General features: G+C 51.0%; 2 protein-coding genes and 4 gene segments (V, D, J or C); all 6 read left to right on the forward strand.

Moving 5' to 3' along the window:
• The first annotated feature begins 7,985 nt into the window (after window positions 1-7,985).
• LOC120381075 (olfactory receptor 10S1-like) lies at window positions 7,986-16,431 on the forward strand. 2 transcript variants are annotated; one of them, XM_039499130.1, is made up of 2 exons: window positions 8,010-8,894; window positions 16,405-16,431. In XM_039499130.1, the coding sequence occupies exons 1-2, from the start codon at window positions 8,010-8,012 to the stop codon at window positions 16,429-16,431; spliced, it is 912 nt and encodes a 303-aa protein (XP_039355064.1). The 2 variants fall into 2 exon arrangements, with proteins under 2 accessions (XP_039355065.1, XP_039355064.1); XM_039499131.1 differs by lacking the exon at window positions 16,405-16,431 and having other exon boundaries at window positions 7,986-8,936.
• A 9,799-nt stretch (window positions 16,432-26,230) lies between these two features.
• Window positions 26,231-27,584, forward strand: LOC120381207. The segment is given in 2 exon segments: window positions 26,231-26,323; window positions 26,626-27,584. Coding segments are annotated over 2 exon segments (336 nt in total).
• Window positions 27,585-29,298: 1,714 nt separating this feature from the next.
• Window positions 29,299-30,157, forward strand: LOC120380686. The segment is given in 2 exon segments: window positions 29,299-29,356; window positions 29,862-30,157. Coding segments are annotated over 2 exon segments (354 nt in total).
• A 647-nt stretch (window positions 30,158-30,804) lies between these two features.
• Window positions 30,805-33,658, forward strand: LOC120380687. The gene is made up of 4 exons (XM_039498645.1): window positions 30,805-30,856; window positions 31,772-32,072; window positions 32,305-32,387; window positions 33,363-33,658. The coding sequence occupies exons 1-4, from the start codon at window positions 30,805-30,807 to the stop codon at window positions 33,656-33,658; spliced, it is 732 nt and encodes a 243-aa protein (XP_039354579.1).
• Window positions 33,659-47,367: 13,709 nt separating this feature from the next.
• LOC120380689 lies at window positions 47,368-49,811 on the forward strand. The segment is given in 2 exon segments: window positions 47,368-47,416; window positions 49,516-49,811. Coding segments are annotated over 2 exon segments (345 nt in total).
• Window positions 49,812-58,955: 9,144 nt separating this feature from the next.
• On the forward strand, window positions 58,956-59,698 carry LOC120380933. The segment is given in 2 exon segments: window positions 58,956-59,190; window positions 59,365-59,698. Coding segments are annotated over 2 exon segments (345 nt in total).
• Window positions 59,699-62,434: the final 2,736 nt, after the last annotated feature.

Genomic DNA, 62,434 nt, shown 5'->3' on the forward strand with positions numbered 1-62,434 from the left:
CTGATGTGATTATATTGTGTTATTTTGACACAAAATGCATAATTTGATGCATAATTTTGCAGAATTTTCAAATATTGTGCACAGTATTTTTAATTTTGTGTTGCAGAATTTTTAATTTTTTTGGCACAGAATTCCCCCAGGAGTAAGGTTTGGACTTAAAGCAAGGACTCAACATCTTTGTTATGTACAAAGGAATTGGAGAGGGTTCAGAGACGAGCCATAAAAATGACTTGAGGGCTGGAAAAATTTGCCTCACAGAGCGAGCTTTAAGGAGGTCAATCTTATCAGAAAGAAGATCAAGAGGTGACTTGATGACAATGTATAACAGGGATCGGCAACCTTTGGCATGCGGCTCGCCAGGGTAAGCACCGTGGCTGGCCGGGCCGGTTTGTTTACCTGCTGCATCCGCAGGTTCGGCCAATCGCGGCTCCCACTGGCTGCGGTTCGCTGCTCTAGGCCAATGGGGGTGGTGGGAAGTGGCGGCCAGCACATCCCTCATCCCGTGCCGCTTCCCACCGCCCCCATTGGACTGGAGCAGTGAACCGTGACCAGTAGGAGCCATGCTCAGCTGAACCTGTGGATGTGGCAGGTAAACAAACCGGCTCAGCCAGCCAGGGTGCTTACCCTGGCGAGCCGCGTGCCAAAGGTTGCCGATCCCAGGTGTATAAGAACCTTCATGGGGAGAAAAGAGCAGGTACTAATACCTCTTTAATCCAGCAGAGAAAGGCACAATAAGAACTAATGACTGGAAGCTAAAGTCCAACAAACTCAAATTAGAAACAAGCCATGCGTTTTTTTAACAGGAAAGGTGATTAATTAACAGCAGCAACCAAGGGAAGTGGTGGATTCTCTGTCTCTGGAAGTCTTCGGATTGAGGTGGGATGCCTTTCTGGAAGATAGCCTCGAGTCAAACACAAGTTATTGGACTCACTACAGGAGTAACCATATGGAATTCTTTGGCCTGTGTTACCAGATGATCTTATGGTCCTGGCCTTAAAATCCAGGAATCTATGAAAAAAAATCACAGCATAGGCAAATATTATAGCTCTTACTCTCTGGACACAGAATTACTTTTCTGACAATTTACCAATAAATCAGTTAATTTGTTTATGGATAAAAATGGGTCCTTTTAATATTTAACACCTAGTGTTGGATCATTTCTTTGAACTGAAGGATCTTAATAACAATAGCTCTGAGGTGTCAAACTGCCTTTATGGTTAAAATTCACTGAAATCTTGTGTATTGATTACAGTTGAAGACTTTAATTAGAATTAATGGTCATTCCCCGCCCCACCCCTTTACTTTTCATAAGTGAAAATTTCTCCTTCAGAAGGGTCTGATGAACAACTTGCTACTACAGAGAAGTCCATGTAGAACTGGCATTTCCCTCTTCCAAGATGGCTGACATCTCCTGTTGTTCTCAATGAGACTCAGGAAATAACTCACCCAGTTTGGTGGTCATCTGTCTCCCATTGTTCTCACCAGGACTGAAGCCACAGGCTGCCCATAAAAGCCTTAAAAGTGGTGGCTTCTGGCTTCATTCATGCTGGAAACAAGGGGAGGGAGTGGCCATTTTGAAAAAGGGCAGCTCATCTAAGGGAAGCTGTGGTTTCACTCCCCTTGAGAACTAAGGAGGTGGGAGGCCATTTTGAAAGATGGAAGTTCTTTGTGAGTTTCTCTAAAGGAGACAATTTTATGTGCTGGCAGATAAACCTCCGGTTATGAAAAATAACCGCCAAAATTACCATTCACATGATTATATATATTTGCCAAAGCAACTGAGAGGGCAGGCAGAGGAAACTTAGATTGTGTGGGGACATAGGCAAGAGGGAAAGGAAACATGGTGTGTGTAGGCAGAGAAAAGAGGAATGCAAGAAGGAGTGGAACTGGTGTGGGAGTGCAGGGGAATGAGGCGTGCAGGAGAGAAGGAAGTAGTGTGTGCGTGTGACCACAGGGTGCAGGAGGAAGAGGAAACATGTATATATGCACAGGGGAATGTGGGTTGCAGGAGGGAGGGGGAACAGGTGTGTATTTGTGAAGGGAAATGTGGGGTGTTGTAGGGTGGGAGATACTGGTGGTGGTGTGGCGGGGGGAGTGTCACTGCACTACTGAGCCCCTGCCCTGCTCCTTGCAGCACAGCACCCTGTAGCAGTGCACTGGTGCATTGGGTTCAGCCCTGGCTGCTAGCTCCCTCTATTGATCACCTGCCCCACTTCCCTGCAGAACAGCGCCCCATGCATCATATTGGAGTATTGCAGTCAGTGCTGATCCAGAGAGGAGAGCCCTCCCTCATCTACATGCTGAGGAACAAGGAGATGAAAGCTGCCCTCGAGAGACTGGGGGGCAGGAAACTGCCAGGGCCTGAGCCAAGGTTATCCTGCTGCCAGCAGGAGCTGCCTGAGAATTGGACAGGAGAGAGGGTCCTGGAGACAGAAGTCAGGACTCCCCTGTTCTGTCTTCAGGGCAAGAAGCTCACACGGCTTCCACCTTCCTGGGTCTGACTTTGGAGCATTCAGCATCCTCTGCCCCTCTGTGCGCTTCCCACAGCGAGTCCACCCAGGCAGGGTCCTGGGGAAGCCAGAGGGTCCGGCACCCCCACTTCGCAGTCAGATGTGACTCTCAGCCAGCCAGTAAAACAGAGGTTTATTAGATGACAGGAACACGCTCTAAAACAGAGCTTGTAGGTGCAGAGAACAGGACACCTCAGCTGGGTCCATTCTGGGGGCAGTGAGCCAGACCCCCATGTCTGCACTTCACTGCTCGTCCCCAGCCAGTTCCAAACTGACTCTCCAGCCCCTCCTCCTCTGGGCTTTGTCCCTTTCCCGGGCCAGGAGGTCACCTGATTCCTTTGTTCTCCAAGCCCTTTAGCATCTCCTTGCAGGGGGGAACGGCCCAGGCCATTAGTTGCCAGGAGACAGAGTGTTGGCTATTTATGCACACTGATCCTTTCCTCTGCAACAATTACACCCTCTTATCCCACCACCTAGAGACTTAAGAAATGCATAGGGGAAACTGAGGCACCCCTACAGTATTCAGAGGAAACATTAAGAACAGTCCCACTTTGTCACACTCCTGGGTTCTCCTCCTACCTCTGGGAACATTTGTTCCAATTGTTGAACACTTAGAGAAGGGACTGGGGGATGGGTGGGGGACTCCTGGGTTGTAGTCGATGCTGTGAGAAGGCAGTGGGGGTTAGCAGGTTAGACTGGGGAGAGGAGGGGCTGGGAATCCAGACTCCTGGATTCTACCACTAGAGCTGGGAGGGGAGTTGGGTCTAAGGGTAACAGTGGGGGTGGGAGGGAACTGGAGGGTCCAGACACCTAACAGGAAGACAGGGGGGTCTGAACCCCCCAAACAGACAATCGAATCCACTGGTTGCATACAACGTCATTGTGCAAAAATATATACCAGGTAAGGTCTTGTATGAAAGCTTGTAATGTTCTGAACTTGATGGCCAGGATGAGGTATGAATACAGATTGTGGTTATCAATCTCTGTCTTTAATCATATGCTCATGACCGGTACTACAAATTCCAGTACACCTCACCGGGGGAGGAGGGTTCTCCCAAGCCTGTGGTTTACACAAAACTACCCATCCCTTGTCCAGCCAGGAAAAGTCAATGGTGGCCCATTAGAGTTAACGGGGAAACGCTGAAACAGCTTGAAACTGAAAAGAAAACCCCAGACTTGGAAAAGTAAGAGAGGAGGGAATCCCCGTCCCCCACCCATGAATCACGATTGTCTGAGAGAAAAAACAAAACAAAACAAAATTGCAAACCCTGAACAGAGAAGTGGGTTGACGAGAAGGACAGCTAGAAACTGAGGGCCAGCGCCCCAGAGCTCTTTACCCCTTTTAAGACTCCCTCCTAAGATACTATGTGCAAAAGACACGTCCAGTCACACAACCAATAGGGCATTTCACAGCGGAGACCAGTCTCCCCACTCTGTCTGTGAAGGACATAAATCCACCTGTGTAGAGGCCAAGCACAGGAGTTTATTACGCACAGCGCTGGCGGAGTGTCACCTGGCTTATTAGGCTCAGACACTGTTCATCAATTGATTACAATGGAATATATGGATTTTTTATGGGTGGGGGAAAGTGACGGGGTGGGCAGTCCCACACCCCCGGATAGGTTCGAGCAGCAAGACAAGGTAGCACATTAGCCAATGGTTAAAGGTTACATAATGTCTTCGCCCATGGTTTTAAGTTAACAAGTTAACATTTAATTAGTACTTTAATGAAATGTATTAGCATAGGCGTGTGCACAGGGTGTGCTGGGTGTGCCCAGGCACACCCTAATGCCCGCGGGCTGGATCCAAAGCCCTAAGGTGCCCCCCGTGATGCCGCAGGCCCCATGCTGCTCTCAGAAGTGGCCGGCGTGGTACCACGTCCCTGGGGCCCGGGGTGGGGTGGGGCCAGAGGGCTCCGGGTGTTGCTCCAGGCACCACCCCCCGCAGCTCCTATTGGCCGGGAATGGGGAACCATGGCCAATGGGAGCTTCGGGGGAGGTACCTGGAGGCGTGGCAAGGGCAGCCCGTGGAGCCCTGTGCCTGCTCCCCAGGGGCTGTGCAGGGACATGGTGAGTGGCGCGGTGTGGGGCCAGGGCAGGCAGGCAGGGAGCGTGCCGCTGTGGGTAAATGGCACCGGGCCAGAGCCCAAACCCCTCCTGCACCCCCCAACTCCCTGCCCTGAGCCCTCTGCCTGCTCCTCGCACCCCTCCTGCACCCCAACCCCCTGCCCTGAGCCCCCTGCTGCACCTTGCACCCCAACCCCCTGCCCTGAGCCCCCTGCCACACCCCTCCTGCACCCCAAACCCCTGCCCTGAGCCCCCTGCTGCACCCTGCACCCCTCCTGTACCCCAACCCCCTGCCCTAAGCCCCCTGCCTACACCTCGCACCCCATACCCCTGCCCTGAGCCTCCTACTGCACCCTGCACTCCAACCCCCTGCCCTAAGCCCCCTCCTGCACTCCAAACCTCTTCCCTGAGCCCCCTCATATACGCTGCACCCCTCCTCTGCCCCATCCCCTGCCCTGAGCCCCATCCTGCACACTGCACCCCCACCCACACCCTGCACTCCCCCCCGCAACCCAACCTTTATGATGTTCGCCTTTAAAAAAAAAATTCCCTGGGTGAGTGCACACCCTAATGAAATGCGCTGCACATGCCTATGTGTATTAGCATAAAATATAGATGTTGCATTTTGATTTGGGGTCCGTAAGAATGAAGTAGCTCCTTTGATTGTCCAAAAGGTACATTCCTAGGGGATAAAGCAAAGAAACAGTGAAAGTCTATGGCAATAAAAATTGTCTCCTTTGTGTTTTAAGGCAGGCATTGGTCCCTGGGAAAGGGAGGAGGCCATATCTTATACTGACATGTTCCAACCCTTCATAAACTCAAGGCTGGAGTGTGGGAAGAACATCTCCCTACAGAAAAAACTAACACAACAGAAACAGGGCTGCTTTGTTCTATTTGCAACTTTGCATAAGACACAATATTCAGTTATTGTTCCAACATTTGGCAATTTTGCTGACCAGGCCTATCTTAGCAAGCAAGGTTATCTTCGTTTATTCTGCTTCTTTTAGCAAATTACCATTTGCTAGGCCTCTGGTCTCTTAACCAAACTCTGGACTTTGGGCCTGTGAAAGAGCTAACACAATCCATACACCAGGTTGTTATATAAAATGCACATGGATTTTAACCCTTCAGTCTGTCTGTCTCTCTCTCACACACACTGTCTCTCTATACAAACCGCCAGTAACATGCTGCCCAGGCAGAAGATGACATATAATGGAGGCTTCTGGAATTTTTGTGAAATGCCATAGAGTTTACATCCAGATGGGACCATCGGCACAGCCAGTCGGCCCATCGGTATCTCAGAGGCCACCACCACCACCCAGCATCCTCCCACTAGACCCAACACATGAAATTAGACCCAGGTGTTACAGCCCTCAGCAAACAAACCTATTCTGGGCCCCAGGCAGAGAAGAGGAGGGACCGAGGTGCACCATATCCTGAAAGCCCTGCACTGGCAGGGAATTGATTTAGTGAGACATACCCAGATGATCCTGGCAAGTGACCCCCACTGCAGAGGAAGGCAAGAAAACCCCATGGTCACTGACAATCTGACCAGCCCCACAGATGGTAAATGAGGCAAGAATTATTTATCTGGGGGTATTATCATGGCCACATGCTCATCTGATCTAATTCAGTGGAGCTGTGGCTGACTTACACTGGATGGGGCTCTGCTGGGGGTACCCACTGCTTCCCCCAGCTTTAGCCTGGCTGATGCCCCTCAGTCCCACCCACAGCCCCTCTGAGATCTCAGCGCTGGGATTCTCCCCACAGGGCCTGGCCTGTCTGAGTGATCCCCTGCTGGTTTTACACAACTAGATCATGCGTGATGCAGACGCGTCCCAGGAAAGCTCCCCAGACCTTGGAAGCTGCCAGAGGCATCTTAAAATGATCTCCATGTAGCTAGCAACACTCCAGCCCTGGTAGTGAATGCCAGACACTGAATGAAGAATTCTGATGGGATGCCTGCTCTCCCCTGCTGACAGGGCCTGGGAACAGGAGACCAGGGGCGAGGATTAGCCTGTGTTTGCTTCAGACAATTGCTCCCCACACTCCTGGGAGCTAATGGTCTCAAAGGTGAAAGTAGCATTGAAATACTTGGGTGAGTCAGGCACTTTGCCACAGCGGAGACAATGAAGCGGCTGTTCCTCATCCCTGTACCGTGAGAGAGGTGAGTGCATCTGAGCCAGAGAACATGCTTTTGTTTAGGGACAGAGGGACTGCCAGACCAGGTTAACCCAAGGTTCATCCAGCCCAGGCTCTGCTCTCAGACAGTGGCTGATACCAGCTGCTTCATAGGATGGTACAAAAGACACCGTATAGAGGGCAGCTAAGAGTTTACCTACCTCTAGTGGGTCATTTCTCCCTAACCTCTCTAGTTTGGGGTCAGCTCATTCCCTGATCAGGACGGGTTACCACCCTTCCTGCTTTATGCAGTCCTCCCGGATTTCATGCTGCCTGGCACCTGTGCAGGCTCTCTGGACGCTGACTTTCCTGCATGGGCAGGCATTGGAATCTGAGCGGAAATTGTGCAGTAGACACAGGGGCCAACAGAGTCAGCTTCCAGCATCGCTCAGTGCTTTGTAACACTCGGCATCTCTGCACCACACCTCCCCTGAATTCAACGGGCTGGGGACGGGTGACAAGAGAAGAACCAAGATAGATAGATAGATAATGTGCAGGAGACACAAGATGGTCTTGTATGAGGAAAGATAGATAGATAGATAGATAGATAGATAGATAGATAGATAGATAGATAGAGGGGGTGTCTGGGGATAGATAGATAGATAGACAGATAGATAGATAGATAGATAGATAGATAGATAGATAGATAGAGGGGGTGGATGGGGATAGATAGATAATCTAACTACACCTCTACCCCGATATAACGCAACCCGATATAACATGAATTCAGGTATAACGCGGTAAAGCAGTGCTCGGGGGGCGGGGCTGCGCACTCCAGCAGATCAAAGCAAGTTCGACATAACGCGGTTTCACCTATAATGCAGTAAGATGTTTTGGCTCCCGTGGACAGCGTTATATCGGGGTGGAGGTGTATATTGATTGGTCAGAAGGGGACAGACTGGTAATCAAACTATCTGTCTACACTAGCAGGACATTGTTCACAACTGATGTGAGAGGAGGCAAGATGAGAGGAAGGATGGTCCAGCAGTTAAGTCATTAGCTGTGGATTTGAGAAACCTGAGTTCAACTCTCCTGCTCTGACACAGGGTTCTTGTTTGTCTATGAGCTTTTCTGTGCCTCCAATCACTGGCTGTAAAAATGGGAAGCTAATTCCGTCCCTCGGAGGGGTATTGTGAGGATAAATACATTTATAAATCTGAGACGCAACAGTCATGGGGTCTAGATAGATACTGGAGGGGATGAATAATTCACTCTGTTCTAGCTGTTGTTGCTCTGCATAGGGGCGGAGCAGATGGAGGCAGGAAACCAAACGCCCGTGACAGAATTCGTCCTGGAGGGACTCTCGAACACCAGGGAGCTTCCCTCTCTCTTCTTCCTCCTCTACCTGTTCACCCTGCTGGGCAATGCCCTCACCCTGCTGACTGTGCTCTGCGATCCCCGACTCCACGCCCTGCCCATGTACTGCTTCCTCGACGCCTGCCTCTCCTCCGTCGCCGTGCCCAAGATCCTGGCTGGCTTGGCGGGGCCTGGCGGCAGGACCATCTCCTTCGGCGGCTGTGCGGTGCAGCTCTACGCCTTCCATTTCCTGGCCAGCACCGAGCGCTTCCTCTACACGGTGATGGCCTATGACCGCTTCCTGGCCATCTGCCACCCTCTGCGCTACACCGTGGTCATGAGCAGAAGGGCCTGCATGGGGCTGGCAGCCGGCACCTGGCTCACCGGCTCACTCTGTGCCACGATCCACACCACCCTGACCTTCCGCCTGCCCTACTGTGGCCCCAACCGGGTGGAATACTTTGTCTGCGACATCCCCTCTGTGCTGAAGCTGGCCTGTGCCGACACGGCTGCCAACAAAGCTGTCATTCTGGCCAACATCGGGGTGGTGGCAGCTGGCTGCTTCCTGCTGATCTGCATTTCCTACGCCTACATCGCATCCGCCGTCCTGAAGATCCACACGGCCCAGGGGAGGCTGCGGGCCCAGTTCTCCACCTGCAGTGCCCACCTCAGCCTGCTGCTGCTGTTCTATGCGCCACTGCTGTTTGTATACGTGCGCTCCTATTCGAGTCACGTATCCGACGGGGCAGTGTCTGTGTTCTACACCATGTTCACCCCCCTTTTGAACCCTTTCATATACACGCTGAGGAACAAGGAGATGAAAAAGGCCCTGAGGCGACTGGCTTATGGATCAGCGCTGTCTCAGAATGGAACCAAAAGCTGAAACTTTCAAAGAATCCCAAGAGAGATAAATGCCAAATTTCCATAGGGTGTCCGATTCCTTTAGCCACCTTTGAGAATTCCAGCTGAATGTCTGTTTATTGGAGCGAGACAAGGTGGGGGAGTGAGGTAATATCTTCTCCTGGAGCAACATCTGTTGGTGCAGGGGACAACAAGCCTTTGACTTCTGAGTTTCACAGTCTCACAGAGCTGTTCCTCAGCTCTCTAGAAGGAAACCAGAGTGTCACAGCTAAATATCAGGAAGGGACGGATTGTTAAGCATAAGGGGTCACACATGTTGTAGGACACCACTTAAAATGCAATGAATGTCTCTGCAGTTTTAGGGCAAAGCAGGGTTAGTAGGCAACAGAGTTTTACAAATTGTTGTCATGAGCCATATAACCAGTGTCTCTAAGTCCCTGTTTTTTAGTGTCCAGCCGCGTTATGAATTGAGGTTCCCAAGTTGTGCAGGTCTCCTTTGAGGATGAGGCCTGATAGATCAGACATGGAGCTAACAGGATTTAATCAAGGGTAAGGGTTGCACTGTGGAAGGAAGGTGCATTCTCTCAGAACATGAGTGTACAGTATAAAAGGGGAAACACAAAATCCTACAGAGACTCCAAGGAGGAGCCACAAGGGGCTGTTTTTTCTTTTGCAGATGGCTGCGCTTTGGAAGCAGAAACCAACCCGGCACCAAGAAAGATCAATGAATATAAGAAGTGGAGCTTAACCATTATCACGCTTCTCCAAGCGTTCTGTTTATCTGCAGTGTAAAGTAAATGTGATTAGGAAGTAAAAACCTGCATGGAAGTGATTTGTAAATGGAAAAAGAATATTTGTATTAAAATGAAGCAATTATACAAAAGATTGAAATGCCCTAGATTGGAAACAAATCCAACAAATGGTTTGGCGTTAAATCTATGGAGAAAATGTTGTTTAACAATGTATAGTTTATGAATGTGTCAACTGCTATTGAATTCCACCTATCTGCAGTCACTAGGGTTTGGTTAAAAATGGTTAAAAAACACAACAGAAAGTACTTTATGGACAAAAAAATAAACTTTTAAAATGCATAAGGCTGCCACAGTGAGACACCAGTTAAACTGGAAGGAGCGTAACATGAGAACTGGTATGACAGTCACTCTGAAACCAAGCTGACAGAGATGCTGTGGAAACATGACCAAGCATTTCAACAGAAGCTAGCAGCAGACATACGGTATCCATTGCATGAGCAAGGGTTCTAACTGTGTTTTGAAAGAATTCAGTAAGAGTTATTAACTGTTTTGTATGTATGATGTTGTAAATGTGTTTTTAATGTATAAGTTAAAGTTAATTTCCTATCATGAAAGGTAAAAAGCAAAGCCAATGATGCTCAGTAAATGGGAAATATATGCTATGTAATGTTAAAGAGGCCTTAAGTGGCAGAGAACAAAGTCTGCCCTCTTTTATCACCACAGAAAAGATAAAAATGTGGTAGGAGGGAGGTACAGGGTCAGAAAATTAACAAGGGTCCAATGCCATGAAGTTCAATGTGGAAAGTGCTACAGCTCCTACAGTGTGGAAGAAGTTTGCTTTGCCTCCCCCAATAGTGTTACAAGACAATACAAGGTCTGGAAAGTCCCAGACTCGTGCATCTGTTTGTCCCTGGGGGATGGTTACACGTGCAGGTGGAATGAGTTGAGGCATGTGGGTTCACTTTAGGGGAACAGGCTTCAAATTGCACAAGGTGGTTGAGACACTGGGACGTTGGTAAGTAAAAACTGCCTATGCTGCTGATAATGAGTCTTGTGTGATGGCTGAAGAGAATCATGTCTGGTATGGACCAGGGAATGTTATTCCAATTGGCCCAGGTTCTGTTTCACACCTCAATTTCCTGGGGTGATAAATGGAAAGATTTTTATATTTAAAACCTTTTCATACTCTCATTAAAATAAAAAGCGAAGTTACAATTACCAAAGGATGCTTTAAAAGCAAAGCAAGCTTATAAAGTGGAATTGCCCCCTAGTGGGCTGTCCCAGAGGAGCTGAACTTGCACTCTGTGGTTTGTACTTAAAGCTAATATTGAAGGTGGTTCAAATAAGTACAACTTCTGTGGTCTTGAGTTTGTGTTGCTGGGTAAACTTGAAAAAGAGAGTCCAGAAAGGGAGGAAGATGATGCAGCTGAAACGACTGCTAATATAAAAGAGAAAGACAGAAGCAGGGACATGTAGCTGAGGCCTGGCCAGACATGAGTAATTAACACATGGAGGCAGGTCTCATTTCTTGGAGGATAGAATTAGGGAGGTAAACAGATCATTAGGCTGAAAACAGAATGTCTGTGCTAAATAAAATAAGTAAGTTTCTGAGTCAGGTAAGATAAGAGGGAGAACACCCAAGGACACCCATTTACTGCAAAGGAGATAACAGTGGACAAGGTAAGTTAGGAATGTAGAGATGAGGTAAAGAGTTGGTTGAGTGTGGACAGTGCTTGGACAGAGCATGCTGCAAAGTAACCAAGCCAACCCCCAAACGTGTGTTGCAATGTGTAGTACGTGCAATGTCTTCGAAAAAGGCAGAATATATCTATCTAATGTATTTAAAGGAACATGCTGGCTGTCTAACTTTGGATGTGTGGTATGTCACCCCCTACACTTGAGTCGGATCAACTCAGTGTAGGTTTGCTGTATGCCGAATAAAGGGACCTGAGTGATGAGATCTGGAGTAGAAGAGAGTTTTTGGATCACAGAGAGCTGGATGAAGTGTCAAGCTCTTCTGGATCAGCTGAGTGGAAAAGGTCTTGGAGGGAATCCCAGCAAGCAGAGACACTGGGTTTATGGCTCATTACAACAGTTGGCTGTAACATACTGTGGTGCCTTCCTTTGTCCTATGCCTGTGGAGGTGTGAAGTGACCATTTCATTTCAAGTGGTCTCCAACCACGTGTGTGAACCCCTTAGGATAAAGTGTCTCATACGACATAAGAACCTGAAGAGAAGTGATAGACTGAGCATTTTAATTATTGCTGCAGCTGCCTGTATTACCTTCCTTATGGTTTTATTCTCAGGGCCCAAGCATAAGTTTTTTGGGGCCCAGTACAAACATGTAACATACATGTACCCATGTACATACACATACCGCGATCCCTCACCGCATACATACAATCTCACAAGCACGACTCTCTCCTGTGTCTTGTAAACCTTCTGAACGGGGTGGCGCTAACTGTGATACTACTTGGCTATCTTCACGCATTAGATTGGAGTCACGTGATGCATGTTCTGGCAGCTTCTCTTTGTCATCAATTGCCAGTGCCACACACACAGTCTCTATATTGAAAGCATTTTCATCTTATTTTGTTCAGTTGCTTCCCTAGTTAGTATGTTGCCTGACTGCAGAAAGACCTTGTCTGATTTGAAAACCTGGAGGATAGTTCCCTTTCTTTGACCTCCTTACGTTTCTGGCTGCCTGATTTGTATCTGAGCCACCACCAGACATGGCAGTATGGGGTGTGTGTAGGGTGACCAGATAGCAACTCTGAAAAAACGGGACGGGGGTGGGGGGTAATAGCTGTCTATATAAGAATAAGTCCCCAAAAATGTGACTGACCCTTTAAAATCGGGACATCTGGACACCCTCGGTGTGTGTGACTGTGAGTGAATTAAACACTTACTCACAGATATTTTGGGCCTGTAACTCCTACCAGAAGAAGCAGCAGCACTGGCTCCCACCGTCTTATGGTGCTTTGCCCCCGCACCAGCTGTCCCTCCCTCCTGCCTATGCACAAGGAACTCTGGGACTGGTAGTTCTTATCTCGATAGGCCACGTCACACAGAGGAGCACAAGTCTCTGTTTCTCAGTCTCAAACTACATGTCCTAGTTTAACGGCACTATTCTAGAGGAGGGCAGGAGGCCCAGCAACTCACTGTTCAGAATGTGGCTTGAGGCTGCTTCTGATTAGCTCCAGCAAATCTCATAAGATCTGGACAATAGATATATAGATACAGGGAAATACGTTTCTATAAATATCCTCAGGCATGATCTACAATTTAGCTTATTTTTTTTCCTCATAGTAATGGGGATTGCAGCCTAGGCTGGCCCCCCAGGGCCTCTGGACCCCGGTAAAGTGTATTCCCCCCCCCCCCGCCATGTGAGGGCCCTGTTTATTTTATTACTTATCACTGCAGTATCTGAGCGACTTCCGTATAAAATCAATAACAATAATACAAGTCCAGATCATTGAAATCAGTGGGAGGATCTGGGCCCATGTCCTTTGTATTTAGCGGTGTGACACTGATTCCCATCTCCAGACCTGGGAAAAGCTTTGCTTAGCTCGAAAACTTGTCTCCTCCACCAACAGAAGTTACCCCACGAAAGGTATTATCTTACCCATCTTTTCTCTCTCAGACCCGGGGACCACCATGGCTACAACACCGCAAACAATATTGAATCTATTGATCAATCCATCCCTCATGGTCTGTATAACTCAGCTAAAGAGTGTTGAAGCCTAGCTGTAATGACCGCAGCACATTTTCCCCTTGTGGAAACCTGTCATATATTTATGCCGAGTGTTAATAAAGACTGATACTTTTTTTTTCAGTAAAAAGACTGTGCAATACTTTAAACAGCACTTGCAGTTGTTGCCTGATCCTTTTAATGATTAATAATAATTGTATTGATTGCCAGTCCTCAGGCCTTTTCATCCAAAGACTTCAGACTGCTTGAGAAATGTTAGCTAAATAATCCAACTGTGAGATGCCTCATTGGCGGCTCTAAAGTAACCACTTCTTGGGTGGGATGCTGTGGCTATTTAACAGTGCACTATAACAGTGCCTTATAGCAGAGGAAGAAGAGTCCTGTAGCCAGTTCAAACCAAAAATGTGAACTGAAGAAGGCAAAATGATACAAGCTAAGTCTGAGTTTGGGCTGGATACCAGAGCTAGCTCTCAGGAAAAGCAACAAGGTCACTAGAAGTAAAGTGTTGGTGTCAAGTGTAACCCCAAAGAGGGAAAGTCCGACTGCATTGAGCCTCTTAGCACCACCTTGGGGCACTGGGATCAGCACCGACTGTGAGGGGAGAGCGCCCCCTACTGAACCTCCCACCCTGCTCCCTGCAGCACAGCCCCCCCTAGTGCCCTCCTGGGGCTTTGGGATCAGCACCGACTGTGAGGGGAGAGCGCCCCCTAGTGCCCTCCCGGAGCTTTGGGGTCAGCACCGACTGTGAGGGGAGAGCGCCCCCTACTGAACCTCCCACCCTGCTCCCTGCAGCACAGCCCCCCCTAGTGCCCTCCTGGGGCTTTGGAGTCAGCACCGACTGTGAGGGGAGAGCGCCCCCTACTGAACCTCATATACTGCTCCCTGCAGCACAGCACCCCCTAGTGCCCTCCTGGGGCTTTGGGGTCAGCACCAACTGTGAGGGGAGAGCGCCCCCTACTGAACCTCACATCCTGCTCCCTGCAGCACAGCCCCCCCTAGTGCCCTCCTGGGGCTTTGGGATCAGCACCGACTGTGAGGGGAGAGCGCCCCCTAGTGCCCTCCCGGAGCTTTGGGGTCAGCACCGACTGTGAGGGGAGAGCGCCCCCTACTGAACCTCACATCCTGCTCCCTGCAGCACAGCCCCCCCTAGTGCCCTCCTGGGGCTTTGGAGTCAGCACCGACTGTGAGGGGAGAGCGCCCCCTACTGAACCTCCCACCCTGCTCCCTGCAGCACAGCACCCCCTAGTGCCCTCCTGGGGCTTTGGAGTCAGCACCGACTGTGAGGGGAGAGCGCCCCCTACTGAACCTCATATACTGCTCCCTGCAGCACAGCACCCCCTAGTGCCCTCCTGGGGCTTTGGGGTCAGCACCAACTGTGAGGGGAGAGCGCCCCCTACTGAACCTCACATCCTGCTCCCTGCAGCACAGCCCCCCCTAGTGCCCTCCTGGGGCTTTGGGATCAGCACCGACTGTGAGGGGAGAGCGCCCCCTAGTGCCCTCCTGGGGCTTTGGAGTCAGCACCAACTGTGAGGGGAGAGCGCCCCCTACTGAACCTCACATCCTGCTCCCTGCAGCACAGAGCCCCCTAGGGCACTGGGGCCAGCACCGACTCAGACCCGTTCCCCAGCATGATCAGCACCAGGAGTGAGATGGGAGTTCAGAGTCACTGCCCCCATTTGACACTTGGCGTCTCTGACAAATGATACAATGGAGTTGGGAGCTGGTGCCCGATGTTGCAGTGTTTCCACTATTACATGCCTGGGCCACTGCCAGATACTTTTACAGAGCCAGTCGAACAGCCACTTTGCTGTAATGACCCTCAGCCACTTCGAGGGACCAGACAGCAAATGTGAGAAATCGGGACGGGGTGGGGGGTAATAGGAGCCTATATAACAAAAAGACCCAAAAATCTGGACTGTCCCTATAAAATCGGGACACCTGGTCACCCTACAGCCACTAGTGGACTGGAACCACTGCCCCATATGTCATTCCCAAATTCCCTGGATTGGGGACAGATTGAAGCCGGCCTCACTTAGTGGGGAAAGGCCTCGTATCCTATTCCTAACCCCTGAGCCAGGTAGTGCCCTAACCTAGGGCCAGATCAGAGCCAGCTGCCCCTGAGCCAGCCAAGGGCCGGATTGGAGGAGGAAGGCCCCATATCCCATTTCCAGACCACCCACGAGCCATCTGGCTGTCACAGGGTGTTTAAGCATAATGTGCCACTCTGCTTGTCTTTAGCATCCGTTTGTGAGTGATGCTGCTGAGAAATTCTCCATGGACCCCAGGTCCATTTAGTCAGTAGGAGTAAATCAGCTGAATCCCACTGAACTCGACTGACCTCTGGCTGATTTACACCTGGTGGGGATCTGACTTTATATTTTTGCTTCTGCCTGCTACATCGTAACTGTTCTCGAGGGACTTTGGGCCTTGCTAATATCTCCGCTGGGCTTAGCTTTCCTCTGCACACAGCCGTGTTCCCTTGAGCTACAACTGCCGCCTTTTCCAAACATACACTCGCTGTTTGCCAACCTCTCACACTGCTGCTAACAAGCCCCATGGGGCATTAATTCAAAGCTCTCTCTAATTAACCCTGGGGATTGCACACCTTGCAAGCAGGTAGCAAAGGCAACAATTAAAAAGTCATCGCAGGGAGGGACTGCAAGATGTTTAACGAGCCGCAATGAGAACCAGAAGTTACATGGTAACATTTTGCCCTAGCAACAGGAAAACACTGTGCAGCTCGTTAAAGCCCTAGTTACAGCTGTGCCGCTTTCTCGGCTCTGTCTGCTTCACAGCCATCAGCGGGCCAGAGGCTCAGCGGGCGTAATTTGGCTACTTGAATTTACACCAGCTGGGCATCTGGCATCACTGAGTTTATTGCAGGGACACCAATTCACCCAGCTACCGATCTGGCCCATTGACTCCAGTGGAGCTATGACCGATTTACAGCAGCTGGTCCCCTGGTCCCCTGTCTAGTTTGGGCTGTTAATTCTGCCTTTTTCGAAGACAAAACCGTCCTGCGAAGAAGGATAAAGTGTCTCACACAAAATAAGAACCTGACAGGAAGCAACAGCCTGTCCATTTTAACTACTGCTGCAGCTACCTGGGTGGCCTTCCTTAGGGTTTTATGGTCTCTGAGCAACTCCCATATAAAATCAACATCAGTAATAAAAGCCCAAGTCCTTGCTGAGATCAACGGGAGTCAAGTGCCTAAATATCTTGGAGGATCTGGGCCAGAGTCCTGGGTGGACTTTGTGGAGTCTCTGACCCGTCTCCTTTTTGGGAGTAAACCCTCTGCTTGGGCCAGGGTTGCTGAAGGCGGATCTAGGTGACACTAAATGAAAACGAGGACACTGCTGATAAGCGCGAGGTTGCCCTCGGGAAAGCAGGAGGCTCACATCTTAGATCTCCCAGGCTCCGGCCCATTTGTTTTAACCACAAGGCTGCTATTAGCATCCCATCTGCTTTGGACAAAACTGAATCCCAGGATGAAATTCCTCCCTCCAGGCTAGTTTTATACAATGAAATATAGGGACTGACGTCTTCTGAAACAGAGAGTTTAAGGCCAGAAGGGACCGTTAGATCATCTGGTCTGATCTCCTGCATATCACAGGCTGGAAAATTTCTCTCAGGAGCCCTGTATTAATCTCAATAAATTTTGCATGGCAAAAACATCTTCCCCAAAAGCCTCCAGTCTGGGTCCAAAGACTTCAAGAGATGGAAAATCTACCACTTCCTTTGATTGTTGAGTCCAACAGATAATCACCCTCACTGTTAAAAAAAAGTATGTTTTATTTTCTAGGCGTGGAGGAATCAGATTGTTACTGGCAAATGTTGGTCAGCATTGATTTCCCTGTGCACACCAACCGATGAAAAAATATTTCCAGCTGTAAAAACTGAAATTTACAGATAGGTAAAGATAGGTAGAATTCTGCTTGAGAATTTATTATAGTTTAATTTAAGGATACTTACTTTGTATATTTTCATATGTGATGTTGACCCCGCCCCCTCACCCAGCTAATTGTGTACAACTAGATAAAAATAATTTTTAAAATGCTTTAAAATAAGCATGGAGGTGATCCATCAAAAGTATAAAAAAATAAAAACTCAATTCTGCTGAGCCTACTTATTTTGCATTTGTCTGGTTGTAACATCCAGCCATTGTTTCTTGTTCTGCCTTTCTCTGCAAGTAGGAAAGCAGCTTGGTCTGGTGGACTGAGCATTAGCACAGACAATAGGAGGGTTTTATTATTATCGGCAGTAGTGCCGAGGGGGTGTAGATGCACAGCCAGACAGCCCAGGCCCTTCCCTAAAGAACCAACAGTCTAAGTCACCTCGACTCTGCTATATGACCTTGGCAAGTCCTTTCCGCTCTCTGCACATCCGTTTTCCCTCCCACCCCTTGTCTGCCTTCCCCTACTTCCCATGTAATCTCTTAGGGGCTGGCAGTCCCACGCCCAACGGAGCCTCCAACCCATTCTCAGAATACACCTTAAGGCAGGGGTGGGCAAACTATGGCCCGTGGGCCACACCCAGCCCCCGGGATCGTCCTGCCAAGCCCCCGAGCTCCTGGCCCGGGATGCTCACCCCCCGGCCCTTCCCCCACTGTTTTCCCTCCCCTGCAGCCTCAGCTGGCCCCACTGCCGGCGCAATGCTCTGGGAGGCAGGGCTGTGAGCTCCAGGGGCAGCGCAGCTGCAGAGCCCGGCCTGACCCGGTCTCTGTGCTGGGCGGTGGCGGCATGGCCCAGCTCCAGCCGGGCAGCGAGGTGGTAGCACCGCCAGCCACCGGTGCTCCAGGCAGCGTGGTAAGGGGGCAGGGGCGGGGTTGGATAGAGGGCAGGGGCGTTCGGGGTGGACAGAGGGTGGTTGGGGAACAGGGGTTGAATGGGGGCAGAGGTCCCGGGGGCAGTCAGGGTACAGGGAGCAGGGGTTGGATAGAGGGCAGGGGCGTTTGGGGGCTGATCAGGAGGGTGGTTGGGGGGGAACAGGGGTTGAATGGGGGCAGGAGTCCCGGGGGCAGTCAGGGTACAGGGAGCGGGGATGGATAGAGGGCAGGGGCGTTCAGGGGTGGATAGGGGTGGTTGGGGGAAACAGGGGTTGAATGGGGGCAGGGGTCCTGGGGCAGTCAGGGTACAGGGAGCGGGGGTTGGATAGAGGGCAGGGGCGTTCGGGGTGGACAGGGGTGGTTGGGGAACAGGGGTTGAATGGGGCAGGAGTCCCAGGGGCAGTCAAGGTACAGGGAGCGGGGTTGGATAAAGGGCAGGGGCGTTCGGGGCTGATCAGGGGTGGTTGGGGGAACAGGGGTTGAATGGGGGCAGGGGTCCCGGGGGCAGTCAGGGTACAGGGAGTGGAGGGTTGGATAGAGGGCAGGGGCGTTCGGGGTGGACAGGGGTGGTTGGGGAAACAGGGGTTTGAATGGGGGCAGGGGTCCTGGGGCAGTCAGGGTACAGGAAGCGGGGATGGATAGAGGGCAGAGGCGTTCGGGGAGTGGACAGGGGTGGTGGGGGAAACAGGGGTTGAATGGGCGCAGGAGTCCCGTGGGGCAGTCAGGGTACAGGGAGAGGGGGTTGGATAGAGGGCAGGGGCGTTCAGGGGTGGACAGGGGTGGGGGGGAAACAGGGGATGAATGGGGCAGGGGTCCCGGGGGCTGTCAGGGTACAGGGAGCGGGGGTTGGATAGAAGGCAGGGGCGTTCGGGGTGGACAGCGGGTGGTTGGGGGAACAGGGGTTGAATGGGGCAGGGGTCCCGGGGGCAGTCAGGGTACAGGGAGCGGGGTTGGATAGAGGGCAGGGGCGTTCGGGAGGTGGACTGGGGTGGTTGGGGGAACAGGGGTTGAATGGGGCAGGGGTCCCGGGGCAGTCAGGGTACAGGGAGTGGGGTTGGATAGAGGGCAGGGGCGTTTGGGGTGGACAGGGGTGGTTGGGGGAAACAGGGGTTGAATGGGGCAGGGGTCCCGGGGGCAGTCAGGGTACAGGGAGCGGGGTTGGATAGAGGGCAGGGGCGTTCGGGGGTGGATAGGGGTGGTTGGGGGAAACAGGGGTTGAATGGGGCAGGGGTCCCGGGGGCAGTCAGGGTACAGGGAGCAGGGGTTGGATAGAGGGAAGGGGTGTTCGGGGTGGACAGGGGTGGTTGGGAAACAGGGGTTTGAATGGGGCAGGGGTCCCGGGAGGCAGTCAGGGTACAGGAGCGGGGTTGGATAGAGGGCAGGGCGTTCGGGGTGGACAGGGGTGGCTGGGGGAAACGGGGTTGAATGGGGCAGGGGTCCCGGGGGCAGTCAGGGTACAGGGAGCGGGGGTTGGATAGAGGGCAGGGGCGTTCGGGGCTGATCAGGGGTGGTTGGGGAAACAGGGGTTGAATGGGGCAGGAGTCCCGTGGGGCAGTCAGGGTACAGGGAGTGGGGGTTGGATAGAGGGCAGGGGCGTTTGGGGGTGGACAGGGGTGGTTGGGGAAACAGGGGTTTGAATGGGGCAGGGGTCCCGGGAGGCAGTCAGGGTACAGGGAGCGGGGGTTGGATAGAGGGCAGGGGTGTTCGGGGTGGAGAGGGGTGGTTGGGGGAAACAGGGGTTGAATGGGGGCAGGGGTCCCGGGGGCAGTCAGGGTACAGGGAGCGGGGGTTGGATAGAGGGCAGGGGCGTTCGGGGTGGACAGGGGTGGTTGGGGGAGGAACAGGGGTTGAAAGGGGCAGGGGTCCCGGGGGCAGTCAGGGTACAGGGAGCGGGGGTTGGATAGAGGGCAGGGGCGTTTGGGGGTAGACAGGGGTGGTTGGGGAGGAACAGGGGTTGAATGGGGGCAGGGGTCCCGGGGTAGTCAGGGTACAGGGAGTGGGGGTTGGATAGAGGGAAGGGGCGTTTGGGGTGGACAGGGGTGGTTGGGGGAAATGGGGTTGAATGGCGGCAGGGGTCCCGGAGGGCAGTCAGGGTACAGGGAGCGAGGGGTTGGATAGAGGCAGGGGTGTTCGGGGTGGACAGGGGTGGTTGGGGAGGAACAGGGGTTGAAAGGGGGCAGGGGTCCCGGGGGCAGTCAGGGTACAGGGAGCGGGGGTTGGATAGAGGGCAGGGGCGTTTGGGGGTAGACAGGGGTGGTTGGGGGAGGAACAGGGGTTTGAATGGGGCAGGGGTCCCGGGAGGCAGTCAGGGTACAGGAGCGGGGGTTGGATAGAGGGCAGGGGCGTTCGGGGTGGACAGGGGTGGTTGGGGAAACGGGGTTGAATGGGGCAGGGGTCCCGGAGGGCAGTCAGGGTACAGGGAGCGAGGTTGGATAGAGGGCAGGGGTGTTCGGGGGTGGACAGGGGTGGTTGGGGAAACAGGGGTTGAATGGGGGCAGGGGTCCCGGGGGCAGTCAGGGTACAGGGAGCGGGGTTGGATAGAGGGCAGGGGCGTTCGGGGGTGGACAGGGGTGGCTGGGGAGGAACAGGGGTTGAAAGGGGGCAGGGGTCCCGGGGGCAGTCAGGGTACAGGGAGCGGGGGTTGGATAGAGGGCAGGGGCGTTTGGGGGTAGACAGGGGTGGTTGGGGGAGGAACAGGGGTTGAATGGGGCAGGGGTCCCGGGGGTAGTCAGGGTACAGGGAGCGGGGTTGGATAGAGGGCAGGGGCGTTCGGGGTGATTAGGGGTGGGGTGTGGATAGGGGTCAGGCGGTCAGGGGAGAACAGGGGGCAGGGGTGGGGGCAGTCAGGAAGGAGGGGAGCGTTGGATAGGGCGGCAGGGGCCAGTCGGGGGCAGGGGTTCCAGGGGCAGTCAGGGGACAAGGAGAAGGGGTGGTTGTATGAGGCAGGGGTCCCAAGGGGCCGTCAGGAATGGGGGGGGGGGTTGGATGGGGCAGTGGGGGTCCAGGAGTGGTCAGGGGTCAGGGAGCTGGGGGGGGTGGGTGGGGCCGGGGTCCCAGAGGGGCCGTTGCTGGGACAGGAGTTGGGGGGGCAGATAGGAGGTGGGGCTGGGCCACCCCTCCCTATCCAGCCCTCCATACAATTTAGGAAACCCAATGCAGCCCTCAGGCCAAAAAGTTTGCCTGCCCCTGCCTTAAGGTAACATCAGGCGTCTTCATATCCCTCAACTTCTGTGCCACTTAAGCCTGGTCTACACTAGGCGTTTAAATCGGTTTTAGGAGCGTAAAACTGATTTAACGCCAAAACCGTCCACACTAGGAGGCACCTTATATCGATTTTAATGGCTCTTTAAATCGGTTTCTGTACTCCTGCCCGACGAGAGGAGTAGCGCTAATATCGGTATTAACATATCGGAATAGGGATAGTGTGGCCGCAATCGACGGTATTGGCCTCCGGGCGGTATCCCACAGTGCACCACTGACCGCTCTGGACAGCATTCTCAACTCGGATGCACTGGCCAGGTAGACAGGAAAAGCCCCGCGAACTTTTGAAATTCATTTCCTGTTTGGCCAGCGTGGAGAGCTCATCATCACAGGTGACCACGCACAGCTCATCAGCACAGTTAACAATGCAGTCTCCTGAGAATCGAAAAAGAGCCCCAGCATGGACCGCTCGGGAGGTACTGGATCTGATCGCTATATGGGGAGAGGATTCAGTGCTAACAGAACTGCGTTCCAAAAGACGAAATGAAAAAGTATTTGAAAGAATTTCTAAGGCTATGACGGATAAAGGCCACAGCAGGGACTCCGTGCAGTGCAGAGTGAAAGTTAAGGAGCTCAGACAAGCCTACCAGAAAACCAAAGAAGCAAACGGAAGGTCCGGGGCAGGTCGAAAAACATGCCGCTTCTATGCTGAGCTGCATGCAATTTTAGGGGGCTGCGCCACAATTACCCCACCCCTGACCGTGGATTCCGAGGTGGGGGTTGTAATCTCTGCCATGTCTGAGGATTATGCAGATGGGGAAGATGAAGAGGAAGAAGAAGAGGAAGACCTAGCAGAGAGCACACAGCACTCCGTGACCCCCAGCAGCCAGGAGCTTTTTATCACCCTGACGGAATTACCCTCCTCCCAGCCCTCACAAGCAACTATTCCAGAGAATGACGCCATGGAAGGGAGCTCTGGTGAGTGTACCTTTGCAAATAGCAAACAGTGTTTTTTAAGCAAGCCTTTTTTAATGATTGATTTGCCCTGAGGACTTGGGATGCATTCGCAGACAGTGTAGTTACTTAGAAAAGTTTGTTAACATGTCCGGGGATTGAGAGGAAATCCTCCAGGGACATCTCGATGAAGCGCTCCTGTAGGTACTCCAGAAGCCTTTGCAGAAGGTTTCTGGGCAAGGCATCCTTGTTCCGCCCACCATGGTAGGACACTTTACCATGCCATGCATGTAGCAAGTAATCAGGTATCATTGCGTGGCAAAGCATAGCGGCGTATGGTCCCGGTGACTGCTGGCATTCAAGAAGCATCCGCTCTTTATCTTGTTCTGTTATCCTCAGCAAAGTGATATCGTTCAGGATAACCTGGTTAAAAATCAGGAATTTAAGTAAGGGGGGTGGCCATTTTTCTACTGGGTTCGTGGAATGCAGCAGCTTAAAAAAAACACTTTCCTGCACGTAGCGAAGCGGGGGGAGGGGAGGAGTGAAATGCCGATGATCTTTTCTGTTTGGTCACCGGCGAGGCGATCTTCCCCAAGCTACCGGACAAGCAGTGGGGGGGGGGGGGAGGTTGTTGATTAGCAGGGAGCTAGTGTGATATTAGCCATGCGTTGGGGCGGGGTAAATCACTGAGACAGTGGCTTACCATGGCCGCATGCAAGCTGAATTCTGATGCCTGGACCTGATGTGTCTGTGAGATCTGTAACCCCAGAGCTGCAAGCAGTCACTATTAAGATGAAAATGCGACCTTGTAGGGAAATCACATGTGCTAGGTGAATAGTGATGTTCACTGTGAAACAGTATAACCATTGTTCTGTAAAATGTATCTTTCTAAATATTTATCTCCCTCATGCAGCTGCAAATTTTTCAACCATCCCTCCTCCATCCCAAAGGCTAGCACAGATAAGGCGGAGGAAAAAGAAGACGCGAGATGAGATGTTCTCGGATATTATGGAAGTTACACGCAATGAAAGAGCTCATCTGAATGAGTGGAAGGACGTGGTTTCAAATTACAGGAAAGAGGCCAGTGAACGTGAGGACAGGAGGGACAACCGAGATGAGAGGTGGCGGCAGGAAGACCGGCAGGAAAATCAGCGGTGGCGGCAGGAAGATCAGCGGTGGCGGGATGCAACTCTGGGGCTGCTGCGTGATCAAACTGACATGCTCCGGCATCTTGTGGAGCTTCAGGAACAGCAGCAGGATCACAGAGTGCCGCTGCAGCCCCTGTATAACCACCCTCCCCCCTCACCATGTTCCTTAGCCTCCTCACCCAGACGTGTAAGAACGCGTGGGGGGAGGCTCCGTGCACCCGCCCACTCCACCCCCGTGGACAGCCCAACCAAAAGGCTGCCGTTAGTCTGAATTTTTTTTTTAATGGCCTTCTCCATCCCTCCTATCCTCCTCCCAAAGCACACCCTTACTTCTCTCCCTCTTTTTATAATGAATCAATAAAGAATTCATGCTTTTTAAATGAGTGACTTTATTTGCATAAGTAAGCTGTACTCGAAGGGGGAGGGGGAGTTGCTTACAGGGACTGAGTCAATCAAGGGGGTTGGGTGTTCATCAACAAACACAGCAGTCACACTGTACCCTGGCCATTGATGAAGCTCGTTTTCAAAGCTTCTCTGATGCGCACCGCTTCCTGGTGTGCTCTTCTAATCTCCCTGGTGTCTGGCTGCGCGTAATCAGCGGCCAGGTGATTTGCCTCAGCCTCCCACCCCGCCATAAAGGTCTCCCCCTTACTCTCACAGAGATTGTGGAGAATACAGCAAGCAGCAATAACATAGGGGACATTGGTTTGGCTGAGGTCTGAGCGAGTCAGTAATGTGCGCCAGCGAGCCTTTAAACGGCCAAATGCACATTCCACCACCATTCTGCACTTGCTCAGCCTGTAATTGAACAGATCCTGACCACTGTCCAGGCTGCCTGTGTATGGCTTCATGAGCCATGGCATCAAGGGGTAGGCTGGGTCCCCCAGGATAATGACAGGCATTTCAATATCCCCAACGGTTATTTTCTGGTCTGGGAAGTAATTCCCTTGCTGCAGCCGTTTAAACAGAGTAGTGCTTCTGAATACGCGAGCGTCATGAACCCTCCCTGGCCATCCCACGTGGATGTTTGTGAAACGTCCCTTGTGATCCACCAGTGCTTGCAGCACCATTGAAAAGTACCCCTTCCGGTTTACGTACTGGGTGCCCTGGTGCTGCGGTGCCAAGATAGGGATATGGGTTCCATCTATCGCCCCCCTGCAGTTAGGGAATCCCATTGCAGCAAAGCCATCCACTATGGCCTGCACGTTTCCCAGAGTCACAACCTTTCGTAGCAGCAGCTTAGTGATTGCTTTGGCTACTTGCATCACAGCAGCCCCCACAGTAGATTTTCCAACTCCAAATTGATTCCCGACTGACCGGTAGCTGTCTGGCGTTGCAAGCTTCCACAGGGCTATCGCCACTCGCTTCTCTACTGTGAGGGCTGCTCTCATCTTGGTATTATGGCGTTTCAGGACAGGGGCAAGCAAGTCACAAAGTTCCATGAAAGTGCCCTTACGCATGCGAAAGTCTCGCAGCCACTGGGAATCGTCCCACACCTGCAACACAATGCGGTCCCACCAGTCAGTGCTTGTTTCCCGGGCCCAAAATCGGCGTTCAATGGATAGAATCTGCCCCATTACCATCAGGATCTGCAACGCTCCGGGGCCCGCGGTTTGAGAGAATTCTGTGTCTACGTCCTCATCACTGTCATCGCCGCGCTGCCGTATCCGCCTCCTCCTAGCCTCGGTTTGAAGGTCCTGGTTCAGCATATACTGCACGAGAGTGCGCGAGGTGTTTAAAACATCCACGATTGCGGTATGGAGCTGAGCAGGGTCCATGCTTGCTGTGCTATGGCGTCTGCACAGTTCTCCAAGCAAAAAAGGCGCGAAACGGTTGTCTGCCGCTTTCAGGGAGGAAGGGAGGGAGGGGTGAGGCTGTACCCAGAACCACCCGCGAAAATGATTTTTGCCCCATCAGGCACTGGGATCTCAACCCGGAAATGCCAAGGGGCGGGGGAGGCTGCGGGAACTATGGGATAGCTACGGGATAGCTACCCACAGTGCAACGCTCCAGAAATTGACGCTAGCCTCGGACCATGGACACACAACACCGATTTAATGTGTTTAGTGTGGCCGCGCGCACTCGATTTTATAAAATCTGTTTTACAAAACCGGTTTATGCCAATTCGGAATAGTCCCGTAGTGTAGACGTACCCTTAGTGGCTATTCCACTCCAACCACTTACAGCTGCATCAATCGGCGTTTGATTCTGTTTGCATTCGCTTCCCCTCATCTTTTAAAAAAAAATCCTGATACAATTTTCTGTGCCTGCTAGTGAGACAGGCTGGCGCTTCGCCGTGATACCCACTTCGGCCAGTGGCTTATAACCATCTTTTTTTGCTTCCTTGATATCGGTGTGCGCCCGCTACATAAATATTGCTTAACCCAGGAGAGCAAAGCATAGAGGGAAACCCATGAATTATAGGGACAGAGCCTTAACTGGTAGAAACCGGACCAGCTGCCCCGGATTTAAATGCTGCTCCACTGTTTTACATCAGCTACGGCTCTGCCCATGGTCTCCAGTGGAACTGTGGCCAGTTTGCTCCGGCTGGGAAACCGGCCCAATGACTCTGATGGAACCCAATTAATCTGCACCAGTGGAGGACCAGGCCCAGTGCTCTCAGAAGGAAAACCCTTTCCCTCCCCCATCCACTTGAACAGGGTAAATGTACCGAGTTCCTTCCAGCCTGAAGGCCACCCCTAGAGGCTGAGCGGTGTCACAGCTTCACCTCATCCAGGTTCAGCTGCAACCACTTCATTCTGCGGCTGAGTCCCTGACAATGAGCCTGGCCGCTTTGCTGCTGGTGCTGGCTCCAGGTATTCGAGGCTCTGCTCTGAGCAGGGCGCACGGGTTGGGATTTCCAGGCTGTTGGGGAATGGCTTTTCTGAAAGAAAGGCGCTCCGATACCATGGGGATGGGCGCCCGTGGGTAGACAGATGGACAGTGCAGAGGGGAGGATGGGCAGAGGGAAGGGTGGATGGATGGACAGGCAGACATTACGGAGGGAAAGGTGGATTTTCGTTCGCTTGTTTTCTCCTTTGTCTGCACAGAGGTGCATGTATTTTCCTGTCACTGCTGAGCAAGAAAACCTGGACTAAAACCAACCTCCTCCCCCCAGGTGCGTTGGCCCAATACACGGTGACCCAGGAGCCGTCCCAGGCCGCTGCCAAGGAAGGAGAATCCATCCAGCTCAACTGCTCCTACACGGGCACCGCGTACAGCGTGCATTGGTACCGCCAGCCCCAGGGGGGCCAGCCGCGGTTCCTGGCGCTCCTGTCCTCTAGTCACAGAGACACCCGAGAGAATTTCACCATGAGCCTGGACACCAAAACCAAAAGCAGCTTCTTGTACCTGAACAGCAGCCGCCTGGCAGACTCTGCTGTGTATCTGTGCGCGCTGGAGCACAGTGCCAGGTGAGCACAGGCAGCCCGTCACAAAACCCTGGGTGGGGGCAGGGCACACGGACCCGAGAGAGGAGACAAGCAGAAGTTAGAATAGAACAGCGGATATGAGCACAGAGAGAAGAAAGGAAAGTAGACCAGAGTCGGCGAGAGGCAATAAGAATAGAATGGAACAGAAGAGAACACACGGGAACGGACCGGAACAGGAGCGATGCGAACAGAATAAAGGGGAGAGAAGAGAAGAGGGGTCAGTAATTTAAGGAAGAAACTTGAAGAATCAGCTGGAAAATTATAGACATTTTCACCTTTTCGCCTTCCCCAATTGCCTGGATCTGGTGGTTTTATATAAAAAAATAGCTTTCTTGCCCCACAACACTAGCAGATGGGGAAGCATTCTCTGGGGAGACAATCCGGTACCTCAGTAATTCCCGTGTGATTTTCCCTTTTGTTCAGGTCAGACACTGTCAGACTGGTAAAATGCACACAGACATTCTCACATACAGCCACACACAGGACACAGCACAAGTTCTCTCTCTCTCTCTCTCTCTCTCTCTCTCTCTCTCACACACACACACACACACACACAAATTCTCACATACAACCACTCTCTAGATTCTAACACACAGCCAGAAACCTACTCACTGAAATCACACACACACGCACAGTCTCTGACATATATCCCCCCTTCATACACACTCAGAAATATAGATAGCTATGCATACACACCATGACACACACACACTTAATCTCAGAGGTAAACAGCTCCATTCACACTCGAGATGATAATATCCTCGACTGGACCAACTTCTGTTGGGGACACAAATTTTCCAGCTACAGAGAGCTCTTCCTCTGCTGGGAAGCGTCTCTCTCTCACCAACAGAAGTTGGTCCATTAAAAGATATGACCTCACCCACCTTGGCACCAACACAGCTACAACAACACGGCACGCTCCTAGATAAACAGCCTGGCCCCCCGAATGAATCCCACACCCAGAGAATTTCCTGTGTCAGACTTAGATCTCTCGGCAAAGGGACCCAGTCCTGCCTTTCATTGCAGGTTCTGACAGACCCCACAGCACCCATGGACTTGCTTCTGCTCACTGCACTGCTGCGAGGTATCCCACCCTTTAGTTCTCTGAGCTTTGCTGTTCTCTCTCGCACACTGACACACCTTCCCCCTCACCCTCAGGCAGGATTTAAGAGCTTGGCGTCCCTTGGTATTTTACAAGCAAATAACTGAGTTTACCCCAGTCCCATCTCTTCCTGTCAGCTCTACTGAGCACAACAGACACGCGCAGTTTGTAAAACTCCATCTGTTTCCTGCTGGCTCATCTCCAGCCCTCCACTGTAAGGGGACTTCCAGCCAAACGCCCGCCCCTCCCTGGGCATGACCTCCGCTGGCCTCCCTCGCCCTGTTTTCCCCACACCAGGTCCCAGGCGGCTCCCCGCAGCTCATGATATTAAGGATCACGGGTGGCTGGGAACAGGGAGATTCCTTCACCAGGTCCTTGGAAACCACCCACCGGTGCAGCTCACTCAGCTTCCCCAGCAGCCAGCCTGGGCCCTCAGCCGTGTACTTGCACTAGTACAAAACCCACTGCAGCCTGTCAGGGAGGTGGGTGTGCGCGTGCGTGCAAAGACTTGTAGAGCCCTCGGGCCTGTGTGGGAAACGATTTTACTCTCAGCGCTCACATGCCACGGAGATGAGTGTCAGCACAACAGATAGTGCAGCAAGAGGGAGGGACGGACAAAGCAGCGGGCTGGGCAGGGCCGCCCAGAAGGGGGCACGTGGGGCAATTTGCCTCAGGCCCTGGGCCCCGCAGGGGCCCCCATGAGAGTTTTTCGGGGCCCAGTATCCTGTCTCCAGACAGTGGCCAGTGCCAGGTGCCCCAGAGGGAAAGAACAGAACAGGGAATCAGCAAGTGACCCACCCCCTGTCACAGGTTACATTTCAGGGGAGGGAAAAGGCTCCTCTTCAGCATTTTGCGCCATCTCTATAACAAGCCCAGTGGCCGGGTTTGTCTGTACTAGTCCCGTGGGCCATTCACATGGCGCTGTAAAGCCGTGTAGCCCCAGCAAGGATGCGAATTTGAAAGAGGCCCCCGCTCTTCCCCACAACCCATCTGTGTCTGGAAGCCAGGCTCCGCCCGCCCACAACACCCACTTCCTCAGAGCAGATCTGCAAAGTGACCCCCTGGGCCTTGGGACTCATTTCCCGGCTGTGTTAGGCTACCCGGAGCTGCCGCCAGTGGGTCCCAAAGAGGCTCCTGGTTCAGGAGGCGGAGCTGGTAAATTTGCCCCGGAGGGAGAAGTAAATCTACCTGCGAGGGGGCTGAACCTTTTGTACTGAACGGGGAACACCCGGCGATACAGCTTCTTTGCTGAGGGACAATGGGGAGACCCTGGCAGCTGTTCCCACGCCTGCTGCTACTGCTGGTGAACATTCCCTGTAAGTCTGGGGGCAGGAAACGCCACAGAAGATGCTGAACATGATGGTGGATTTAAGAGACAAGGACTAATTCCCTGACTCTCCCTTTGCTTTGCTAGTCAGGCACCATTCTCTGTACTGGGTGGGGATACAGGACTCCTGGGTTCAATTCCCAGTGCTTGCCTGCTGGAGTTCCTTCCCTTTTGTGTGCCTCAGTTTCCCCTCCCACTCTTTGCTTGGCTATTTAATCTGTAAACTCTTTGGGGTAAGGGCTGTCTCTTATTATTGTGCCCTTGGGAATCTCGCAGCCAGCAATAATCTAGGGCTAACCCCCTAACCCCAACCCCTAACCCCAGATTATGGCTATCTAGGAATACAGCAATATAGGAAAATAGCAGTGGTGGACCAGATGCGAAGCCCCTGGAAATGAAGAGAAACTCCCCTGGGCTTCGCATCCGGCCAGTGTGTGAACTGGGCAGAGGTGCCCTGTCATCTATGGGGCGTGTCTTTTCTCTTCTGCCCACAGGGGGAAGCTGCCAGGCCGAGGTGCACCAGAACCTGTCTGCGGTCACTCGGGAAGGGCAGAACGGCAGCATCTCTTGCCACTACACGATGAGTAATTTCAGGAGTGTGCAGTGGTTCAGGCAGCTGCCCGGAGGCCAGCCTGTCTCCCTGCTGATTCTGGTGTCCGATGAGAAACAAACCAAGGAGCCCAACCTCACCGCGGAGCTCGACAAGGGGAAGCGGCTGAGTTCCCTGCACATCAGAGAATCACAGCTGGGAGACGCAGCCACCTACTTCTGCGCCGTGGCGACACAGTGACACAGGAGCACTGGCAGCCTGTGCAAACACTCTCCAGCTAGAGGGTAACTGTCAGGCTGGCTGGCGGCACAACACCACCTACTTCTTACACAGTGCATCTCTGAGCGGGCTTCGATTTCCATTACAGGGCTCTGGAACACAAGGCTGAGACAGCGGCAGAGTGTTTGTGCATAGCTGGCACTGCCCGTTCCCATGGAGCCCAGCTCTGGGGATCACCCCTTTGTCCAGGGGGAGGCAAGTCAGAGTGTTAAACCCAGAGAAAAGGGACCTATTGAGCACAGAGACAAAATGTACCAACAGTGACAACCACAGGGGGATTCACTTCAGTGTGTACGTCTCTGGCCAGGAGGGGGCAGCATTTCTAACGAAGAGGAAGGAGATTGGGGTCAATACAGTTGCACCTGTCTATTGTCTCTGGGCCCGGCAGAGGGCAGCTTTTCCCCTAAGACACCAGAGGCAAAGGGTTACTCCAGGGCATGGTTCTGTTTTTTTGAGACTAGGAGTTTGTCCCTGATTGGCTGGGCTCATTAATGTGTCTGATCCCTCCAGCAAAGAGGGCTGCAGACAGATTCTGCATTGCTGTCCCGGAGGCAGGGAAAAGCACCATCCCTTGGCCTCAGTGCGCTGAGGGATAACCCGGAGCAGCAATGAAGAGGCAGCTGACAGCCTTGTCAGTGATACTGTCCATTCAGTTCTACTGTAAGTGTAGGGGGAGTTTGTCTGTCTAGACTGTGAGTGTCTCAGGACGGGGGCTTTTCCCCATGGTGTCCGTGCAGTGCCCGGAGTAACAGGGATCTCAGTTCCTGGGGGTCTCTGCGGAGTCCGGCACAATGCCCCTCCCCCAGCTCACTTCAATTCTGTTGTATGTTTGTGGACGTTTTGTCTGTTGAGCTCGGGGGGACAGGAATTGTCTTGTATTCTGTGTCTCTGCAGCGCCTGGCATAAGGGGCTCTGATCTTGGCCGGGTCTCCAGGTGCTATAATAATAACTCATAGAGTTTAACGCCGGCAAGGCTCTAATCTGACCTCCTGTGCACCGAACAGGCCACAGAGTTGCACTGAATTACTCCAGTATTGAGATAATAATAATGTGGGGATGAGGAAGGTCTGGTGCTTTAGCCACTAGACGTGGGCTCATTTCTTGGCTCCGTCAGAGACTACCTGACCTTGGGCAAGTGATTTAGGCTTCGATTTTGGAAGGAGACCAACAGATTCAGGTGCCCGAATCCCATTGAAACTGCAATATACGTTGAGTGCCTGGCTCCTATGGAAAACGCCTCCCTGACCGCTCGGTGCCTCAGTTCCCCAGAGCAGGAAGCTGAATTCACCCAGCAGTTCTAGTCCCTGACGACCCAAGAGGCCTCTCCATTCTCCAGGAGATGCTGTGCTGAGCATCACAGGAACGGAGCAGGCACTCAGCTGCTGCTTATCACGGTAGGTTTGTTGTCTTTGATGGAGCCACATACATTTACACCAAGGCCCAGAATATTAAGAGATTCTGATTTATTTTGACTGAAGAAGAAACAGTGATAAGGAGCAACCACTGGGGAAGATGAGGGGCTGATGAGAACAGAACAAGCTCATCTGTTGCTTCTCCATTTGCCTTTGTCTACAGGGGTGAGCTGCCAAATTAAAGTGGATCAGAGTCCTCCATCTCTGACCAGATCCCAAGGGGAGATCGCCATTCTGACCTGCAGCTACTCAGGCACAGTGTCCTATGTACAGTGGTACAGGCAGTTTCCTGGGGAAAGTCCTGCCTTCCTGCTGAGCCTGTATAAGGATGGGAATGTTACCCAGGGGTCAAATTTCATAGCGGAGTTCTTGAAAGGGGAGAGACGGAGCCATCTACACATCGACGGTTCTCAGCTCGCCGACTCAGCCGGCTATTTCTGTGCTGTGGAGACACAGGAAACAAAGTGGCCGCCCTCCTGAACAAAAACTGTAACTGCTAGGGGGCAGTGTTGCGCCTTGAAAGCCGTGTATTGGGGAGGAAGGTAATTGCATGGGTCTCTGCAGTGAGTCTGTGTTTTGTCTGGAGGGAAGGGCCTTGCTGCTGGTAGGAGAAATGCAAGTAGATTAAGAAAGCTCCAGGAGAGGAGGGAGGAGCCTGCAGGTGATAAATACACGAGGAGCCAGGAACCCTTCTAGGTCCTGGGTCACAGAAATGAGGGGCAGCGCAAGGAAGAGGTGTCCTGGGGCCCTACTAGTGATCCTGGTCATTCGTCTTTACTGTAAGTCCCGCGGCAGTTTAAACCCCTTGATAATAACAGGAGTCAAGATTCTCAGAAGTGACGAGTGATTCCGGGTGCCCCCGTTTCATAGCTTTTAAGGCAGAAGGGAATATTGTGATCATTTAGTTTGACACCTTGCGCCCCAGGCAACTTCTCCAGTGATTCCTGGATTGGGCCCCTGCTCTGTGTTGAGCTGGAGAAAGACATCGAGTCTTGATCTAAAGACTCCAAGCTGGAGAATCCACCCACTTCCCTAGGTAAATTGCTCCAATGGCTAGTCACCATTACAGAGGTGGCACCTTATTTCTAGCCTGAATTTCTCTAGCTTCAGCTCCCTCCATCGGCTCTTGTCATGCATTTGTCTGCTATATTAAAGAGCCAGTTACTCAGAAATCTCCTTCCCACCTAGATGCAGAGAGACTGGGATAAAGTTACGTTTTAAGAATTATTACAAGAATGGCTTAAATCATTCCTGTAGTCACACGCTAGAGCATTGCCCTATAACTGATGTTCCCGAGCTGAAATCAGATGTCACTAGTATTTGTATTACCCCAGTGCCCAGGAGCCCGAGCCATGAACCAGGAGCCCATTGAGCAAGGCTCTGTCCAGACACGGGACAGGAGATTCCCTTTCCCACAGACCTTACTGTCTAATCAGCCTAGACTACAGCTCACACTGAAATCCCGTGTGCACGTAATTCTTGGCATCACAGTCTTAAAGTCACCTCAAATCATCCCTGTCACTCTTTTCTGGCTGGCTGGGGACACAGCCTCTGATAATCGGACTCTACGGTGTCTCGCGTTGGGCACCCAAGAATCACGAGTCACTTTTGTAAATCTTAACCCAGGGGAGGTGATGAATGCCAGATTAATGTGAAAATGATGTGTTCTTCTGTTCTCCTGGGATTTAGGGATGATGGAGGGACCTGATTCATTGATCATTCTGTTTATAAATCTAAATTCCCTTTCCCACTAGGTGTAAGTTGCCAGGTTAATGTGGCACAGAGCCCGCAATCCCTGAGCGGCTCTGAAGGACAGGACTCCAGCCTGACCTGCAGTTACTCCGGCACGGTGAGAAATGTGCAGTGGTACCGCCAGGCCCCAGGGGAAAGCCCCACCCTCCTGGGGATTTTGTACAAGGACGAGCGTGCCACATGGGGACTGAATCTCAGAGCTGAGCTCCAGACCAGAGACAAGCACAGCTGCCTGAACATCACCGAGGCACAGCTGCAAGACGCAGCCACCTACCTCTGTGCAGTGGAGACACAGTGACACAAAGGGCACCCCAGCCTGTGCAAAAACTGTAGGCTGGAATTGTCAAAGGTGCCTAAGGGGGCTAGGCACCCAAACCCCATTGAAATCCAGTGAGGGTTGTGCACCTAACTCCTTGGTGTCCTTTGAAAATCCCAGCAGATGGATCAAAGAGTACATTTCCAAAAGTGCCTAAGTGGGTTAGGAGCCCCTTTTCAGAAAGGGCTTAGGGGCATGTTTGTAAAAGTATTTAGTTGCCTAAAGATGGAGATAGGTGCCTAGTGGGATTTTCAAAAGTGTGTAGGTGACTAATTCCTATTAATAAGGTTCCTACATGCTTTTGAAAATCCTGCTCAATGCTGAGCTGCTTCTTTAGGTGCTTAAATACCTTTAAAATCTGTCCCTTAGCAACCTGAGCCTGTGATAGTCAATGGGATTTAGGATCGTAAGTGACATAGGTACTTTTGAAAATGTTACCCTACATGCAGAAGCAGTGGATAGATTGCACCCTGGGCTTTCCTCTGATCTCAGGAAGATCAGGAAGTAAAGTTTTGCAGATCTTGGTCTGAAGCCCTGAAATTTCAGGGGGAGAATTAATCTTCAGAACCTCGCTGCTCAGTTTTTCTGCTGAGCCATAGTGCATAGCTGATCACGCTGCTGGTAGTGACGTATGCTGCGAGCACGGGTGGCACTAGGGAAACCAGATGCTGAGTGTAATAGCATTTATTTTAACCACTGGAATAAATTGCCTAGGGAGGTTGTGGAATCTCCACCACTGGAAATTTTTAAGAGCAGGTTAGACAAACACCTGTCAGGGATGGTCTAGATGGTGCTTGGTCCTGCTATGAGTGCAGGGGACTGGACTTGATGGCCTCTCAATGTTCCTCCGAGTCCTATGATTCTATTCTATCTTTGGGGTGGTCCCCTATTCATGATAAGGAAAAATCATCAGCTCTAAGTAACGGTGCAAGTTTCCATTGGAGCGATGTCTGCTGTTCACCAGCTGGGGACGTGGTCCATTGACCTGTCAATGGAGCTATGGCCGATTGACACCAGCTCGGAGGTGGTTTGTGATCAGTAACATGAGATGATCCTTGGTTTCTGTAACATCTTGGATTTATTTTCTCTTTCATACCCAGGGGGGAGCTGCCAAGTGGAGGTGCATCAGGACATGTTGGTGGTCACTCTGGAAGCACAGAGCAGCAGGATCTCCTGCTGAGACAGGCTCTGGTCCTGTCCAGTTTGCATTGGTTCAGACAGCCCCCAGGGCAGAGCCCTGCCTCGCTATTGATGCTGTATCAGGGTGAGAACACCGCACAGGGTGGGAATTTCACAGCACAGCCCTTTCCAGACAAGAAGCTGAGCTACCTGCATATCAGTAACTCCACGCTTGGAGATGCAGCCAGCTCCTCCTGTGCAGTGGAGACAGAGGGTACGTCTACACTACGGGACTATTCCGAATTTGCATAAACCGGTTTTGTAAAACAGATTTTATAAAATCGAGTGCACGCGGCCACACTAAACACATTAAATCGGTGTTGTGCGTCCATGGTCCGAGGCTAGCGTCGATTTCTGGAGCGTTGCACTGTGGGTAGCTATCCCGTAGCTATCCCATAGTTCCCGCAGCCTCCCCCGCCCCTTGGCATTTCCGGGTTGAGATCCCAGTGCCTGATGGGGCAAAAATCATTGTCGCGGGTGGTTCTGGGTACAGCCTCACCCCTCCCTCCCTCCCTGACAGCGGCAGACAACCGTTTCGCGCCTTTTTTGCTTTGCTTGGTGAACCGTGCAGACGCCATAGCACAGCAAGCATGGACCCTGCTCAGCTCCATACCGCAATCGTGGATGTTTTAAACACCTCGCGCACTCGTGCAGTATATGCTGAACCAGGACCTTGAACCGAGGCGAGTAAGAGGCGGATACGGCAGCGCCGGCGATGACAGTGATGAGGACGTGGACACAGAATTCTCTCAAACCGCGGGCCCCTGCGCTTTGGAGATCCTGTTGGTAATGGGGCAGATTCTATCCATTGAACGCCGATTTTGGGCCCGGGAACAAGCACTGACTGGTGGGACCGCATTGTGTTGCAGGTGTGGGACGATTCCCAGTGGCTGCGAAACTTTCGCATGCGTAAGGGCACTTTCATGGAACTTTGTGACTTGCTTGCCCCTGCCCTGAAACGCCATAATACCAAGATGAGAGCAGCCCTCACAGTAGAGAAGCGAGTGGCGATAGCCCTGTGGAAGCTTGCAACGCCAGACAGCTACCGGTCAGTCGGGAATCAATTTGGAGTTGGAAAATCTACTGTGGGGCTGCTGTGATGCAAGTAGCCAAAGCAATCACTAAGCTGCTGCTACGAAGGTTGTGACTCTGGGAAACGTGCAGGCCATAGTGGATGGCTTTGCTGCAATGGGATTCCCTAACTGCGGGGGGGCGATAGATGGAACCCATATCCCTATCTTGGCACCGCAGCACCAGGGCACCCAGTACGTAAACCGGAAGGGGTACTTTTCAATGGTGCTGCAAGCACTGGTGGATCACAAGGGACGTTTCACAAACATCCACGTGGGATGGCCAGGGAGGGTTCATGACGCTCGCGTATTCAGAAGCACTACTCTGTTTAAACGGCTGCAGCAAGGGACTTACTTCCCAGACCAGAAAATAACAGTTGGGGATGTTGAAATGCCTGTCGTTATCCTGGGGGACCCAGCCTACCCCTTGATGCCATGGCTCATGAAGCCATACACAGGCAGCCTGGACAGTGGTCAGGATCTGTTCAATTACAGGCTGAGCAAGTGCAGAATGGTGGTGGAATGTGCATTTGGCCGTTTAAAGGCTCGCTGGCGCACATTACTGACTCGCTCAGACCTCAGCCAAACCAATGTCCCCTATGTTATTGCTGCTTGCTGTATTCTCCATAATCTCTGTGAGAGTAAGGGGAGACCTTTATGGCGGGGTGGGAGGCTGAGGCAAATCACCCGCCCGCTGATTACGCCCAGCCAGACACCACGGAGATAAGAAGCGCACACCACCAAGCGGTGCGCATCAGAGAAGCTTTGAAAACGAGCTTCATCAATGGCCAGGGTACAGAGTGACTGCTGTGTTTGTTGATGAACACCCAACCCCCTTGATTGACTCAGTCCCTGGAAGCAACTCCCCCTCCCCCTTCGAGTACAGCTTACTTATGCAAATAAAGTCACTTATATTTAAAAGCATGAATTCTTTATTGATTCATTATAAAAAGAGGGAGAGAAGTAAGGGTGTGCTTTGGGAGGAGGAAAGGAGGGATGGAGAAGGCCATTAAAAAAAAATTCAGAGTAACGGCATCCTTCTGGTTGGGCTGTCCACAGGGGTGGAGTGGGCGGGTGCACGGAGCCTCCCCCCACGCGTTCTTACACGTCTGGGTGAGGAGGCTAAGGAACATGGTGAGGGGGGAGGGTGGTTATACAGGGGCTGCAGCGGCACTCTGTGATCCTGCTGCCGTTCCTGAAGCTCCACAAGACGCCGGAGCATGTCAGTTTGATCACGCAGCAGCCCCAGAGTTGCATCCCGCCACCGCTGATCTTCCTGCCGCCACCGCTGATTTTCCTGCCGGTCTTCCTGTCGCCACCTCTCATCTCGGTTGTCCCTCCTGTCCTCACGTTCACTGGCCTCTTTCCTGTAATTTGAAACCACGTCCTTCCATTCATTCAGATGAGCTCTTTCATTGCGTGTAACTTCCATAATATCCGAGAACATCTCATCTCGCGTCTTCTTTTCCTCCGCCTTATCTGTGCTAGCCTTTGGGATGGAGGAGGATGGTTGAAAAATTTGCAGCTGCATGAGGGAGATAAATATTTAGAAAGATACATTTTACAGAACAATGGTTATACTGTTTCACAGTGAACATCACTATTCACCTAGCACATGTGATTTCCCTACAAGGTCGCATTTTCATCTTAATAGTGACCGCTTGCAGCTCTGGGTTTACAGATCTCACAGACACATCAGGTCCAGGCATCAGAATTCAGCTTGCATGCGGCCATGGTAAGCCACTGTCTCAGTGATTTACCCCTCCCCAACGCATGGCTAATACCACGCTAGCTCCTGCTAATCAACAACCTTCCCCTCCCCCACCCACGGTGACCAAACAGAAAAGATCATCGGCATTTCACTCCTCCCCTCCCCGGCCGCTACGTGCAGGAAAGTGTCTTTTTTAAGCTGCTGCATTCCACGAAACCAGTAGAAAAATGGCCACCCCCTTACTTAAATTCCTGATTTTTAACCAGGTTATCCTGAACGATATCACTTTGCTGAGGATAACAGAACAAGATAAAGCGGATGCTTCTTGAATGCCAGCAGTCCCGGGACCATACGCTGCGATGCTTTGCCACGCAATGATACCTGATTACTTGCTACATGCATGGCATGGTAAAGTGTCCTACCATGGTGGGCGGAACAAGGATGCCTTGCCCAGAAACCTTCTGCAAAGGCTTCTGGAGTACCTACAGGAGCGCTTCATCGAGATGTCCCTGGAGGATTTCCTCTCAATCCCGGACATGTTAACAAACTTTTCTAAGTAACTATACTGTCTGCGAATGCATCCCAAGTCCTCTGGGCAAATCAATCATTAAAAAAGGCTTGCTTAAAAAACACTGTTTGCTATTTGCAAAGGTACACTCACCAGAGCTCCCTTCCAGGGCGTCATTCTCTGGAATAGTTGCTTGTGAGGGCTGGGAGCAGGGTAATTCCGTCAGGGTGATAAAAAGCTCCTGGCTGCTGGGGTTCACGGAGTGCTGTGTGCTCTCTGCGAGGTCTTCCTCTTCTTCTTCCTCTTCATCTTCCCCGTCTGCATAATCCTCAGACATGGCAGAGATTACAACCCCCACCTCGGAATCCACGGTCAGGGTGGGGTACTTGTGGCGCAGCCCCTAAATTGCGTGCAGCTCAGCATAGAAGCGGCATGTTTTTCGACCTGCCCCGGACCTTCCGTTTGCTTCTTTGGTTTTCTGGTAGGCTTGTCTGAGCTCCTTAACTTTCACTCTGCACTGCATGGAGTCCCTGCTGTGGCCTTTAGCCATCATAGCCTTAGAAATTCTTTCAAATACTTTTTCATTTCGTCTTTTGGAACGCAGTTCTGTTAGCACTGAATCCTCTCCCCATATAGCGATCAGATCCATTACCTCCCGAGCGGTCCATGCTGGGGCTCTTTTTCGATTCTCAGGAGACAGCATTGTTAACTGTGCTGATGAGCTGTGCGTGGTCACCTGTGATGATGAGCTCTCCACGCTGTCGAAGCAGGAAATGAATTTCAAAAGTTCGCGGGGCTTTTCCTGTCTACCTGGCCAGTGCATCCGAGTTGAGAATGCTGTCCAGAGCGGTCAGTGGTGCACTGTGGGATAGCTCCCGGAGGCCAATACCGTCGATTGCGGCCACACTAACCCTATTCCGATATGTTAATACCGATATTAGCGCTACTCCTCTCGTCGGGCAGGAGTACAGAAACCGATTTAAAGAGCCATTAAAATCGATATAAGGTGCCTCCTAGTGTGGACGGTTGTGGCGTTAAATCGGTTTTACGCTCCTAAAACCGATTTAAACGCCTAGTGTAGACCAGGCCACAGTGACACACGGCGGTTCCCAGGCTATGCAAAAGCTCTGCAGCTGGGCTCCAGCCACATTAACAAGGGGGCTTGCAAGCTTAGCAGCTGCTTCTCCACAGCCTCACCTGGATGTTGCCCTTCGTACTAGATGCCTGTGCTCTGCAGGGGATCAGACCAGATGATCATAATGGTCCTCAAAAGTATATTTATTAGGGAATGCGGGAAAATGCTCCCCACTTCACTAAACTCTCCTGTGATAAGGAGAAAGACATTCACAATCGTAGCCACCCCTGTTTCCCCCTGAAATAAAGACAAACAAACACAACCTCCTTCAAGCAGAGCTTTGTGTGACCCAAAACAGGAGATGTAGAAACTTCCTGAAATCCCATGAGGAATTTCTGATGTGGAGTAGCAAGTCTGAGCTTCCAGTACAAAGCCGTGGCACAAGAGGGCTGACGTGGTCCTTGATGTACAAACGGGAGTAGTGAGTAGAAGTAGAGGTGATTTTACCTCTGTATATGGCATTGCTGACACCAATGCCGCAATACAGTGGCCAGTTCTAATGTCCACATTTTAAAAGGATGTTGAACAATTTGAGGAGATGCCAAAAAGAGCCACAAAAATTATTCAAAAGCTGGAGAAAATGCCAAACAGCGTGAAACTTAAAGACTCAATTGGTTTAATCAAAAAGGTCAAGTGATGACTTGTTTATGGTGTATAAATACCTTCCTGGGGAGAACATTCCTGGTTCTAAATGGGCTGTTTAATCTAGTGGAGAAAGGCACAACAAGAACCAATATGTCTGGAAGCTGAAGCCAGCCAAATTCAAATTAAGCATAAAAAAACTAAAAAACATTGAGGATGATTAACCACTGGCACAAACTACCAAGGGAAGTGGCAGATTCTCTGTCTCTTGATGCCTTCAACCCAAGATTGGCTGCCTTTCTTTGAAAGGGTTAGTAGCCTAATGCAGGGGTTCTCAAACTTGGCCTGTAGCTTGTTCAGGGTAAGCCCCTGGTGGGCCGCGAGCTGGGCCGGCTCTAAGTTTTTTGCCGCTCCAAGCAAAAAAATGTTCCTGTGCCCCCTGGCCCCACCCCAACTCCGCCCCTTTTCCACCCCATTCCAACCCCTTCCCCAAATCCCTGGCCCCGCCTCCTCCCGCGGGTGCACCGCATTTCCCCTCCTACCCCTCCCTCCCAGGCAAGCAGCAGGGCTGGCTGTAGGTTTCTTGCCACCCCAAGCAAAAAAAATTTTGGCTGCCTCCCCCGTCCCAGCCCTGGGCTCCCCCCTGTACCCCCCTAAGGCCGCAGCCCTGGGCTCTCCCCGCCCAACACAAACACCCTGCCACTCCAGCCCTGGGCTTCCCCCTTTCCCCCCACCAGTGCCCCCGCACACACCTCCTGCCACTCCAGCCCTGGGTTCTCCACCCCCCACCTGCACCCTCCTTCCACCACAGCCCTGGGTCACTGGTAACTCTCTCCTAGGGCGGGTCATTCAGCAGGAATTTTTGGATGTGCACAAAACACAGACAGGATTGGTTCCCATATGGTAACAGAGCTGTAGTAAAGTGGAACAATTTTCAGCTTGTGTGATTGGAGGATATCTGGATGCATATTATAAGCCTGTCCTACATAAATGAGGAAAAGTTGAGGTGCCTTTATTATTCTTTTGTTCCACTCTTTCTTTCTATTAGGAATTTGCCAATGGAATATCACTGTCTTCCTTTTAAACAAGCAAACAAACAAAAAAGGCAATGGCTGTTGAAAATAGCAATTCCAGTCCTAATAACCACTGGGAAGCATTTCTTGCTCAATTTTATCCTACTTTTTCCACAGCCAGTTACAGTGGATCAATATATTTGATTTGGGAGAAATGCAGTAACAGCCGCCCAAACTGAGCTTGAGCACTCCTGAATTTTGAGGTGTTCAAATCTGGAGGGCAGGTGCTGGGTGTGTGTATGGGCGAGGCTGTGGGCTCCACGGGGGAGCACGGCAGCATGTGTGCAGCAGTCAAGGGAGAGGCAGCGGTTGGACAGGCATGGGAGTCCCAGGGATTTGTCAGGGGATAGGTATGGGGTGGGGTCCTGGGTGGAAGTTGCGGGGGGGTCTCAGGAGGGGGCAGTTGGGGACAAGGAGAAGGGAGGCTTAGACAGGGGGTGGGGTCCTGGGGGGGCAATCAGGGGACAGGGAGCAGGGGAAGTTGGATGGGTTGGGGTTTCTGTGGGGGGCAGTCGGAGGGAGTGGATGGTGGCAGGGTGGGGCTTCCCTCCCCCTGGAGTGTCCTGTTTATTGACTGTTAGGATGTGATCTCCCAACCATTCCCAGCACTCCCAGCACGCTGCCGCATGAGGTCCCCCTCCTTCCTGTCCAGTTGGTAGTGGCCAAGGGAATGCTGGGAAATGTAGTTCTTTCCCTGCTCCAGGGCTGGCTCTATAGGCAGGGAGCTAACCAAGGAACTACAGCTCCCAGGGCCCCCTGTTGGGGCTCAGCTCCCATGCCGCCCCTGCAAATGGGCTGCCCCAAGCAGGTGCTTGTTTTGCTGGTGCCTAGAGCCGCCCCTGGCAAGCAGGGAGGCCTGCAGGAAGTAACCCGGGGGGTGGGGGGGATGCAGAGGAACCGCTCCCCCCAGCTCACCTCCACTCCACAGTGAATTGCATGCAGCTCAGCGTAGAAGCGGCATGTCTGTGGCTCTGCCCCAGACCTTCCATTTGCTTCTTTGGTTTTCTGGTAGGCTTGTCTGAGCTCCTTAACTTTCACGTGGCACTGTAGTGAGTCCCTATTATGGCCTCTCTCCATCATGCCCTTGGAGATTTTTTCAAATGTTTTGGCATTTCGTCTCTTGGAACCAGGGGCGGCTCCAGACCCCAGCACGCCAAGTGCGTGCTTGGGGTGGCATGCCGCGGGGGGCGCTCTGCTGGTTGCTGGGAGGGCAGCAGGCAGCGCCGGTGGACCTCCCGCAGACGTGCCTGTGGGAAGTCCACCGGAGCCACGGGACCGGCGACCGGCAGAGCGCCCCCCGCAGTGTGCTGCCGTGCTTGGGGCGGTGAAATGGCTCGAGCCGCCCTTGGGTTCAGAGACCCGAGTCCCTGGTTGTTCATGAAGGAGACGTCTCCACCGTGACCTGTACTTACACCGGTGCTTACCAAACCTTCCAATGGTGCCAGTAGCTCCCCTGGAGAGGGCTGGGCCTCCAGTGACTGTCAGTGCTAGGGAGAAAGCCACTGACGGGTGGTTCATGGGTGAGCACCTGGAGGATTTGAAAGCATCTCTCGGCACAGCTCGGACTCCCAGTTGGGGGACTCAGACCCCAACTTCTGTGGGGCGGAGGCACAGCGATCCAAGCTGGGCTCTGCGGGAAAACCTTCATCCTCTGCAAAGCAGCTTGGTGGGGGAGATACAGATCCAGAGGTCCCCAGCTGGTGTGAATGCATCATAGCTCAGCTGGAGTCAATGGGCCAGATCCCCAGCTGTTGTACATAAACACAGAGAAAGTCCCTGCTCCGAAAGAGCTCACAAGCCACATGGGAAATAGAGAGAGAGAGGGTGAAAGTGGAACGAGAGTCACAGGGACAGGGAGGGGGTTTCCCAAGGTCACAAAGCCGGGGATAGAACCTAGCAGCCCTAAACCCCATTCCAGCCGGCTATCCACCAGACCACACTGCTTATCAAATGCAGTAACTTTATTGGCATCACTGTTGGTTTACACTGACGTAACCAGATAGGGCTGGGGGTCCCTAGTGCTGTTCTTTCCCACTTGACACTCCTTAAAACACATGGCCACAAAATTTAAAAACAACAGGTTAATCCTGGAGGGAATTTTTATTTAGGAAATGGAATTTTTCAGGGAAAAGTCCCTTCTCTGGACCACATGGCATCATCCAGCATTTGCAGCAATAGAAAAATCCACTGGCAGCAAAGGGAAAACGTTCCCAGCTTTTGGAACGAGCAGCTCCCTTGGGAAAGAGATGGTGGGTAAGTTTTCTGCTGGCCCTAGGTCTCTCTGCGGTTCGGGCTGTTGTCCTCCAGAAGGCGCCGCAGCACAAGCAGCATTTCTCTCTATAGACAGGGCATCGGTTTATTCCAGCCACTGGTCTCCCATGGTCTAGTTCTCCTGCCAGCCCCCTCATACGTGGTGAGGCCTGTGGGGGGCTCAGCCAGGGGTGCTGGAGCAATGTGCACAGTGGGGGGCTGGGAACCATTGAACCAAACTGTGAACCTGGATATGATGGAAACCACGTCAAGCCAGGGGGTGCGGCAGCCCCGCCCCCAGCACCCTTAGTTCCAGCACCTACGGGCTCAGCTGCAGGGCAGGTATTGAGGGGAGGGGAGGGGAAGTTCATACTTGGCCGCAGGAGCCACTCACACCCCCAGCTGTGACATCACTGCCTGATTTCTAATCTTCACTATTTTGACAACGGCTCTTTCTCCTCCCTCTGCCCAGGGCTGCAGGGGGAGGAGAAGAGCTGCCGCCTGCGTGACTCTCTCCCAGGCTGGCTGGAGGGAAAAGCGGCAGTGCCCTGCAGAAGAGACGAGCTGCTGAAGTGATGGCTACAGTCCGGGACTCAGCCATTGTGCTGATTTTGCTTTTCAGTGAGTAAGATTCCAAATCCCATTTCTGAAAGATTCTTCACGTGCCTCCCCCGTTCATTACCGGCGCTGAGAGATTAAACAGACCTTCCCCCTCCTCCTCCTCTGCAAGAAGGGGTGTTCTCAGGCAGGGATTTAGGTGCCCAAATCCCACTGGTATTGAATTTCAATGGAATCTAGGAGTCTAAATAAAGAGGAGAGTGATCTGTTGTTCTCCATGTCCACAGAGGGTGGGACAACAAGTAAGTGGCTTAGTTTGCAGGAAGGGAGAGTGAGATTAGATGTTAGGAAAAACTTTCTAACCATAAGGAGAGTTAAACTCTGGACACGTTAAGTAGGGAGGGTGTGGAATCCCCATCGTTGGAGGGTTTGAAGATCAGGTTAGACAAACACCCATCAGGGATGGTCTCATGGCCTCAGCACTGGGGGAAGAAATACACGACCTCTTGAGGTCAGCCTGACATTTCCATGATTCCATTAAATTCCTTCAGCTCCTTTAAAAATCCCAGAACCAAGAACTCACCTCAGTGACAGGATCCTCCCACTAACCTCTCTTTTCCCCTCTCCTTGTGCCAGGCTCCAGCATGGAAGATGCTGTAACTCAGACCCAGCCTTCAGTGTCAGGGGCGGAGCATGAGTCTGTTTCCCTGGACTGCACTTATGAAACTGTGGCTAGCAGCTATATTTTTTATTGGTACAAACAGCCCCACAGAGAAAAGTTTATTTTCCTTTCTTGGCAACATTCTGGGGGAGAAAAGAGAAATGAGGCAGGGGAGAGATTTTTTTTCTATTTGGAGAAATCCAAAAGCTCCGTCAGTTTGAGGATCACAACTTTGGAGCTGGGGGACGCGGCCGTATACTTCTGCGCTTTCAGTAGAGATACACACAGTGTTGAAATTAATAGGGAGCCCTGAACAAAAACCTGACACCTCTCCGCTACTGTAAGAAACTGACTCCTGCAGGTGAAGTCAGGAGGTGAGCACATGTGGGAAAGGGATGGGGGTGGGGGTAGAGGGCTATGAAGTGGGGTGAGACCTGCCACAGCTGGCTTCCTGGAAATGAAAACCTCTTCCTGATTTCTGGGAAAAGGCAGCACCAGAATGATACTCAGAAATTTGCTGCAAAGAGGAGATGGAACGAGACAAAGGCAGAATAAGATCCCATGGCTGGAAGCCGGGGTGAGACAAATGTAGACTAGAAAGAAAGTGCACATTTCTAACAGCGAGGGTAATTAAACACTGAAACAACTGACCCATGGAGACGGTGGATTCTCCATCGTTTGAAATCTTTAAATCGTGACTGGGTGTCTCTCCTCTATGTCAACCACAAACTATGGGCTGGGTGCAGGAATCCCTGAGGATCATTATTTGGTCTATGTTCATGAAGGAGGTCAGACTAGATCAGTGGCTCTCAAACTTTTTAATGGTGACCCCTTTCACATAGCAAGTCTCTGAGTGCGACCCCCCTCATAAATTAAAAACACTTTCTTATATATTTAACACCATTATAAATGCTGGAGGCAAAGCGGGGTTTGGGGTGGAGGTTGACAGCTCGCGACCCTCCATGTAATAACCTCGCAACCCCCTGAGGGGTCCCAACCCCCAGTTTGAGAACCCCTGGACTAGATGACCCAAAGGTCTCTTCTCACTTTAGGATCTATCCATCAGTCAATCTATTAATATCTCACTTGGGGCTGGCGAAGCCTGGGATGGGTTCCTTGGGGAGTTAGGGACCCCGATTCTATTCAAATCCAATGAGTGCTGAGCATCTAAGTCCCTTAGGCTCCTTCGGAAATCCCAGCTGAAATTCCATCCTGGGTTGACACTTAACCCAAGGGATGCTTAACCCTCACTTCTGCCTTCAATTTATGGACTTAATTGGGACCTGGGGCTCACACTGGCCCCTCTGCATAGGGGCAAACATCGCCGTATGGGCAGAGGAGTTATTCCTGGAAAGAGTGCTCTCAGATTTATACGGAGGCTGGCATTTTCAAAAAGGCCTAGAGGATTTAGAGGATCAACTTCCATTGAAATTCAATAGGATTTCAGCATCTAATTCCCTTAGGCTGCTTTGGAAATGTGGATGCTCAATCTGCATGAATTTTAATGGGAATCAGACATCTAATTCCCTTCGGCTGATTTCAAACTCTCAGCCTGTGTTTTCAAATCACAAGGGACTATAAACTGCATTGAAAGTAGATGGTTCCCCTTTACCTAAAACCGAGAGCGAACTAGCAGAGCTGCCTCAGGCCCTGCTGGGTTGATCTGAAAAGAAAATGTAATAAAAATGTGCCAGACCCTGTTCTGAAAGCGAACAGGCTTGTGATCATGTGCTGCCATCTGGTGGCCATGGCGTTTCACTTTGACAGCTGCAGGAATTAATGAAAAATTGTGCATGAGTTTTCCTCCACAGTTTTACTCTATTATTATCATCAAATATAAAGGCACATCGTCAGTTCAGCCTGGGCATTGACATTTTGTTTAGACACACAACTACTTATGTATTTTGCATACATACAGACACACACACACATCACTCTCTCTCTCTCTCTCTCTCACACACACAAATTCATACATATGTGAACTCACAGTTCACACACACACAAAGTCACTCACACCCAGAATCACATATATACCAAAGTTGTTCTTACATACATCAAACATCTACATAGTCACTCTCACACACCTCAAATTCTCTCACTCACACATTCACAGTGACACTTTCACACACACAAGCTAGCCACAAATACCAAACTCATGCACATGCAGATCAAACACAAATGCACACTCACAAAGTCTCAAACACAACAAACTCACTCTGCTCTCACTGCACAGAGGTAGCTGCCTGAGTCCCCCAGCTGGGAGTCAGTGATATGCAGGGAGCTGCATTTCCCATCTTCCAGTGGCTGCCCCACGAACCGCTGCTCGGTAGCGTTCTCCTGAAGGCTCATGGCCAGCAGGTTAGGAACCCATGTCCTGTTGAATTCAAGGTTGGGATAGCCAAAGAGAGCTATAGACCTAGGTAGCCAAACTTCACTGAAATTCAACAGGACATGGGTTCCTAACTCCCGTTGGTTCCTTTGAAAATCACAGGCTAAATCCATTTATGTTTGTGTGGTGCTGAGCTACTGCAGGGATTGGGTCTAGGGGAGACAAAAGCACCCAGGTAGCTTTTAAAGTATTTTCAAAGGAGCCCAAGGGAATTAAGTGCTTAGCTCCCTGTGGAATGCAAGGGAAACTGGGCTATGAATTTCCTCAGAAATCTTTGACCATTCCAGCCTAACACTGCCTGCATTGGGTATTTCTCTGGCCATATTACCACAGTGTCTGCGCACCTCACAACTAGCACTTCATTGGTCCACACAACACCCATGTGAGGTGGGAAAGTGCTGTTACCCCCATTTTATGGCTGGGGATCTGAGGAACAGAGGGGCAGATTTTTAAAGGGCTTTAGGTACCTGGTGGGATTTTTCACAAGTGCCTTGGTGCCAAACACCCTTTGAAATCAATGGGTGTTAGGGGTCCTGGGTGTGTTTGAAAACCCCACTGGTCATCCCTTTAAAAACATGGCCCTGAGTGACTTGCCCAATTCCCAAAGCCCCCAGAATGCCCGTGGTAGAGGAAGGACTCGAACCCAGGCCTTAGCTAGCATTATAGCCATTGGACTCTCCTGCTTTGTCGTGTTTGGTGCTGTTCAGATAGTCCCAAGAAATCCCCTCATGCTGGGTGCATTTGTCTGTGCTGGGGGTGTACAGCTGTGAGAAAGCAGTTCAGCTTGTGCAGGTCAGCAAGCTGAGGCCACTACAGGATCCTAGGCTGGCGTGTGAGTCACATGATGTGTCTGAGAAGAAAAGAAAAATCAGGCAGAGATGAGGCAGGCACCCATTGCATCTCAGTGCCCAGTTACTACAGGTGTCAGAAATTCACCTCGGCCCCCCGCCACCCGAGAATCATGACGCTACAAGTCCCTTGGGTCTTTCTTCCTTTGTACTGGAAGATGGGAAACGCAGCTCCCTGCACATCACCGACGCCCAGCTGGGGGACTCAGGCAGCTACCTGTGTGCAGTGAGAGCACAGTGACACAGGCAGAGCTGGGCTCAGGGCAAAACCCCTCAGCCTGTGACAGGCAGCTGGGCCAAGGAGCTGCAGGCACAGATCCCCAGCTGGTGTAAAGTGACTGTTGCTCCACTGGAGTCACTGAATCAAACCCCCAGCTGGTGCAAATCAGCAATATCTTCATTTACGTCACTGGGTCAGATCCTCATCTGGTGCGAATCAGACGCTCTCTATTGTAGGTAATGGGGCAGATCCTCAGGGGGTGTAAATCAGCTGTAACTCCATTGGAGTAAGGGGGTGAAGCAGTGCTGGTTCTCAGGGCTGGCTCTACCATTTTTGCTGCACCAAGCAACAACAACAACAACAAAACAAACTGCCGACGCGCAAAAAACAAAACAAAACAAACCAACAACAAACCGCTTGGACTGTGCCACCCCAAGACTAGTCGGAATGCTGCCCCTTGGCATGTGCCGCCCCAGGCACGTGCTTCCTCTGCTGGTGCCTGGAGCCGGCCCTGGTGGGTCTGTATCATTCCTACCATCTTCTACCTGGGATCCCCCTGAAGCAGAGAATTTCTTCCCCTCCCCCTTCTGTGCCAGGCCGGCAGATGGCGCTAGAGTGCTCACCTCCCCCCCGCGAACCCTGGTTAATTCCCACAGCCTGAGGTCGGGGCCGGACCCAGCCCAGCCCAGCCCAGCCCGCAGAGCTGCTGTTCCGCCCCGGGGCAGAGACCGAAACAGCAGCTTCTGTGGGCGGAGAATCCTTCCCCTGAGAAGCGGTAACCTGAGGGGAGGGAGAACTCTCGCTTCCGCTGGTCTCCTCTCCCGCAGACCTTCCCCGGATTGACTCTGCCTCGGTATATTCCTCTGCTGCCAGGGAGAGAAGAAGCGGAGCTCACCATGGGCTCCGAGAGTGGAGCTGCTCCGTGGCGCCTTCTCCTCACCCTGGCTTTGCTCTGGGAGTGAAACCGATATTTTCTCGCTCTGCAGGGTAAAAAGATGCGGACTCTTAGATGTCAGGGGGGGGGGGGAGTCCTCTTATCTATCTATCTACATACACCACATCTATCTATCTATCTATCCCCATCCGCCCCCTCTATCTATCTATCTATCTACCCCCATCTATCCCCATACACCCCATCTAATCTACCTATCTATCTATCCCCATCCGCCCCCTCTATCTATCTATCCCCATCCACCCCCTCTATCTATCTACCCCCCATCTATCCCCATACACCCCATCTAATCTACCTATCTATCTATCTATCTATCCCCATCCACCCCCTCTATCTATCTACCCCCCCATCTATCCCCATACACCCCATCTAATCTACCTATCTATCTATCTGCCATTGGACATATCTCAGCCTCTGATCTATGTGGACAGTAATGTTGCTTTGCAGTTCTTTGTTAGCATTTCTTGTCCTGTTTTTTAAGATTCGGGGATTGAACAGAACTATATACACAGATGCTGATGGAAGGATCTATCTCAATCTGTATCTATATATAGCCATGTAGATATAGATGCTGGGGCTGGAACAATAGAATGGTGGATGGAGGCTGCAGAGGGGAGGCTGGATAGATAGAGCCACACATAAACAGGCAATGTGACATTCTCATGTTCTTCATGTTAACTGCTATTATTTTGTTTCCCTCCAGTCTCCTGCTGTGAAGCCCAAGTGGTTCAGAGCCCCGAGTCGCTGGTCACTGGGGAAGGGAAGGTCTCCACCATGTCCTGCTCCTTCACCAGCGCTTTCCAAGCCTTCCAGTGGTACCAGCAGCTGCCTGGGCAAGGGCCGACCCATCTGCTGACCGTGAGCTCTAATCAGAATGTCACTGTGGGGCGGCGGTTCATAGGCGAGCGCCTGGAAAGTGGGAAACGCAGCTCCCTGCACATCACTGACCCCCAGCTGGGGGACTCAGGCAGCTACCTGTGTGCGGTGGATGCACAGTGACACGGGCAGAGCTGGGCTCAGGGCAAAAACCCTCGTCCCCTGACAGGCAGCTTGGCGGAGGAGCTGCAGGGGCAGATCCCCAGCGGGTGCAAAGCAGTGTAAATCCCTGGTAGCCAAAGGGACCCACCCTCAGCTGTTATAAATGGGGAGAGCCCCAGTGGAGTCAATGGGGCCATATCATAAGGCGCTGGGAACTGGAACCCAGGTCTGCAGATCCTGGGACAGCTGTGTGAATAGCAGCGTAAATCCGGAGTCACTCCATATGTGTTCTTTGCGGTGACTAGATTATAACAAATCCGAGACACAAATTAATTTTCTTTCCTCTTCTTCCTATACGACAGTTTCTAAAGGAAAGTTCATTACTAAACATAACCAGTGGGAAACCATCTTCCCTTCAGGGAGCGGAATGAGAAATATCTCTGGCTTCAAAGCTGTAATATTATCACCCGCGTTTCAATAGCAACAATAAACAAACAAAACTAACCTAGCCCCTCCCCCACTCTCCTTCCTTTAGAAACCGCGACTCCTCTATGGAAGCCGGAACTTCTGCTCCCCCGTACCCCTGTGCAGTTCACACCAGAGCCCGACAGAGGGCGCTGCGGCACCGACAGGAACGCTCCAGAATCGAGACCACTTTCTGGTGTTTCTAGACATCTAGTTCTCGCTCCATCTCCTCCCCACGCCGCCCCCCCCCCCCCCGGGCCCGGCCCCTCCCGGGCCCGGCCAGACTTTTTAGCCGCGCAGCGGAAAGGCAGCTGCCAGCCAAGCACAGACAGATTTGATGCCTGACGCCAGGAGTCACAGTTTAATTCGGAGCGGAAGCAGCGTTCCCGGATTCCTTCAGCCCTCAGAAGACAGAGCTCGCTCGGCTTCTCTCCAGGGCCGCCGGGCGGGGGGGGAGTGGGGCAATTTGCCCCAGGCCCCGGGTCTTGCAGGGGCCCCCACAAGCAGGAGCGTTGCTGGGGGGAGCAGGAGGGGCGCCGCGCCCCCACTGAGCACATTCCCCTACCTGGCGCCTCAGCAGGAATTTGTAAGAGGGTAGAAAGGTCCGGGAGTCTTCCCCCGCCCATGCAGAGTGCGGCACTGCTGATTGGCTGCCAGGGCCCGACTGAGCCGCTCCCATTGGGCCTCCAGCAGCCAGACCCCGCCCCTCGTGCTGCCTCGCAGGCTGCGGGGGCGGGGCTGGGTGCTGGCAGGTGTTTAACTTGGGCTCCGGACGCAACCAGGGGCTGGAGCTGCGTGGTGGTAAGAGGGGCCCCGGGGCCAGTCACGGAGCAGGGCGGGGACTTTCTGGGGGTGGGGCAGGCAGGGAGCAAGAGGGGGTTAGATGGGAGGAAGTCTGGGCCTCTTTCCAACAGCAAAACACAAGCATATAAAAGCAGCCTTCAGTGGGAAGTGCTATCAGCTGGCCCGGGCAGCCTGCACGGCCCCCAGCCTGCTTGTCTGAGCTGTGTTCATGCAGTTTATTTGGAAGGTGCAGCCTGAGTGATTTAAAGGCCCCAAACGCCGCTGAAAGAGCTGGGACAGTTGCAAGCTTTCTCTGCTGGGCTTTTCATCTGGGTCCTACAGTGCAAACCTGCTTGAGGCACTGCACAAGAGATGTTTATTCAGGAAGTCCATGCATCTCACAGCTTAAGCTCTTCTAAGCTTTCAGCCATGGCACAAAAGGATTTGGGAGCAGTTATCAATTCTGTGTGGTTAAGGGAATTTTCATTTCCTAGGACCTGCTACCCAATGCCACAGGGCCCACAGCAGAGACTGTGTGAGCAACCCTGCTTGTCCTCTGCAATCCCTTCCCTGCTTCTTTCCCTTGTGTTTGCAAGGGTCTCCTTAACATGCTGCATCCAAATGCCCCTTCCTCAGGCCTTCCCTCCAGAGACACAGCCTTCTGGCTTCTCCTCCTTCCTCACTTTCTCCTTCTCTCCGTCTCTGTGGTTTTTCTCCATGCCCCGTCCCTTGTCTGTACTCTCTCTCCACCCCATGCACTGTATTAAGCACGTCTCTGCCTCTCTTTTTATGGGTTCATTGCTGGGATGGCAGAGGCAGAGCTATTGTGTTCTCTGCTAGTCTGTTTGGATCAGACTCTTAAACAAGCGCCCCCTTTGCTAGCAGTATCCCTCTGCCTGCTTGCAAAGGCTTCTAGCTAAACACTAAATCCAGGTGCGAGGGCAGAAGCAGCTACCCATGTACCGTCAATGGCAGGAGCTGTGTGTGGTCCCTTCCCCACTGCCCCACACACACATGCACTTTGGATTATGGGGTAATAAAGGTAATAATTGGAGATATACCAATCTCCTAGAACTGGAAGAGACCTTGAAAGGTCATTGAGTCCAGCCCCCTGCCTTCACTAGCAGGACCAATTTTTTTGCCCCAGATCCCTAAGTAAGTGGCCTCCTCAAGGATTGAATTCACAACCCTGGGTTTAGCAGGCCAATGCTCAAACCACTGAGCTATCCCTCCCCCTTGTGTCTTGGTGTACATTGGGGGTCTTGTTAGGAGACGGGGAGTGGTTGGATGGGGCGTGGGAATCCTGGCAGTCCTTATCCTGTGGATAAGGGTCAGGGCAGTCAGGGGACAGGTAGGAGGTAGGGTCCTAGGGGGGCAGTTAGGGACGGGGGTCCCAGGAGGGGGCAGTCAGAGGACAAGGAGCATTGGGTGTTCTGAAGGGGGCAGGAAGTGGGAGGGAGTGGATGTATTTAGTAATTTGATATGTTGGGTGGTGCCTTTTTTTGTGTGTGTTCGCTCCCCCTGATTTTAGAACCTGGCTACGCCACTGCCCACGAGAATATCGTATTCTATAGTATTACAACTTTTTTTTATGGAAGGGGCCCCCGAAATTGCTTTGCCCCAGGCCCCCTGAATCCTCTGGGCGGCCCTGCTTCTCTCTGCGGGGAAAGGGCCTAATTCGTTTCTTCTGACATTGCATTCTTCTTCCTCACTGAATAGAATTTTGTGTTCTGAAAGAAGTCGCATTCTGCCTGATCATGAGCGTGTCATGAAGGACTGGAAGTACCAGACACACAAGGAGCCACCAAAGAGTGCAAAATTACAACAGGAAACCAAGAAGGATGTAGATATAGTGCTTCATAGTAGGCTTAAGTAGCCAACTTTAATTTGTGTGATGATTTTAAAACATGAGTTAAATCTAATAAAATGGTTGTGAAACACTTTTCAGTTTTTACTCTGGTGCCATACAGCTCATCTTTTCCCTAACAGTCTCAACCCTCATCGGCCCTTCCCCTTCCCCCAAATATTCCAACACTTTCTCTAATTTCAACTCCTGGGGAAAACACTGGTCCCCTTCCACCCCCCACCACCCTTGGAAACAGCCAGGGCAGTCTCTGGATGGGGGCTGGCGAAAGGGGATTTACCCCCAGGGTCCCCCATAAGTTTCACGCCCACTGAATCAATTATCTTGTTGGTGTTCTCTCCTAGTGGCCCCGGGCAGAACCGAGATCCAGCAGCTGGGCTCTGCAGAAGTTTTGGAGGGAGGTGAACTGAACCTGATCTGCTCCCACCATGCCACCAAGGCGAGTGACAGCACAGTATGGTACCAGCAGCTCCCGAACCCAGGACCCCAGTTTTCACTTACAGGATACAAGGAAACCATTAATAGCCCCAAGCCGAAGGGAGCTCTGTACATCTCCACTGACAAAGCATCTGGCACCCTGGCCCTGCACTGTGTGAGGCTGGCAGACGCTGTGGTGTATTTCTGTGCTCGGAGCAACACGATGTGATAGCCAGGGGCAGCCCCTGGGAAATAAATATCCCACCCCTACTCCAGGGCTGAGTGTGTGTGTGTGGGGGGGGGGAGGTGAGCAGAAGGTGAGGAACACTTCTGTGGATGTGGGGGAGAGGGACGACCAGGGAGAACAAAAAGGGAGGAATAAAACATTTAGGGCCAAATTTACAAAAATGTCTCTATGCGCCTAACTATTTACATGTGCGACTACTGAGATGTGGTACTTTGGAAAATTTCTAAGAAAGTCCCCCTTAAGGGGGAATGAAGAAGAACAGTACAGGGAAGAGTAAACCATGGAAGTAAATAAACTTTTCCAAGACATCAGCAAGCACATTATCCAGATGGATAGATACGTTATAAGAACATAAGAAAGGCCGTACCGGGTCAGACCAAAGGTCCATCTAGCCCGGTATCTGGTCTACCGACAGTGGCCAATGCCAGGTGCCCCAGAGGGAGTGAACCTAACAGGCAATGATCAAGTGATCTCTCCTGCCATCCATCTCCATCCTCTGACAAACAGAGGCTAGGGACACCATTCTTACCCATCCTGGCTAATAGCCATTTATGGACTTAGCCACCATGCATTTATCCAGTTCCCTTTAAACATTGTTATAGTCCTAGCCTTCACAACATCCTCAGGTAAGGAGTTCCACAAGTTGACTGTGCGCTGCGTGAAGAAGAACTTCCTTTTATTTGTTTTAAACCTGCTGCCTATTAATTTCATTTGGTGACCCCTAGTTCTTGTATTATGGGAATAAGTAAATAACTTTTCCTTATCCACTTTCTCCACATTACTCATGATTTTTTATACCTCTATCATATCCCCCCTTAGTCTTCTCTTTTCCAAGCTGAAGAGTCCTAGCCTCTTTAATCTTTCCTCGTATGGGACCCTCTCCAAACCCCTAATCATTTTAGTTGCCCTTTTCTGAACCTTTTCTAGTGCTAGAATATCTTTTTTGAGGTGAGGAGACCACATCTGTACACAGTATTCGAGATATGGGCCTACCATGGATTTATATAAGGGCAATAATATATTCTCAGTCTTATTCTCTATCCCCTTTTTAATGATTCCTAACATCCTGTTTGCTTTTTTGACCGCCTCTGCACACTGCATGGACATCTTCAGAGAACTATCCATGATGACTCCAAGATCTTTTTCCTGACTCGTTGTAGCTAAATTAGCCCCCATCATATTGTATGTATAGTTGGGGTTATTTTTTCCAATGTGCATTACTTTACATTTATCCACATTAAATTTCATTTGCCATTTTGTTGCCCAATCACTTAGTTTTGTGAGATCTTTTTGAAGTTCTTCACAATCTGCTTTGGTCTTAACTATCTTGAGTAGTTTAGTATCATTTGCAAACTTTGCCACCTCACTGTTTACCCCTTTCTTCAGATCATTTATGAATAAATTGAATAGGATTGGTCCTAGGACTGACCCTTGGGGAACTCCACTAGTTACCCCTCTCCATTCTGAGAATTTACTATTAATTCCTACCCTTTGTTCCCTGTCTTTTAACCAATTCTCAGTCCATGAAAGGACCTAAGCTTTTATCCCATGATAGCTTAATTTACGTAAGAGCCTTTGGTGAGGGACCTTGTTAAAGTTCTTTCTGGAAATCTAAGTACACTATGTCTACCGGATCCCCCTTGTCCACATGTTTGTTGACCCCTTCAAAGAACTCTAATAGATTAGTAGACACGATTTCCCTTTACAGAAACCATGTTGCCTATTGCTCAACAGTTTATGTTTTTCTATGTGTCTGACAATTTTATTTTTAACTATTGTTTCGACTAATTTGCCCGGTACTGACTTTAGACTTACCAGTCTGTAATTGCCGGGATCACTTCTAGAGCCCTTTTTAAATATTGGCGTTACATTAGCTAACTTCCAGTCATTGGGTACCGAAGCCGATTTAAAGGACAGGTTACAAACCTTAGTTAATAGTTCCGCAACTTCACATTTGAGTTCTTTCAGAACTCTTGGGTGAATGCCATCTGGTCCCGGTGACTTGTTAATGTTGAGTTTATCAATTCCAAAACCTCCTCTAGTGACACTTCAGTCTGTGACAGTTCCTCAGATTTGTCACCTACAACAGCCAGCTCAGGTTTGGGAATCTCCCTAACATCCTCAGCCGTGAAGACTGAAGCAAAGAATCCATTTAGTTTCTCCGCAATGACTTTATCGTCTTTAAGCGCTCCTTTTGTATTTTGGTCATCAAGGGGCCCCACTGGTTGTTTAGCAGGCTTCCTGCTTCTGATGTACTTAAAAAACATTTTGTTATTACCGTTGGAGTTTTTGGCTAGCAGTTCTTCAAACTCCTCTTTGGCTTTTCTTATTACACTCTTGCACTTAAGTTGGCAGTGTTTGTGCTCCTTTCTATTTGCCTCACTATGATTTGATTTCCACTTTTTAAAGGAAGTCTTTTTATCTCTCACTGCTTCTTTTGCATGGTTGTTAAGCCACGGTGGCTCTTCTTTAGTTCTTTTACTGTGTTTCTTAATTTGGGCTATACATTGAAGTTGGGCCTCTATTATGGTGTCTTTAAAAAGGGCCCATGCAACTTGCAGGGATTTCACTTTAGTCACTGTACCTTTTAACTTTTGTTTAACTAAACCCCTCATTTTTGGATAGTTCCCCCTTTTGAAATTAAATGCCACAGTGTTGGGCTGTTTAGGTGTTCTTCCCACCACAGGGATGTTGAATGCTATTGTATTATGGTCACTATTTCCAAGCGGTCCTGCTATAGCTACCTCTTGGACCAGCTCCTGCACTCCATTTAGGATTAAATCTAGAGTTGCCTCTCCCCTTGTGGGTTCCCATACCAGCTGCTCCATGAAGCAGTCATTTAAAGTATCGAGAAATTTTATCTATTCCAATATGCCTCCATCTCTCTCTCTCACTCCCCAATGCACCCATCTATCTATTTATCTATCTATTTATTAATTAATGGGCAGCAGACAAATCAAACACAAAGAAATATTTCTTCACACAATGCACAGTCAACCTTTGCCAGAGGATGTTGTGAAGGCCAAGACTATAACAGGGGTCAAGAAAGAACTAGATAAGTTCATGGAGGATAGATCCATCAATGGTTATTAGCCAGGATGTGCAGGGATGGTGACCCTAGCTTCTGTTTGCCAGGAAATGAATGACAGGGGATGGATCACTCCATAATTGCCCTGCTCTGTTCATTCCCTTTGGAGCACCTGGCATTGGCCACTGTTGGAAGGCAGAATAGATAGACCTTTGGTCTGACCCAGTGTGGCCGTTCTTATCTTCTTATCTATCTATCCGTCCCCATATGCACCCATCTATCTATCTCTCCTTCCATCCATCTATCTATCTATCTATCAACACCATCCTTGCACCTGCGGGGTGGCCACAGAGGTTACTGGAAAAGACGATTTACACACGGATTGGCTAGTAAAGCAGAATGTGATTTAATCATTTCCCACCACCTAGCGCGAATTCGGAATTAATTTGTAAGGTTTCACTGCGCAGCCTGATATCTTCCTCCCTTTCGCAAGTCGCCAGGGAATTCGGCGGAGACGAACTCCCTTGGGAATGTGATGGAGACAGTTTCCTGGTTTCACTTGCTGGGAACTCGGGCCGTCTCCCGCCAGGGGTCGCTGCAGTACAAGCAAAAGTCGTCGCTGTTTAGACGTAATGACACCGCGGTCTGCGGCTTCGCCTGGCTTTTCGCGCAGTCGGGTTCCCCTGTCCCCACCCTGAGCCCGCCGCCTGCGCAGCCAGACGCAGTGAGGCAGTTTTGGAGGCTCAGGTGAGAGGCAGTTACCCAGCATGCAGAGCGAGACAGAGAGGGAGAAAGAAAAAAAAAACAGGAGTACTTGTGGCACCTTAAAGACTAACAAATTTATTTAAGCATGAGCTTTCGTGAGCTAAAGCTCACTTCTTCGGATGCATAGAATGGAACACACAGACAGGAGATATTTATACATACAGAGAACATGGAAAGGTGGAAGTATGCATACCAACAGGCAGAGTCTAATCAATTGAGATGAGCTATCGTTAGCAGGAGGAAAAAAACTTTTAGAAGTGATAATTAAGATGGCCCATAGAAGGTGTGAGGAGAACTTAACATAGGGAAATAGATTCAATTGGTGTAATGACCCAACCATTCCCAGTCTTTGTTTAAACCACAGTTAATTGTATCTAGTTTGCATATTAATTCAAGTTCAGCAGTCTCTCTTTGGAGTCTGTTTTTGAAGTTTTTTTGTTGCAAAATTGCCACCTTCAAGTCTGTCACTGAGTGGTTAGAAAGGTTGAAGTGTTCTCCCACTGGTTTTTGAATGTTATGATTCCTGATGTCAGATTTGTGTCCATTTATTCTTTTGCGTAGAGACTGTCCGGTTTGGCCAATGTACATGGCAGAGGGGCATTGCTGGCACATGATGGCATATATCACGTTGGTAGATGTGCAGGTGTACGAGCCCCTGATGGTGTGTCTGATGTGATTAGGTCCTGTGATGGTGTCACTTGAATGGATATGTGGACAGAGCTGGCATCGGGCTTTATTGCAAGGATAGGTTCCTGGGTTAGTGTTTATGTTGTATGGTGTGCGGTTGCTGGTGAGTATTTGCTTCAGGTTGGGAGGCTGTCTATAAGCAAGGACTGGCCTGTCTCCCAAGATCTGTGAGAGTGAGGATCATCTTTAAGGATAGGTTGTAAATCTTTGATGATGCGCTGGAGAGGTTTTAGTTGGGGGCTGTAGGTAATGGCTAGTGGTGTTCTGTTATTTTCTTTTTTAGGCCTGTCCTGTAGTAGGTGGCTTCTGGGTACTCTTCTGGCTCTGTCAATCTGTTTTTCACTTCAGCAGGTGGGTATTTTAGGTTTAAGAATGCTTGATAGAGATCTTGTAGGTGTTTATCTCTGTCCAAGGGATTGGAGCAAATACGGTTGTATCTTAGAGCTTGGCTGTAGACAATGGATCGTGTGGTGTGTCCGGGATGGAAGCTGGAGGCATGTAAGTAAGTATAGCGGTCAGTGGGTTTCCGGTATAGGGTGGTATTTATGTGACCATCGTTTATTAGCACAGTAGTGTCTAGGAAATGGACCGCTTGTGTGGATTGGTCTAGGCTGAGGTTGATGGTGGGATGGAAATTGTTAAAATCTCGGTGGAATTCCTCGAGGGCTTCTTTTCCATGAGTCCAGATGATGAAGATGTCATCAATGTAGCGCAAGTAGAGTAGGGGTGTTAGGGAACGAGAGTTAAGGAAGCGTTGTTCTAAGTCAGCCATAAAGATGTTGGCATACTGAGGGGCCATGCGGGTACATAGCAGTGCCACTGACTTGAAGATATATATTGTCCCCAAATGTGAAATAGTTGTGGGTGAGGACAAAGTCACAAAGTTCAGCCACCAGGTTAGCCGTGTTTGTGCGGTTACTCCCCCGCCCCAGTCCCTCACACCTCCAGCTCCGGCAGCAGCATCTTTGCCTGTTGTTTAGTCCTCGCCGCTATAGGAAACGGGCAACGCTTCGCTCTCGCCCGTTTCCGCCGGGGCAAGGCAGCGAGACCAGGGCTGATCCCCGGCGAGGCGCAGAGACACCGAGATTCCCTGTGACGATGGTACCGATGCTGGGCTCGGCGCTTGTGCTGGTTTTTGTTTCAGGTCAGTAAGTTCACAAATGTTCCAATCTCTCTCTCCCCTTCCGCGTTCCCCCGTCTGAGCTCTTCTAACCCCCCCCCCCCACAGTCACAGGGAGAGGACGGGGGTTGGCGACATAAAAACCACTGGAAGTTTCCCGCCCACTAAATTAATTCTCTGGGGCGTTTTCTCTCCTAGGCGCCCCGGGCAGAGCCGAGATCCTGCAGCCGCGCTCCGCAGAACACGCGGAGGGAGCCGAACTGAACCTCACCTGCTCTCACGGTTCCATCACCACCGAAACTATAGTTTGGTACCGGCAGTTCCCGAACCGAGGGCCCCAGTATATAGTCTCGGGATACCAGGGAATCTTTAACAGCATCGACCCAGAGGGAGCTTTGCACGTTCCGGCAGACAGAAAATCCAGCACATTGTCCCTGCGCAGGGCGAGGCTGGCAGACGCAGCGGTGTATTATTGTGCTCTGAGCGACACAGTGTGACAGCCAGGGGCGGTTCCTGCACAATAAGTATCTCACTCCGGTGTGTGGGGGGGATGTGGGGTGTGTTTCCGGGTGGAGGGTTGGAAGCAAGGGTGATCAGAGAAGAAAAAATAAATTAATAAAACAATTAGGGCCAAATCTAGAAAGGTCTCTGTGCGTCTAATTATTAACCGAGGCGACTAGTGAGATTTGATACTTTGGAGAGAAATCAGAAGCCCAATAAAACGGTAAAACCATGGCACAAAACCCCGTTGCACGTCTCCAAAGATAAAACTGCACCTTCGCCCTGCGCAGGGTGCGGCTGGCCGACGCAGCGGTGCATTACTGTGCTCGGAGCGACACAGTGGGACAGCCAGGGGCGCCCCCGCCCCCGCGTACAATGAATCCCCTACTGCGGGGCTGGGTGCTCGTGTGTGTCCGTGCGGCGGGAGACAGGGGGGCGCTGGCAGAGAGAGGGGAAGGGCGAACTAAGAAGCCAGAAAGGAGGAAGATAACATTTGAGCGGGGTGGGTTCTAAAGAAGTCTAGAGAGATGTTGAAGCCAGTTCAGTGGCATTTGGGCGCCAAACTCCCCCAGGTTCCTTGGAAAATCTGAATTTAGAGCCTGAGCCCGAGACAGCTTAAGTCAAAGGAGGGACTCGTGTTGAGGTCAATGTGTTTTGGGTCACGCTGTGAACCTCCGTCGGTTTATGTGAGAAGGGGTCCATAGATGGTCAGACAGAGAAACCTTATAGCACCAGCTTCCAATTGCATTTGTGAAGTGGCCACAGATATTGCTAGAAACAATGACTGGCAAGTGTACCAAATCACAGACTGCAAAACGAAACTCCCCGCATTTAGCGTCTAAATCAATAAGATTGCACTTCACCACCTTGTAACGCCAGTCTTTTGCTAAGAACCCGGCCCGCCAGAGTTAGACCAGAGTTGCGGTGATGGGACACAGATCAGAACCTCGCCCGATGTCTTTTACAGCATGTTTCCGGCTGCAGGAAATCCTGGTACGATTTTCCAAGATTTATGCGGTGATTTGTTTTATTGACAAAAATATTTTCATATAAAGGGTGTAAATTCATGCATTTATTAAGTCCCATAAATATAACGGGGATAATATCGCGTCGGGCTTGGTTTGCACAGCATGGGGGGTATAACACTGCACAGGGGTAGAAACGGAAAGATCCTCCCAGACACGAGAAGAGCAGAAGGAACTGAACTTGGTAGAAAAAGAGTCTCTGCCACCCTCGGTGTGTGTGAGCACCTCAACGCCGGAGATGCAGCTCTGCCCTACTGCGTACCTCACAGCACAGTGATACACGGCTGTTCCTTGCAGGGACACAACCTCAGTCTTCAAGGGAACCGCCTTATTGTGGTCGGAAAACTGCATGTTCCAGCGGTGACCGTGTTCTTCTCAGCAGGAGATTGATACGCTGCCAATAAATGCGAGGGTGGTTGGTTCGGATACAGACGGAACGAGAAGGGATTTGGGCTGGTGAAAGCGGCGGTGACATTACAATGCAAAGGGGCGGGTTGCCTCTCTGAGATTTTCATTGATGCAGGACACTGAAACGCAGAATTACTTTGTACAAGACCTGTTGAAAGACAAAAAACAGTAACGAAACTACAATTATTCATTCATATTTTCCACAAAAGTCTCTAATGATCTTATGTAGAAACTGGTTTCCATTCTAAAACAAAGTAACTCGAAAGGAAAGCAAAGTTCTTTCCTTAAACCATACGAGCCTCTGGTTCAGATAAACTAGTTTTCTTTTAAATCTTTTACGTGGGATTTTCAAAAGATCGTTAGAAATTTGGGTGCCTAAGCCCCCTAGGCTTCCTTGAAAACCCTAGCCTGTTATAACAGGACTCTCGTAGCTCTTAAACACAATAAATGAAATAAAAATAGCATTTTCTCCCACCTGCCTTCACAAGTAGAAGACAGATCTGTAGAACAAGGCAGAGACCATTTTGCAACTTGAAATTATCCTCCTTTTTGCTAGGCCCTTTATCCAATTCTAAAAATAATTCTTCCTCCTATTTCGTTTATTAAAAGAAAGTGCATGCTGTAAAAATGCCCTCTGTGACTTTCCTCCTTCCTTCTCTTCTTTATGACATGAGAAATAAATGCTCTATGAACCATTCAGATATTTCTTTGAAGGGGGAAAAAAGCTCATTTTCACATAGAATTTCTCACGCTTCTCTAGGTCCATCATAAGTTATGGGTCTGGTGCAGGAGTCATTGGGAGAAATTCTCTAGCCCTTGTTAAGCAGGAGGTCAAACTACATGGGCATAATGCTTCCTTATGACATTAAAAAAATCTGTGTATCTGTGTTACTTCTCTCCAGAAGAAATTATTTCAAAGATTGGATTATTCCTACAAGCCATCCCTTAGTTACAGGACATTGGGAAAAGTGTTTCATTGCTTCTTAAGAAAAAAATCTTCTCATTAGACTTCCCCATTTAAAACCTGCTTAGTGTAAATTACTGTCAGTATTAGTGGTTGTAACTCTGCCATAGCCAGTCCCAAGCTGGGTTGCAAAAGCAGGAGACTTGGCATCAGGCTGGCAGCCAGCCATAAACCTTTGCTAAATAAATCCATGAAATGAGTCCTCTATATGCCCCATAAAGGCTTGGACAGATTAGACTTTTAGCAGCACAATTCAACAAATGTGGATTTCATCACACACACAAACCCTGGTAAAAACACTTCCCTTGATAATCCTTTGCCTATCTGTAAAATTCAGTTAAGAAAAATGCTGCTTGAGAGCTTATTTGGA

The sequence above is a fragment of the Mauremys reevesii genome, linkage group 13 (genome assembly GCF_016161935.1).
Source record: "Mauremys reevesii isolate NIE-2019 linkage group 13, ASM1616193v1, whole genome shotgun sequence".
Taxonomy (NCBI): Eukaryota; Metazoa; Chordata; order Testudines; family Geoemydidae; genus Mauremys; species Mauremys reevesii.

Excerpts from the sequence above, each read along its gene's own strand:
- LOC120381075 (XM_039499131.1), top strand. The coding sequence starts at position 8,010 with ATGGAGGCAGGAAACCAAACGCCCGTGACAGAATTCGTCCTGGAGGGA.
- LOC120380687 (XM_039498645.1), top strand. The coding sequence starts at position 30,805 with ATGAAGAGGCAGCTGACAGCCTTGTCAGTGATACTGTCCATTCAGTTC. Across the intron at positions 30,857-31,771 it reads ACTGTCCATTCAGTTCTACT|GGGTGAGCTGCCAAATTAAA; the intron begins GTAAGTGTAGGG and ends CTTTGTCTACAG. Across the intron at positions 32,073-32,304 it reads GTGGAGACACAGGAAACAAA|GTCCTGGGTCACAGAAATGA; the intron begins GTGGCCGCCCTC and ends GAACCCTTCTAG.